This window comes from Galeopterus variegatus, unplaced genomic scaffold (assembly GCF_000696425.1).
Source record: "Galeopterus variegatus unplaced genomic scaffold, G_variegatus-3.0.2 Scaffold557, whole genome shotgun sequence".
Taxonomy (NCBI): Eukaryota; Metazoa; Chordata; class Mammalia; order Dermoptera; family Cynocephalidae; genus Galeopterus; species Galeopterus variegatus.
This window is the reverse complement of record NW_007726668.1, coordinates 255,761-327,849: the sequence shown is the minus strand read 5'-3', so window position 1 is coordinate 327,849 and position 72,089 is coordinate 255,761. Positions and strand designations below refer to the sequence as shown.

The 72,089-nt window shown below is 34.3% G+C and overlaps 1 pseudogene; it reads left to right on the top strand.

The window, feature by feature from the left end:
- Positions 1-56,978: 56,978 nt before the first annotated feature.
- LOC103588346 lies at positions 56,979-61,629 on the top strand (annotated as a pseudogene).
- The last annotated feature ends 10,460 nt before the right edge of the window (positions 61,630-72,089 follow it).

Below are 72,089 nucleotides of genomic sequence, written 5' to 3'. Positions count from 1 at the left end.
AAGCCGAAAACTCAACCACCAGTAAATGACTTGCAGATTTGAATGTAGAGAAATATAGCTCGAGGGTCATTATATTATTTTATTCAAACCACTATAACAAGTTTCAGAAAATTCTGTATGGTGAAATAAATGCTACTAATTAGAGAAAATAATGTATCTACTATACATTATTTCTGAATCACTCATTCATGTGCTCTTCCAGTTATTTGATATAGACTTGTGTTCATAATTTCAAAAATAATAATCGTCACAAAATCTCTTTTGCTGCCACGAGTCAGAAAAAGAAGAATGACTTGGAGAATATAACCACAAGACACGTTTATTCAAACTACAAAGACAAAACTAAAACAAGAAATAGTACACAAGTCCAGCATTTCAATCTTAAAACATGGCAGTAGAAATTTAGTTTTATATTGCCATATACATGGAGCTAGTTTTATTGAATCTTAGATTGTGTGGATATACATAAATGAGGAATGATTCAGAGCACACTTCTGTCTGTAACACATGAACAAATGATCAGAATAGATTTCTTTATTGTGATTTAATTGGCTTCTCTAATACTTTTCAGTATTTGCTAACTGTTTGGCTTTGGAGACTTTCTAAGAAAATTAGACCTCATTAAATGAATGTTGAGAGTGGCTTTGTAATCGTGCTATGATAAGTCTAAATATCACCTCAGGTACATTTTCAGGGATGAAATTTTATTCCAAATCTGATATAGCTTTGGCAACAATCTGTGGCATTTCACTGCACGCCACTGCCAAATCAGCCTGGCCAGGGGCCTTCTGGATCAACTATGTGCAACCAGCAACTGCCAGCAGGTCACTGTGACATCCCCCTGTATTGAATTACAGCAGATTGGATGTTTCTATGTAGCAGAGAGAGGAAAAACACAGGCAGCAACAAAATGATATTCAAATTAATGTCAATTAACCTTACCAAAGCACTTAGTATTTAAGTCCTTAAAGATTCATGAAGAGGGCCGGCCCAGTGGTGCACTGCTACAGTGCGCCGCTTGGGAGTGTGGTGGCGCTCCCACCGAGGGTTCGGATCCCACATACAGACCGGTTCCGCTCACTGGCTGAGTGAGGTGTGGGCGCAACACCGAGGGTTGCGATCCTGTTGCTGGTCCCGGTCCGGTACGGGCACGACACTGAGGGTTGCGATCCATTGCCCGACACGAAAAAAAAAAAAAAAAAGATTCATGAAGAGACTCGGATTTATCTCTTACTCAGTTTTTTGCCCTTCTCTCTCTGAATTTAGTTTACCGGGTGTTACTTTATTCAAATATTTTACAGAGCAGATGTTGGCATGTTAATAGGGCTCTGAATTTTTTTGGGGGGGAGGCTCATTTTTGTCATCTAGAACATTATTTAAATTGCTAAGGACCCCTCAAATAGTTTCAAGGCCTAGATACAGGTCTTAAATGTAATTTGATGACTACTGATGGAAGCATACATAGAGTAAAAGATATGAGAGAGTGTTGGATTTCTCTGCAGAGGCACTGAAAGATTATGCATGAGACAGATGATCTTCAGATTGATGGAGATTATTCCAAAGGGCTATAATTCCAACAGAATTAGCCAAGACTGTGCTGAAGATGAAAAGACTTGTGAATAGCAAGATTCTCCTTCACTTTATCCTAGCCAGGGCCTACTTTCTTTCTAGACCCTTTGTAATAGATTTTTTTTTTTTTCCTTCTTTTGCTTCCACCCAAACCTTCCTAGGATACTTTATTACCAGTTAGGTCTCTGTAAGAAATATAGGCTGCACAATATCCTATCTTTCCCCTTAGCTAACTGAGGAGGCTTTTTTCATATCCAACACTGGCAATTGAAAGAATATATGAAAGGAAGAAAGACACTCAGATGTCCTCCACATAACCTGGAGGTCAGCAATGATGAATGCACCTACACTTATAATAGCCTAATTGGCCTTCATGTGAATTATGAAATGTCTAGAATTCCAAAGAAAAATAAATAAATTCTCTTTTATATACCGTAATAATGATTTTATGTATTTTTGGATATGAATCGTTAAATTTCCAATATAACATGTAGTTTGGAAGCCTTCAGCACAGATGCGAATTAATGTCGGGTGAAGAAGACTAGGTTAACTATGGGGAAAGTTTACTGTTTGGTCTTGGTTTCAAATTTCATATGTGAGTAATCATGTAAACCACAGGACAGAATCAACATCTGAGTAAAAGTCAGATAATCCATTATAGAGGCATAAGAGTGATTAATCCTGCTCGGCATGTGAATGTCTTCATAAGATTCCTATTTTCAGGTGAACTCTACATTGAAGAAACAGTCTAAATCAAATTTAATTGTTAACTTGTATTTCTTGCTTAGATAATTCTTTCATTAATGAGAAAAATAACAATAATAATGGAAGTTGTAAGCATCTATATAGGTAAACTCCTTGATATATGAATATTATAGGACATCTAGGGAGCTTCTACTAAGTTGTAGAAATTGTTCTCTGTATTTTCATATACTATGTATTCTAATTTTCATAAATATCTTATAGGATAGTTATTATTAACTATTTTTCATATAAGAAGGTTAAATCTGCCAGGAACAGATTAAATTGTTAAAATTTAAGCACCTATATGAATGAGATAGCTGGAATTTAAAACGAGGGCTTTTGAACCTAAAGTTCTTGATTGTCCTATTGAGTGAATCGAATGACTGCATGTGCGAGGGTCATTGTGTCCTGTGAAAGACCCTGTGTTGAAGAAGAGAAATACTTTAAAGAGAGGACTCTTGCCACCTAAACCTTGAGGGTTGGGTAGAAATTTGACTGGCAAACAAGATAATTGGGGTGGATGGAGTGGTAAAGACCAAACAACATACATCTCAAGAAATCAAAGACATCTGATAAGATATAAGATACAGATTTATAAAAGGCCACAAAATATGAATGGTGCTGGGGGCACCGAATTTGGAAGTTGTAGAGAAATGATTGATCAGAAATTAAAGTATAACCAGAGAGAGTCACAGAAGCCAGAGGAGAAACAAATTTTAAGAGGAAGACGATGGTGAATAGTCTCAAATATTGCAAACAGAATAAGCTGAAAGAACACGGAAGAGGCTGTTATGTTTGGTAAATAGAAGGCGCCTTATTATCTTTGAAAACACAATATTGTAGTCAGAGTGACATTTTGGGAGTGAATGAGTGACAATATGATAAGAAGATGGAGCAGTAAAGATAGAATTAATAAAATACAAGCAAATCTTAAACAATCGTTTTTCTAAACTTTCAAATGAACTGCTCTATGACTTTTATAACATTTCACTCAAAATATTTGCAAAAAGACTGAATTTTCTTAAATGATATTCCTAATGTATGAGTTTTAAATGTCACCTTACATTATTTGACCTTTAGATTTATTTGACAATATACTTTATACAATCCACTTTTTCTTTGATATTGAGTGTTTTCTTTTAATCCTAACATAATGTTACATTTATAACATTGTTTAACTAAAATGTCAAATTGTACTAGCAATACTTTTTCTTTCCAAACCTACTTCTCCTTGCATAGCTGAAAATATCGGCAGCAATAGATGCTATGAAATGGAAGTGTAAACAGAAAAAAAAAATTGGCACTCATGATTCACTGCTTTCAAGCTGAACCTGAGGACCACTGAGCTTGAGAGAATCCAGGTTTGAAAGGAAAATTAGAATCCATATATCTGATCATTTTTTTCCCTCTCATTCATTACTATGAAGGCATTTTCTGATTTCTTTCTGTATATCGCATTAGATATTGGATCAGTATCTAAGTGGGTATAGTTGAGTTATTTCATGTTAACCATCACTGAATAGAAATGGGATATTGAATGAGAAAAGGACATCATGCTAAGAGCAGGGTGAATAGATTTTAATAGTTTAGTTGTTACATTATAGATATGCAACAACAGATTCAGTGCAAACTGTAGCTTTACCTGGTTCCTAAGTAAAAAAGAAGCCATCTCTAACGTGAAAAAAAAAAAAAAATCATTCTGACATTTCCTTGGACACTGCTTTTTTTTTTTTTTTCAGATTATGAGCACATGGAAATGAATACAGCCTGAAGCTGATGACAAAGGTAGCAAACATAATCTGTTTATGAGGAGGACTTAATAAACAAGAAGGTGCAGAGGAAAGGAGTAGGAGAATTTCTACAGGCAATAGATTTTAGCTGATAGTATTTCTAAACATTAAACTTTATAAAAGTTTATTTTCTGAGTATTGTCTAAATGGCTGCATGACCTAATTTTCTTTCCCTACAAAGCAGCTCAGTCATAAAATACAGGGACAGTTGTGGCTTCCCTAGGCCAGTCCCAGTCTGGTTCCTCTAGCTGTGAATCTCAAGACAGAACCAGAACTCACCAGTGATCAAGAGGTCTATGCCCCTAAGCTCCCCACTCTATGTTTGTGGAGATCTTTTTATAAAGTTTATATTTTAGGGCCGGCCCGGTGGCTCACTCGGGAGAGTGCGGTGCTGATAACACCAAGGCCCCGGGTTCGGATCCCATATACAGATGGCCGGTTTGCTCGCTGGCTGGGCGTGGTGCTGACAACACCAAGTCAAGGGTTAAGATCGCCTTACCGGTCATCTTTTTAAAAATATATATATATATATATATTTTTAAAAAGATGACCGGTAAGGCGATCTTAACCCTTGACTTGGTGTTGTCAGCACCACGCCCAGCCAGCGAGCAAACCGGCCATCTGTATATGGGATCCGAACCCGGGGCCTTGGTGTTATCAGCACCGCGCTGACAACACCAAGTCAAGGGTTAAGATCCCCTTACCGGTCATCTTTTTAAAAATATATATATATATATATTTTACCCAAATCTGTCCCACTTCAGCTTCTGATAATTGGACCTAAATTACGTATGTAGCAAATAAGGTTAAATGTTCCAAACAAGACTTTGTGTTGGAAGAGACTATTCAGAGCTCCGTAAATCATTTCTGTATCATTCAATAATATTTTTTCTATTTCTTTCTCATATCAAACTATTTCAAGTTCTTTCTTCATTTTATGCTTTCTCCTCTACATTGTGTGTGCATGTATGTGTGTGTTTAAAGCCTTTTTAAAAAGTTTGACACCATGACAGGAGTAGTGGACTACTGCATGTCCTGCATGTCTTAATGAGAACCCATAGTGCCAGAGGAAAGATTGCCCTGAGATCTGTAAGTGGAAGGCTTGAGTTCTAAGAAGAGTAAGTATACATGCTGCAGAAGTAGCAGAACCAGGTAACCTTGACATGAACTTCAGACATTAATTGCAGTCATACACATGAGAGTTTAGAAATTTTTCTTGCCTTTATTTGCTTCACTAGGCTTGTCATCTTACTGGTGATTTTTTTCTACTCCAAGTGCTTGAGCCGTGCTGCTCAGATCAAGGGCAGATGTGTTGAATGTCTCGATGTTTTATTTACTAAGTATAATAGTCCAGAGCTCTTAGAGACATTGTGAGCTCTCACAATATGGAATATCAGACCTAAGCTCTTCCCATTCTAGCAACTCTACCATCCTTTTGATGGTCTGAACTTATTTCCTATCTCTGATAATATCCCCACAATTTTATGTATTTACTTCATTCATCTCCATGACATGATCTTGAACCAAGTAATATTCAGACTTTTTTTTACCACAGAATAATCAATTTACTTTTGAAATGTCAGAATATCTATTTTTATTTTAAAACATATATTTAAAACTGTGACTGTGTTTATTACAGTATTACTCCTCTGATGTTCTTGATACTTTGCAGCATGGCAAAATATCTTAAATCTTTACTTTCCAAAACTTGTGGTTTTCTTTCTCAAAACTATGGGTCTCTCCTTGAATAGTCATCCAACTAATGGGGTAGATTCAAACTGCACGGTAATGTATTCAAATGTAAGCCAAGTGAAGATAGATATTTTCTCTTTCTTGTGATCCTTGTGTTGCCAATTCTTAATACAATACAATATATGTCACATAGCAGACAGGCACTGAGTATTGTTCAGTCGTCAATGATTAGATGCTTAAATTTTATTGCTCTGATAAGCATTTTCCTTTATGACTGATTTGGAATATGAGTCAATCCTATGTTTAAAGTCTAACTTTATATGTAGCATAAACTGACATAATATTTAAATAAATAATCTAATTGAAAAAATATATATACATATACATGTATATACATATACATATATATTATTTTTCTCTTCTTTGTCAAGAAAAGTGCCAGCAAACATGCATCAAAACAAGCTGGAAATCCTGCCTTTTTTTCTGCTCACTTCTCATATTCTTCCATCCCAATTATGCTGATTTCTGTTGTGGGGTGAACATGCAGAGGAATCCAAGACTGGAGGCCTTGTTGCAGTTTTATAGCTCTTTATTTTAGTGTTGCAGCTCTTTGTTCAGTGTTACAGCACCTCTTTTTGCTTGCAAGCAAGGAGAGGGCCTTGTTGCAGTTTTATAGCTCTTTATTTTAGTGTTGCAGCTCTTTGTTCAGTGTTACAGCACCTCTTTTTGCTTGCAAGCAAGGAGAGCACTGGGGAGCAAAAATTCCTATACCAGTGTCTCCCAGAACAAAGGAAAAGACCCCCTTATATAGCCTAAATTCCCACCCTTTTCCCTCCCAGGTTCCCATTCAGGTCCTCTTATGTAAATGAAGGATGCTGCCCTGCTAATTTGGATTGGGTGATTGTGGGACACAGTCCAGTCACTTCGGAAGCCTAATTTGCCTCTGGCCCTTGGGGGATGTGAGACTGCTGTTATCTCAAAGAGGGTGGGTGTAGGAAGCAGGCAGGCTAAGCTGCAGAAGCCAGAGCTTGCCACCAAGCCAGTGAAGTATAAAATCTCTAAAACAGTTTCTCCAGTGGAAGGGGGCAGGTTTAACAATCAGAGAATTCTCAGGGTTCCCCACTATAACTCATAGCTGGTATTCTAGCTTTAGATATTTGCCAAACAGATTACTGTTTGTGGGCACTCAAAATACTCAGGTCCCTATATGTGTTGCAGAGTGTTTGGGCTGAAGTACTAGAGCTTGTGGTTCAGAGATAGCTGGCATCTGGACCAGTTAATTTTAAATCTGGTCTTCATGGAAACTTAGACTCAAACATCAGTGAGTGAATTAGCCAGTCTTCATTTACCCATAGAGGGATACAGAAAAATGGAAAACATGGTTTGCTAAGGGGACATTCCTCTAGCCCAAGATGGATGCACAAAGCAGGGGGGATTAGCAAAAGAAAACATGGGTCCTTGGGTGTGAAAGGGATATGAAAATAAGGGAAAAAAAGAAAATGGTCTACAACATTTCTCAAGACAAATGTCAACAATTAAGGATTTGCCTACAGTGTGTCTCTTTGGAGTCTAGACCTGCTAAAGTTCACTGCCAGTCCTGGAAACTCAATCAGAGTGAGGAGGAAAAAAGTTTATGGCCACACCATAATTACGTGGAAGAATGATTATGATTTTTATGATTCTTATGATTCACATTATGATGTGGAATAAACAACTTGAAGAGTGAGATGGTGCAAATACCATACGGACACAGTCTGTCCTCTCTCTCATTCAGTCCATGCAGACATGTCTCCTGCTCAATACAGTGTGCCTACGCAGCCATCTAGCAATGTGTTTGAGTATCTTATGGTGGTTTTCCTATTTATTAGATACATACAAAGTCATGACTGTCAGGTGCCCATCATAGTAAGCTTAGAGGGACTATAAGGATAAAATCTATCAAATATTTTGCAATGTTTGTTACAGAATATACTGCTGTGGTTTTCCTCTATTTATTTGTTAACATTGTGCAGGAAATTCTGCATGCTTGAAAAAAAAAAATGGTCTTTTCTGTTTTATTTTCATGAAAAGTATCTCATTTGTGGTAGGAATCCTCTAAGAAGGCCCTAGTGATCCTATCTCCTGGTATCCTAGACATAATCCCCTCCCCTTGAGAGTGACCTTATGTATCAGATTCTCTATTATGCCAAATTCCATTACACATTACAAGCACTTGAAATATAACGCACTTGCATTGCCAGATGTGAATAAAAATGCATTACAATATGGGTTTGATCTCTTCATTCAATTCTAAACTTCTTCAGAATGAAGAGGTTGTTGTCCCTTTTTTTCAAACTGGAGCCTGGATTAATTTGGACCCAACCTCCTGCTGAGTAAAGCCAAAAATAAAATAAAATAAGGTAAGTAAGTTTGAAAGCAATAGAGAGACAAAAAGGAAGAGCGAATTTGCTGAGTTCAAGGTCTAGAGAGTGTGATGTTGCTGTCTTTATCCAGATAGACCAAGCCCCCTGCCCAGGGCTGATAACAGTTCCAGGTCACCTTAATCCTTAGTAGAACAAAGTAAAATTGAAGAGTCATAGAGTAAATATATTTTGCTTTGCTGGGTTATACTAATTTTTAAACCCCGTAAGCAATATAAGAGAGTTTCTGTTGCTCTATACTCTCAACAACACTTAGTATGATAAGTCAGTCCTACTTAAATTCTTACCAATATAGTGTGTATTAGTATCTCATTTTTGGTCTAGTTGGAATCTATCTTATAAACAGTGATATTGAGCATGTTTTATAAATATTTGTAGGCAATTGTATCATCCTCTTTTGAAAAGTGCCATTCAGGAATTTTGCCCATTATTAAATTTGGTTTATAGCCTTTTCTTATTCATGTATAGCTATACTATATATATTCCGTATCCAAGCCTTTGTTAGTTATAGCAGTTCTGTGATTTGGATGAAAATTCTTCATTTTAATAACATTTGTTTTATTTATCTTTTATCTTATCTTTTATTTTATCTTGTTTTATCTTGTTCTTAACCATATTTTTGAAGGTATTTTAAATACCTTGTTTAAAACAAACAAAAAACTATCCATGGTCAAGATGATAGTACATTATGTTTTCTCAAGGAGAGTGATTTTTTTCTTTCCCTGTTTTTTTTTTTTTTTTTTCACTCTTGACTTTTATGTTTGGGCATATGATCCATATCAAATTAATTTTCATCTATGGTATGAAGTAGGGCTTACAATTTACTTATTTATTTTTGAGGGTAGATATTTAATATATCCAGTACCATTTATTGAAAAAAAAATCCCTGGCCCACAGAATTGCAGTAAGGTCTCCTCTCTATTATCAATCAGGTAATTGCTTATGACTGGTATGTTTCTTGACTATATACTCAATTCTTTTGGCTAACTTGTCAATATATATCCAATTCCACATTGGCTTAATTACAATTTATATCATAAGGTTTTACTATTAGTTGCATATGACTTTACCTTAATACATTTTTCTTAACTTGATGCTTAATGTTTATAAAATGTCTCCACTCTTTTATACTTCTTGTTTTAAATCTCCATTGTCTAATTTTAATGTAACCATGAGAGCTTTATTTTGCTTGTATTTTGCTTTGTATTCTTTTCAAATGCTCTGTGTTTTTAAATGTGAAATATCTTTGAAAACTCCATGTAGTTTTTCTTTCAATCAAGGTTTGGTAACCTTTGTCCTTTTCTTGGGATACTAAGACCAGGAATCATTAGATCTTTCAGCCAAGTCTCTCCGGCTGCCTATTCTTTTAAATAAAGTGATATTGGATTATAGGAATGTCGTCCTTTTACGTATTTTCCATAGATGCTTTTAGATGACAGTAACAGAGTAAACTAGTTCTGACCATATGGCCCACAAGCCTAAAGTATTCACTATCTGGACTTTTACAAAGAACCGTTGCTGGCCTCTGGATTAAAACATTTGCATTCAATATAATACAGTTTGGTTTGGTTTAAATCTTCATTCTTGTTCTTCATTATCTGTGTGTCCCATCTGCTAGATGCCTCAGGCTCTATTCCCTAAATTAATCTGCAGGGACATTTCCTGGCTCACTATCTCATAGAAATTTTGACTACATTGTCAACATTATGCTGTTAGGAATGTAGAAGGCAGATGTAGAAGGTACCTCATTGCCATGTTTAGATAAAATGTACCAGAGACTCTTGGATGAGTCAATCCCACACAGATTTAAGGGTTTTACATTCATTGACTTTCCTGGTGTTGAACAGTCAGCAAATTTAGAACACCCTCTCCAAGATGAAAAGCCAGAAACTGTATCGTGAATGCCTTTTCATAAGAAGGCTGATGAACCATATTTTTGAAGGTATTTTAGAAGCAAAATGGCTTCCCCATTTGGGCAGATGGGGCTCATAGCAAAGCAAGACTTTGAGCAGGTCAGGGCAGCATGAGAACAGTTACACCTCTTGATCTGTATAACATAATGGATTCAATGGTATTTAAAGTATCACTAGATGATCAAGCTGATTCTGTAATTTCAGTGTCAGACACCAGTAGTAGAATTTCAGAGGAGACATAGACAATTCCAGCACTATAGCTGTGCTCAGGAGGAATCCTAAAGAAGAGTGGCCAAAGGAAATTTCCCCCCGGGTGTAACTGAAATAGTCCTATTGATTATTCAATTTATCAGTTAGAAAGATGACCACAGGCATGGATCTGCACTAAATAATGATTTGGTTGCCTGGTTGGAAAATGAAAAAAAATAAGCTTGGGAGATTCTTGAGAAAAAGATCATAGCAAGGGGTGTGTATAGACACTCATAAACATTCTTAGTAAATTGTAACTGTTAGTGGCTGTCAACCTTTTCTTCCCCAGTTACCACCATTCCTTGTCACTAGATATGCATGCACTTAATCAAGGCTAATTTACCATCACAGATAAATTAATATGTCAGCAACAGAGACCAGAGCTTATTCTCCATATTTTCCTATCTCTAAAAATTTCACAGGATCAAACAATTAAAAAGATTCAAGACTCAAAAGAACATTCTTATGAAAAACTTTTCATAAAAGTAAATAAATTACACTGTATAACAGGAGAAAGAGAATACACCTTGAGGGACCTGAGTGACTTCCAGGTACAGCTCTCCAGGGTATCATCTCATTTCATAGTATTTTCTTTGTCTTCAGAGTATGAATAACAAATATTTGTACCATGAATTTGGTTCTCATAGAGTTTTGACAAAGTTTATAGTAAGATCATTTGTACCCTTCTGGTCTTGTTGCCAGCAAGTCTGTCCAGTAGACTGCAAGCAAACAAAAACATAAACAAATGAACAAAAACACTATTCCCAAACTTCACAGGGGACTTTTAGAAATTATACATCTGTAATAGTCAACTCAGGAAACCACAAAAAAAATGCCACAATCTGGATGGCTAAAGCAACAGAAATTTATTTCTCATAGTTTTGGAGGCTGGAAAGCCAAAGATCAAGGTGCTGCTAGATTAGGCTTCTGGTGATAGCTCTTTTCTGGGTTTGCCACCTTTCTGTTGTGTCTTCATGTGGTGGAGAAAGTGATGATGTCTCTTTCTTTTCCTATAATGCACCAGCCCTATCCGATTATGGTCCCACCATTATCACCTCATTAAAACTTTATCACCTCCTCACTTGCCCTATGTCCAAATAACAGTTTCATTGGGGGTTAGGGCTTCAGTATACAAATTTTAGGAGAGCATGAACATGAATATTCAGTCCATAACACCATCATATTATAAAGTATTATTTAGTTTACTAGAACTTAATTTAAATATAAGAATCAGTAGCAGTCTCTAGATATCCTCAGAGATACAGCTTTCCCTGTTCAACTGTAAAACAACTTATTCAATAACTTACAGAGCAAATCTACTGTACTAAGCCAATTCCAAAAGTTTTCTTCTCTGGTGTGTAGTTTCTTCTGAATATTTACTTGTGTTCTATCTTTCTTCTGCTAGGTACCCTCCCAGTAGACTCCCTGAATACCTAATTTTCCATCAGTATATCATACAGTATATTGCTGAGGCAATGTGCTGGTGCTCATTAGATTCAGTAGTCTGACCATCTACACCATCACTAAGAAACAGCTAGTTTTATAGGAAAGTGGAATGCTCCATTCAATATCCAGTACAGTATCAGCTGGAATATAATAATTGTAATATTAGGGTGCTTCTTTGCATTTTGTGATATACTCTGTGACCCAGCATCCTATAACCATAACTGTTTCTCCTTCAAAGAAATCAAATAGGTCCAGAAAGGGGTAAAACTGAAAACTTTGCAGTTCATTGTCATATCAAATGACTGAATCATAAATTTTAAAAATGTTATCCCCATGATTTTAGAGCTTACTAATATAGAAATATGATTATTCAGAATAGAATGTCTCCACAAGGAAATAAAACAAAGATTACACTAAGCTGAAATTTTATTTGTGTACCTGACCATGTTGAAATATTAATCCCACCCATCCGCAAGAAAAAAGGAGGATATCTTGTTAAATGGCATAACTTACTTTAGTCACTTTAAAATATCTAATTGGTTTATAGTGTAGCTTATATTTAGAAGAATATGTGGGTCCCATTTTGTTATATTGAAAAATACTAAAATTAAGTAGTTATTACTTGATATTACTATCATTTAGATAAATTCTTCATATTATACCATAATTGTTCATTTTTCATATTTTGATATTATGTAGAATTATATTTTCAGGATTTTGTTACATTAACATTGATCATGTGAAAACTATATCATATTTATGTTTCTTCAGGTAGTACGTAAATTTATTATAAAATTATTTTTCATCATGTTTAACTCTTTTAAATATTATCTATTTCATGTGATCAGATTATAATTGTTAACTATATAACCATCATGGGCTAGGCAGAAGAATGGCCCCAAATATGTCCATGCTCTAATTCTCGAAAACTATAAATGCTGACTTATGTGGCACATGGGACTCTCCAGATATGTCTAAGTAAACTCTCTTGGGATGGGGAGATTGGTGTGGATTCAGTGCTCCTCCTAGGTTATCACAATGGTACTTAGAAAAGGGGCCCATGAAGAGTCAGAGGCAGAGGAAAGGGTGATATGGCTGAAGCAGAGATTAGAATGATGCTCTTTCAAGTTGGAATCAAGTGCCCAAAACCAAAGAATACAGAGGCTACTAGAAGCTAAAAGAGCTCAGAGACAGTCTCTTTCATCACAGCTTCCAGAAGGAAACAGTCCTGCTGACTTTTGGTTTTAGCTCAGAGGTTTTGGACCTCTGACATCCATAACTGTAAGAGAATAAATTTTTTTATTATTATATATAAGGCACTAAAATTATGAGAGCGTGTTATAGCAGCAAAAGGAGATAATCATAAGCACATTCTACTTAGCTTATTGATTAACAATAAATCTGGAAGAAATATTTTATAAGTAACAGAGTGAATGCTTATTTTTAAGTCATTTTATAATTTCTGAATGTACAGATTTTGTACATTAAAGTTTATATTTTCTAAATTACCAAGAAATTCCACTTTTATGAATGAACTATCTTAAGGCTGAAGAGGTCACTTTTCTTACTTGCTTTTGCAAGTATATATGTTTCTAAGCTATTCTGTTTGTAGAAATATAACTCAGAGTTACGTAGCTGAAACGTCTTAGTAATATGGCAGGCCTGGAAAACTGTCCTTAAGTCTGTTCATTTTCATAGAAAATATACCAGAAATGACCTGGTGGACCAACAACACACATAGGGCCATAGATGTTGAAGAGCTGGGAAGCATAAAGAGGATGGATATATCTCCTAAGAATGTTAAGTGGAGTTTCTAGAAGGACTTCCATGTCTTCACAGTGAAAAGCAGTGCTAGCTGCAGCAGTGATGTCTTTTTTAGGACTTAAAGAAAAAGGCGCTGGCCTATCCCCATGACTCTACCGTTGTGCAGAAAGTTAACTTATCTTTTTGTATTCATAACACATATCTTTTTCCAGTGCTATTCATAATCCCATTTTTATAATAGAATACCATAAAAATCCCCCAAGGAGATCATTTATATAATAATATTTTGAAAGAAACAATAAGTTAGTGCATACAATTCTTTATTTCTTATGTTCACTGGAGTAGCACTTTTAATAATTTACAGAACTATTCCTTTGCATTTACAACTTGGCTGTTTGGCCTAAGAGGCCTGGCTATTGTCCTGTCTAGGCTTTCAACATGTCTTCCTCACTAAGCTTAATTATTTCTAGCTTTGGATTTAAAGTGAAAGTCATGTGACTTTCTTTCACTTGAACACTCCAAGGCCATCGTAGGGTTATGAATTGACCTAATGTCAATATTGTTATATCTCAGGGAATAGGAAGACCCAAGGAGAGAGAGAGAAATGGGAGTACAACCAATTGGTGGAGCAATCAGAATATATATGTTATCAATTAAGTCACTCTCTTATATAGGTACAGTTTGTGATGACCCAGAACAATTACAACAGTAACATCAAAAATGATTGATAACAGACCACCATAACAGATATAATAATGATGAAAAACTTTAAAATATTGCAAGAATTACCAAAATGTGACACAGAGAAACAAAGTGGCATGCTGTTGAAAAAAACGGAGGTCTATAGACTTGCTGGAGGTAGAGTTGCTACAAAACTTCATTTGTACAAAACACAATATCTACAAAGCACAATAAGGTGAAGTGCAATTAAGTGAGGACTCCTGTATATATGTATATATGTGTATAATTTCCTTCCTTCTGAGCATGAACACAGAAATGTGGGTCTAAGTGTACCCTTTTTTATGTGAAATGAAGTTTTTGGAAGCTAAGTTAAATGTTTGTAGAAGAAAAGAGCTTTGCTCTTTTAACATGCAAAATACTTTTTTATATCTTGGGAATATAAGAATTGTGAAATGATAAATATATTTTATGGGACTTCACATGTTCTCATTACACAAATATTTTTATGGCAACTACATGCCATTCAATTACACAATGTTTTACTTATTCATTAATCTTTAGATACTTGTAGAATCAAGTGAATTTCAATATCATGGAAACATCGTATCACATTTTTTTAAGTGTCAAGATCAGGTAGACAGATATTGTATGTTATCTAAGCTAAAAGAGGTACTAAAATGAGGCATGAGAAGCCATGAGGAGAGCTTTATCAACTACAACAGGCGGTGGACTAAATCCAGCTGGAAGCCAAATGAAAAATATTAGCAAGGCCAAGGGTTGCATTATTTATTATTATTTTTTTTTATCACAGTCAGGAAGAGGACCCTCTGAAGGCTGAGAAGATTTAGCAGCAGATACCAATATGTAGGCAGAAAATTAACATTAAGGGATGCATGTTGCAACCCCATACTCAGAAATCCAAGCAGGATGCACTTGAGGGCTATGAGTTCTATTTATAGACAGCAGAAACCCAGCTTCAATGTAGTTTTAATTTTTAATTCCCTCATGACTAGTGATGTTGAGGATTTTTTCATGTACCTGTTGGCCATTTGTATGTCTTCCTTTTAAAAATGTCTATTCAGCTCCTTTGCCCATTTTTTAGTTGGGTTATTTGTTTTTTTTTTACTGTGTAATTGCTTGAGTTCCTTGTATATTATGGATATTAATCCCTTGTCACCCCAGTTAGACTGGCTATAATAAAAAAGTTGGTGAATAACAAATGCTGGCAATGGTGTGAATGCTCCTGCACTGTCAGTGGGACTGTAAATTAGTGCAACCACTATGGAAAACACTATGGATTTTTCTCAAACAATTACAGTTAGCTCTTCCAAATGATCCAGCAAAACCACTTCTGGGTATATACCCAGAGAAATGGAAATCATCATGTCGAAGTGATACCTGCATTCCCATGTTCATTGCAGCTCTGTTCACAATAGCCAAGACATGGAACCAATCTAAATGTCCATTGATGGATGATTGAATAAGAAAACTGTGGTATATATACACCATGGAATACTGCTCTGCCATAAAAAAGAATGAAATTCTCCCATTTGCAACAACATGGATAAGCCTGGAGAAACTTATGTTGAGTGAAATAAGCAAAGCACAGAGGGATAAATACTGCATGTACTCACTCATATGTGGGAGCTAAGAGAGAAAGAAGGAAGGAAAGAAAGACCACAGTGGTGTGTTGGACTTGCAGAGGGAGAGAGCATACCTTAGGATACAAAGTGGAGTGGGGGCAGAGGAGTGGTAGGCAGATTGGGGATAACTGGGTGGGAGACATGGGATGCAAACACAATTTGTGGTAATGGGCATGCTGCCAGTATGTATCTGGTCTTCACATCTTGGGCACAGGGGTGACAATCAGCTCTGTATCTCATGAATATTCATAACCAATAAAAAAAAAAGAAGAGAAAAGAAACCCAGACTCAGACTGCCACTGAAGGTCAATATTCCAGCATCTAGGGGCTAAACAGAGCATGATATTCAAAGCTAGAAAGAGATTAAGGACAAGGCAGGCTTTCAGAACAGAGTCAAGGAAGCAGCAGGCACTTTAAATCCTGTTTCTTAAAGTAAGGTTCATAGAAGGTTTGAGGCTCAGAGACTTAGTGCAGAAAAGTGACCTCAGTGGTCACAATCAGATCAAAATATTAAGATCTGGTTTAGACTGAACGTAATTTATTATCTCAGTGCTTAGAACTCAGACATCACTTCCTCCATCAGTTTCAGAGAGGAGGTTAAAGATAAACTTTTCTTAAATACTTCGTTTTCAAGTCCTGACTGCTTAGTCTTTTAAAAAACTGAATATCTTTAAAAACAACTCATAAAACAAATAGAGAAATTTTAAAAACAGTTTGAGTTCTTTTTTTGGACAAATATAATAAAACATTACAATTTCAGGGTATTTGTAAGATCTCTATACCAAGAAATGTTTAAACCCACTCTAGATGCCTCCATATGGGTCATTAATACTGATTATTTTCCACCCCTAGTCTCTACTCAGCTGGCATATAGCTCTTATTTTGTGCCTTCTTGCCAAGCTACACATGAATATCGCACTCTTGTGTACGTTCTCAGTGATTATCATTAGTTAATATCACACATGCCTTTTTGCAGATGTTTAATAAATAAGTTGTTGGAGTTTAACTTTTTACATACCTCTAAATATGTTGTCACAAAAACAATTACAAATGTATTGACTCCAGTGATATTCAAAATGGCTTTCCTGAGGTGGTAATTCACAACTTTAATTTTTAATTACAGATACACAGATTTATAACTTTGAATTACTTAACTATTTTTGAGTTGTGTGGGTTCAATTCTTATTTTAAATGCTTCTCATATTTTGAAGTTGTCATTTTATAATGTGAACTTTAAATGCTTCCAACTTCAAAGGACAGAAGACCTATTATTTATAATAATACAAATTTTATTATTATGAGAGCATTTTAGAAAAAAAAATACTCATCTTTTGGATAAACTCATATTTGCTTTCTACTGTTTTTGCTACATTACGAAATAGTCATTACCGAAGAATTAATGTACAACAATTGCTTTTCTATTACCCACTTTATGAAAGAAAAATGTATAATACTTATTTTTGGTTCCCCAGGCAAAGAACATTAAACTTAAAATAAGGATATTTACAGAGATTAAATGCAGATAAAGAGACTGAAATCAACCAGGTTAGAAAATTGTGAGGCAAAAGGACAATTTATTAAACTGCATTTGCAGTTTGTAAATTGAACTCAAATATTTCTATAGTTATAGTATCAGGTGAAGCATGGATAGCCTTAATTTTTGTTCTTTATTATTTTTATTTTATTTTTAATATTCTTCTAAATGTTTCTGCCCCAAAGGTCTATGAAATGTGCTGGTGCTTTTTAGGGTCCTGAATATCATAGATCCTACAATAGGCTCCCAAAGACCAGGGAATACATGGTTTGTAAAAATAATCTAGAGATGATAAAAGTCACAGTGCAAAAGATAGATTCTAGTATAGCTTTTCATATTAAAACACACTCCCACATATACACTCATGCATATGCCAAAAAGAATACTTCTTGAAATTATAATAAAGCACCTAAATACATAAAGCATATATTAATAGATCTGAAGGGCAAGATAGACTAAAACAGAATAATAGTGAAGGGCTTCAATACCTTACTATTAACAACAAACAGATCATCATGAAAGAAAATCAATAAGAAAGCATTGGGTGTGAGCTACCCTTTAGATCAAATGTACCTAATAGACGTACAATACATTTCATCTAAAAGCCACAAAATACATGTTCTTCTCAAGCACACAGGAAACGTTCTTCAAAACAGATCATATTTTAGGCCACAAAACATGTTTTAACATACAGAAGAAAATTTGAATCGTGTCAGGTATCTCTTCTGACAATGGTATGAAACTCGCAATCAGTAATAGGAAAAAAATATGTGGAAATTAAACAACATGCTTCTGAACAATCAATGTGTCAAAGAAGAAATTGAGAGAAATTAAAAAATATCTTGAGACAAATTAAAATGGAAAACAACATACCAAAATGTATGGGATGCAGTAAAACTAGTTCTAAAAGGAAAGTTTATAGCAATAAACATCAACATCAAAAAAGAAAGATTTCACATAACAATGTTACACTTCATAGAACTAGAAAAAGAAGAACAAACTTAGCCAACATTTAGTAGAAGAAAAAAAAAATAAAGATCAGAGCAGAAATAAATAAAACAGAGACGAGAAAAATGATGCAAAATATCAACAAAACTAAGCGTTGTTTTTGTAATTATGAGCAATTACATGCCAACCAATAAAATAACCTAAATAAATAGATAAATTCCTAGAAACATGGAACTCATCAGGACTGAATCATGAAGAATTTGAATAGACTTACAAAGGACACCAAATAACAAAAAAATAAGACCAGTGATAAAAACAAAGGTCTCCTATTAAAGAAAAGCCACAAAATTGGCAGCTTCACTGATGAATTCTACCAAACATTCCAAAAAAAAAAAAAAACCACAAATATTTCTTGAACTCTTCCAAAAAATCTAAGAAGAGGAAATAATTCTGCTATGGGTTGAACTGTGCACCTCAAAGTTTCATGTGTTAATATCAATGCTGAAAGTGGGAAATCACATTATGGTTATTGAAAGGTGGGGCCTTTAAGAGTTGGATAGATGGTAAGGACCACACTCTAGTGAATAGATTTATCCATTCATGGAAAAATAAATTGATGGTTTAATGGGTGGTAATGAGCATGGTTCTGACCGCTTTATAAGGAGAGCCAGTGAACAGTTTACCTTTCTCTTGCCCAAGCCACTTGACGTGTGACACCCTGGATTGCTGTGGAGAGTCATCACCCAACAACAAGGCCTTTACCAGATATGTTCTCTGGAATTCGGACATCCCAGTCTCCAAAACTGTAAGGAATACATTTTATTTCTTATAAATTACACAGTTTCAGGTATTCTCATTTTACAAAGTCCAGTATAAAACTTCCAAATTCATTTTACAAGGCCAGTATTACTCTGGTACCAAAGGCAGTCAACAACACTACAAAAAAAAGAAAAGTGCAAAAGAATGTCCCTGATGAACATAGATACAACAATCCTCAACAACTATACACTAACAATGAACTATCAGAAAATCAACAAAACAATTTAACTTGTGATGCTACAAAAAATAAGATAAAATACTTAGGAACAATCTTAACAAAGGAGATGAAAGATTTGTACACTGAAATCCATAAAACATTAGTGGAAAAAAATGAAGAAAACACAAATGAATGAAAATGTATTCCATGATCATGGACTGAAAGAATTAACATTATTAAAATGTCCATACTACCCAAAATGATTTACAGTTTCAATGAAATTTCTATGAAAATTTCAATGTCTTTTTTCACAGAAATATTTTTAAAATGCTAAAATTTACATAAAAGCACAAAAGACCTTGAATAGCTAAAGTAATCTTGAGCAAAACAAAACAAACAAACAAACAAAAATATAGAGGCATCACACTAACCACTGCCTCATTTTAAAATATATTACAAAGCTATAGTAATCAATACAGCCTGGTACTGTGACAAAAACAAACAGTCAATGGAACAGAATAGAAAACTCAAAAATAAACTCCACATTTATAGCTAATTGATTTTCAACAAAGATGTGTTCTTGGGAACACAGAAATAAATAGTGCTGAGAACTGGATATCCATACACAGAAGAATCAAAATTGGACCTTTATCTGACACCATATACAAAACTTAACTCAAAATGGATTAAAAATGTAAATATAAGATATGAAATGATAAAACTACTAAAAAAATATGAAAAAAGTTCCACAACATTGGACTGGGAAATAATATTTTGAATTTGACCCCCAAAACTCAGGCAACAAGAGAAAAAAAAATAGACAAATGAGATGGTATCAAATTAAAAAGTGTCTTCATAGTAGAAGAAACAGTCAACAGAGTGAACAGAAAGCATATGAATTAGGAAAAAAATAATTGCAAACCATATATATATATATGGTAAGTGGTTAATATACAAATGTTTAAGAAACTCAATTCATTAGGAAGAAAAAAATAAAAAGTGGAAAAAATGCAAATTAAAACTACAATGAGATCTTACCTTACACATGTTAGAATAGCTATTATTGAAATGATAACAAATGTTAGTGAAGATGTGGAAAATAGGGAATCCTTGTATACTGTTGGTGAGAAGGTAAATCAGTACAGTCATTATGAAAAACTGTATGGAGTTTCCTCAAAAACAAAAGAAAAGAAAATACCATATGATCCAGCAATCCCACTTCTGTATACATAACCAAAGGAAATAATATCAGTATGCTGAAGGAATTTCTGCACTCATGTTCACAGCAGCATTATTACAATCGTCAAGATATGGGATAAACCTAAGTGTATATCAGTGAATAAATGGATAAAGAAAATATGGTATATATACACAATGCAATGCTTATTAAGCCTTAAAAAAGAAGGAAATTCTACATTTGCAATAACATGAATGAACTTTGAGCATATTATGCTAAGTGAAATAAGCCAGACACATGGTCTCACTTAGAAGTCCAATGCACTATCCATTGAGCCACGGAGCCACCTACATGGTCTCACTTAAATGTGGAATCTAAAGAAGTCTAACTTATAGAAGTACAGAATAGAAGGTGGTTACCAGAGATTTGGAAGGAGGTGAGGAATGGGGAGATGTTGGTAAAATGGTACGAAATTTTAGTTAGACAGGAAAAATGAATTTTTGAGTTCCATTGGACATCATGGTGATTATGATTAATAATAACTCAATCTATATTCCAAAATATCTAAGAAAGTAAATTACAAATGTTCCCATTCCAGAAAAAATAAGTGATAATATGTGAGGTGATGGATATAACATAGATTTTGGATCCCTATAGAGTCTTACAGTTTTATTCTGGTTTACTCTAAGTATGTACATTAAGACATTAAGTAACCTTCCTCAAAATGAATTTTCATATTGTAAGATAATATATCACATGAAAGAACGTCATTATGATTTAATGATATGATAGGAGTAAAAGTCATAGCAAGTGCTTGTCACATATTACGGATCTAATACTTATTATTGTGCAGATGGTGTTATTTTTAATTGATACTCATAAATCAATCATAAGTAAAGCAAAGTGCTGCTTCTCCTGAAATGTGCACTAATTAAATCTTACAATTATTCTACTTAACAAAAAGACTCTTTGGTACAATAGCAAATTCTTGACTTCCAGGAAATATAAAGATGATGTTTTCTTAAATTTTATGACTAAATGACTTTAAAAAACAATTTTAAGAGGTGCAGTGATTCAATAAAACTCATAAATACATTTCAAATATGGTTATCTTAAGACTCATCTAGGGAATTTATTCAAAATCTAGATTTCTAGACTTCAAACCCTCTGAAATTCCAATTCATTAAGTCTGAGACAGCACACAAAAATTAGAAAGTTAAGAAGTGTTTCTGAATTCTGAGGCTGTTGATTTACTGAATACATTTTGGGCAACATCATCCTTGAGATGAGAATCAAGCCATTTCCTTAATGACTTGTTAATCCATTGGAATTAGTTTGGAAATTATTTAAGTCTCAATTGTTGCCACAACTTTTTCTACTCTACAGTAAAACAATATATAAGTCTAAAACAAATAACACCAGAAACCTGAGGCATTTTATTGCATTTCACAAATTCAAATGTTATTTTTTTTTTTTTTTCTAAAACAGGGATAATGTCATCTTGGATTTGGTTGATCAAACTTAGTATCTATTGTTGTATTCAGAGAAATTCCCATGATAATTTGCCTGTTTAATAGTGTTTATAATGCTCTTACCTCTTATTCAATTCATGTTTACTACTTGTGTATGTATAGTTTAGTAAGCACATCTCATACTTTTTTCTTACAAATTAATAATTCACACATCAAAGTGATTGAAGCCTATTTTAAATAATTTTCATGACTTTGAGATAAAGATCAATCATATTTATGTTTTTTTCACATTTAGTCTGAAGACAGGATTGCTAAAAATTAAGGTTAGAAATCAGGAAAGGTGAAGTGCAAAGAAGTTTCATTTGTATCTCATCGGAGCTACATCTGGAAAAGCCACCTCAGTGGGAGATGGGTTGTCCATGCTGGTCCGGTCAGTGCCCCGGACTCCCCCATGTATTTGTGTAGTATTCTAACTTACTAAACTAAAGAGGAACAACATATAACTAACCTTTGGCAATTATAATCTTTTGCAATTCAGGACTTTATCAGGAATATTTCTCTTGAACAAATATATTTGTTTAACTTACTTTGTAGTGTGAGATTTAAATGAAATAACACTTATTAAAGTACTTTAAAATCTATTGAGTCTTTCAGCAATATTCACATAATTAAAGCCAAGTTTTATGTTCAAAAAAGAAATAGCATATTTTTAATTATAAAAGCACTATATATACTAGTAGTAAAATATTAGGCAAAGTACATTAATATGAATAAAAGAACAAAAGAATCTGTGAAATATTGCTTACCATAAGTAACCAATGTTTACTACTGGAAACATCCTTTCCAATTGCTCTCATTGGGTTAACAAAAAGAAATATTAGAGTTTACAATTTGTAACCAATTTTTAAAAACAATCAAATATAACTAATATTCAGAGCATAGATCAGCACTGTCACACTAAGTTACATATATGTTAGGTTATCACATATTTTAAATGTTAAGGAGCTGTCTAAGGAAAATATAAAAGAGCTACAACTAGAAAAGCTTGAGATCCTCTCCCTCATATGCATTCTAAAATAAATTACTTTTAGTATCCCGCAATTCATTGCCATTTTTTTTTTTTTTCCTTTTTGTCTTTTTTCGTGTCCGGCAACGGATCGCAACCCTCAGTGTCGCGCCCATACCGGACTGGACCGGCAATGGGATCGCAACCCTCGATGTTGTGCCCGCACCTCGCTCAGCCAGTGAGCGGGAACCGGTCTGTATGTGGGATCCGAACCCTCGGCGGAAGCGCCGCCGCGCTCTCAAGCGGCGCACTGTAGCAGTGCGCCACCGGGCCAGCCCTCATTGCCATTTTTGTGCTACATAATAAGTTATTGTCATTTCATTAAAGACATTTAAATAGTAGAGTATTTTAAATACAATGTATAATATGGATAATTAGGTTAAAATTAATCTGCACCACAGACAGATTTACTAGTTGTCCAATGGTGAAAAAATACCTCAATTTGGAAAGTTGGTTAGCTATAAACACACTCATATCTTAACATTCAAAAAACATTCATGAGCCACATAACACTGTTTGGTCAACAAAAGACTACATATAGGACTGCGATCATATAAAATCATAATAGAGCTGAAAAATTCTTACTGCCTAGAGATAACGTAGGTGTCTTAACATCACAGGGCAATGAATTACTTCCGTGTTTATAATAATGCTGGTGTAAAGAAAACTACTGTGTCACCAGTTATATAATAGTATAGCACGTACAATTATGGACAGTACATAATATTTGGTATTAATAAATGACTATGTTACTGGTTTATATTTTTATTTTATTAGAGGTCTTCAAAAGTTTATGGAAAGATTAGTATTATCTTTTAATTCTATTTCTCCATGAACTTTTTGAGGTACTGTTGTACTATATATTGTTATTTTCTAGTGTACTTCTACTTATTAAGAAGTTTACTGTAAAACAGTACACCATGCGATGCCAGCAGCAGCTTCATATATCTGGTGTTTACTGCCTGTTTTGATGGCCTCATTTTCTCTTGTGCTTGACTTAATCTCATGTTGTTTTGTTCATCACGGCCCCTGAGCATACAAAATCCACTGCGAATATTGCCAATAAGAACCCATATCAACTGACTGACCTGGAAACAAAATGAAAAGTGATTAAAAACTATGAAGGTGGAAGATAACGATAGTTACTGCTTGCCAGTTAAGCATGTCCCATTCCATCATAGCTACAGTCTTCGAGAACAAGAACAAAGTGATGGAAGCTGTTAAAAGATCTGCTTCACTGAAGGCAATGAGACTAACAAAAATTCATGAAGGGCTTATATCTGATATGGAGAAACTTCCAATAGCCTAAATTGAAGACCAGAAACAGAAGCCTATCTCTCTCTGCACCATGATGATCACAGCCAAAGCGAAAAGTTTGTTTGTGACGTAAAAGGAAAGGCTGGATCCTACCATGATATTTAACTACCATGTTAAATTTACTGCTGGCTCTGCATGGTTTCAACAGTTCAAGAATTGTTATAACTACACAATGTGAAAGAGAGCGGTGAGTCTACAAGTGCTGATGTGAAGGCAGCTGAAGAAATTTTGAAAATTCTAGACAAGCTAATTGTGGAAGAAAATTACCTGATAGAGCAAATTTTTAATATGGATAAACCTCTCTGTTTTGGAAATGGATACCTGAAAACCTTTAATTCATATGGATGCCAAGTCAAGGTCAGGCTTCAAAGCTTTGAAGGACAGAAAATTGGTCTTGGTTTGGAGTAATATTACGGGTCACAAATTGAAACCCTCTGTGATCTGGCACAGCGAGAACCCCAGGGCCTTCAGGCATATCAATAAATAAACACTGGAAGTATACTGCAGAAGCAGTAAGAAGCAATAAGATGACCCAGCTCCACTTCCAAGATGCCCTTCTGAATTGCTATGCCAGCAAAATGAAGTGCAATTTGAAGAAAAACACACCTTTCAAAATGCTGCTTCTTGTTAACTGTGCTCCCACACATCCTTCTTCTACTGGGAATTGTTATCTCAATGTCAAAGTGCTGTCTCTCCTTCAAAACAACAGCTCTTCCATATAACCAATAGATCAATGAGTTATAGCAGATTTTATGGCCTGTGACCTGAGGAATACCTTTTCCCAAGCTATTGCTGAAGCTGAAGAAGACATTGATACAATTCTGGAAAAATGATAACGTCTATGATTGCATCAAAAACCTCACTTGGGCTAGGGGTGATGTCACTGAGTGTATGATTTGCATATCTAGAAGAAGACCCGCATGAGGTCTGTCCATGACATCAAAGGATTTGCCGAGGAAGAGAAGGTTGCAAAACTTAACAAGTCTGTGGTTGTAATGACAAAATACTTTGAGTGTGGATGAGGATGACATTGAGGTACTCCTAGTGATGGTTCCTGTGGAACTGACTAATGAGGAGTTGGAACTGGCACAGGAATGGATAGCTGAACAAGTGGCAAGAGAGAAAAAAAAAAAAAAAAACTGCAAAAGCAGAAAAAAAAATTTCATGGTGAAGGATTTAGCAGAAGCTTTAGCAGACCTCAACAAGCTTCTTAAAAAGTTTGTACACATTGACCTCAGCACCAAAATGTTTTCATTAATGGAGAGGAATGTTCATTGTGTATTATCTGCTCACAAGCAAATCTATAATGAAAAAAGGGAACAAACCAAGCAAACCACCATAGATATATTTTTTAAAAGAATGACTTCTCTTTAAAAAGAGCCTCAGGCATGTTCTTTGGAAGTTACTCCAAAAGAAGGCATTATTATCACAGAAGACAGCTCCATGGGTATTATTGCCCCTGAAGACCTTGCAGTGGGGCAAGATGTGGAGGTGGAAGACAGTGATATTGTTGATTCTGACCCTGTGTAGGCATAGCCTAATGTGTGTGTGTGTTTGTCTTAGATTTTAACAAAAAAATATAAAATGAGTAACAACAAGAAATAAAAAATTTAAAATAGAAAAACGCTTATTGAAAAACTATGTAAAGAAAATATTTTGTGCCTGACATATTTGTGTTTTAAGCTGTGTTACTAGAAAAGCGTCAAAAATTTAAGTAAAAAGTTTCAGTAAACGAAGTTTTGTTTATTAAAGAAATATTTTTTTAAAAAAATAAGTTTAGAGTACCCTAAGTGTACAGTGTTTATAAAGTCCACAGTAGTCCCAGGCCTTTATATTCACTTACCACTTATTGACTCACCTGGAGTAACTGTCAGTCCTTCAAGTTCCATTCATGTTAAGTCCCCCATACAGATGTATCATTTTTATCTTTTATACAGCATTTTTTTACTGTAACTCTTTTATATTTAGATATACAAATACTCACTATTTTGTTGCAACTGCTAATAATATTCACTACAATAACATGATGTGCAGGTCTGTGGCCTAGGAGCAATAGGCTATATCAAATAGCCTATGTGTGCAGTAGGCTATCCCACCTACATTGGTGTAAGTACACTCTATCGTGCTTGCACAAGGACAAAATTGCCCAATAACACATTTTTCAGAAGGTATTTTGTTGCTAATTGATGCATGAAGGTATTAGAAAATAGCACTTTCTAATCTGATAGACAAAATTTATTAAATAAGAGTTTACAAAAGGTTTTTTTTTCCCCCAAAGTGTCGAACATCAGTGAAATGGAAAATTAAAGCTTACATTTAAAAACTTTATACATAGCAGGATGGTTGGAAGTGAAAACCGAATGAGACCATTTCAGAAAGCACCACAAAGGAGGCTTTTATTTCATTTATATTTATGTTTCCTTGAAAGGCATTTTTTAATCATAATTAAAAAAATGTTTTTAAATATACCAGAATGAGAACCACTTCTTCAAATAATTATTTCATCAGACTTTAAACTAAGAATTTTAAAAATGAATGTGAATATTTAATCACAACTTATTTAATTTTATTTATGAATATTATAACATTTAAAATAGTTTATCTTTGTCTCATTATTTTAAAACTTTGATACTTGTGTCTCTTTTTTATATGTTAAATTAGTAGTGGGAAATAACATGTACAAGTAAATAAACATATATTAGTGTTTTAACTCAATATTTTTAAATTGATAGTGCCATTAGATCCCAATCATTTGAAGATTAAAACAATGTACTCTGATGATCCATTGTTCAACCATCAGTTAACTTCTGATATGTTTCTGGATGCCTGCAAATACATAATGAAATACCTCATTGTATTGTGATAGAGGGCTGTGTTTCTGCAGAGAAGATGTAAAAAATATTGGATATGTATACTCTGCTAAGATATTTAGGTTCTATTTTTTTCATATAGATTCTTAAAGACATCCAGTTCTTTCAAGCAAATAATTGTATATTTAAGATGCATTACATTAAGACTAAATAATAAGTACTTTAAAGCCTAACTACATTAAGAATTCTAAGTTACTTTGTTGTTACCATAAAAATATGAGTAGAAAATAGCGTTTTTTCCAAGTTAATATTCTTTAAAAGACAAGATCATGATGGTAGCAAAACAAAGACTAATGCAGATGGCAGTGGTTGTTATTTATGTAAGGTTTTCAGTATGTTATGAGCACACTAAAGCTACCAAGAAGGGATCACCTGTAAATGAAGCATCCAAAGCCTTTCTAAATTGCTAGGGATTTCAGATCCATCTGGCCTATTATGTAAGTAATTATTTTGCTATTTTATTTTCTTTTAGGATTTAATAGTTGGATTTGATTTCTTTCAGAAATGTATAAGTTTCAAGTGGTAGTAAAACTTTTCCCTAAATATTTAATTTGTGTTGCTAAATTGAGGACTTATGAGTTAATAAAATAACTCAACACATACAGATTAACCCATGACATTTTTAGGTGGACAAGAACTTTGGGATTATGAAAAAAATATATAGAAATATTGACTTACTCTACTTGTCCTATTTTCCAAACTATGTTTCTGCCTTTTTTAGTGCAGTTTATAAAGACCCATAGTCTTGCACACTTATTCATACAAAATCCCAAACATATGAAAAATAATCCTGACAATATATTAGATCTCTCTGCTGAGTAGAAAGTGATGTCTGAAACTAGTAAGCTGTGTTAACCAGTTTAGTTTCCAGCATCTGCCTTAATAGGGGTATCACAACTGTAGAATGTGCTCAGTCTCACCTATTTTATAAGTTAGTTATTTTATTTACAGTTTTCATAATAGTACAGCATTGTTCCATCCTGAGAATACAACCCGCCTGCCACACAGATTATTTTTTAAATATATATTTACCTATATTTGATAATATGTTTTACATATATTTAATAAGAAGGGTTATTCTATACACTTTACTATGTTATTGTAAATTTTAGATGTTAGCATTAGCTCTCAAAAGTGGTTCTGAAAGGGTTATAACTTCTTGTATGTTTAATATCTGTCTAGATAGCATAAATATTTTTCACTTCTTAAATATTTGAACCAATATGGCTATAAAAAGATCTGTAATTAAAGACTTGGGAGTATGAGTTGAGGGATAAAGTGAGCTTTCTTTGATTTTGTTCTATTGACCATAGTTTCTTTCATATTTTATCTTTCTTAAGGTTGATTTGTTTATTTACCTTTTCAGTCAATGCTTGATATTTTGTATTTTAAAACATATGTCATTAACTTTGTCAAAATTATCTTCATAGATGTGTAAAGACTTATTCTTGTAACATTAAATGACATCAAAAGAAAATAAATACCTTACCTTATACATTGAAGGTATTTTTAATTTTTAAATTACTAAAGCAACATAACATACATTTGTTTTTTTTAAATATTTGTTTAAAAAACTCAATGATTTCTTCAAATTTTTCCTACTCCAATATTCTCACCAGAGATAGCTATTATTATAGCATTGTTTTGTTTCTTTCCAGCATTTTTCTACAGTTACTCATATATGTAACTTAAGATATGTTATTGTGTACTGATAGTAGGTTTTTGATGCATTCATTATTTTAACACAATAAATATCTTTCGTATTTATAGTACATCTGTGCAATTTTAATATCAGCAAATATTGATATTTTACTCCATCCTATTTCATTGTTGTCCAAAAGATAATGAAATCATGATAGTGAGAATCCTCAATTTATTTATCCATTCCCTTTGGTTAATGACCTTTATAATTCTTCAATAAACCTTCTCCTTATGCCCATATTTGACTCATTCTTAATATAAAAGGAGTGGAATTTCGGGGTTATGGATATAAATTAGTCTGTTTCTGTTGTTTTTAACAGAATATCTAAAACTGGATAATTTATAAGAAATAAAATTTCTTTCTTACAGTTTTGTAGGCTGGGAAGTCCAAAGTCTAGGAAAACATCTGGTGAGGACATTTTTGGGGATGATGACTCTCTGTAGAGATGCAGGGTGTCACATGGAGAATGGCTGAGCAAGAAAGAACTAACCTCCTCACTTGCTCTCCTTTTAAAGGCATCAGAACTAAGCCCATGACCACCCTTTAAACCATCAGTGAATCAATCCATTCACTTGGGTTCAGTCCTCACAATCTAATCACCTCTTAAAGGCCCCACCTTTCAATTATCATAAAAAGATTTCCAAACCTCTTAACACTGTCGCAGTGGGGATTAAGTTTCTAAACTTTTGGGGGACACATTCAATTCACAGCAGTATATGTGCAGTTGACATGTAATAGATCCTCTCAAACTACTCCAAGTTGCTGTTTCAGTTTACAAACTCATCAACTATATAAGAATCCTAGTCTGTATTTGATTTTGTCATTCTGTTTTATGTTTTTCAATTTAACCATTCAAAATGAGATATTATTACTATTATTATTATTTACATTGCCTAGTTACTAGTTAGATGAGGTATTATTCCAAATGAATAATGCTTTATTATTCTGGGAAAATAATACTCATATATTTTGCCTAATTTGGTGGGATTTCTCTATTTTCACTCTAGAAATTCATTATAACTTTTAAATATTAAATAACTTTTAAACATCAGAAAATTTTCTATCTGTTCTTGCACTTGTCTTACCCTATGTATATGGAGTCAATATGTAGAAAAAATACTAAAATTTTAATGAGGTCAAACTTATCATTTATGGCTGTGTTTTTGAGTATTTTTTAAGACTTCTGTACATCAAGAAAAATCAAGTTTAATTTTACTTTTAAAGGTATTATAGTTTTTATAATTTAGTCTTGTTTCGTTTTTATGTTTTTGTTTTTATTAATTTGGAATTCATTTGCATGAATTTGTGAGATAAGGAGCTAATCTGGCTTTTTCCAAATAAAAAATCAGACTTTCCAAATACCATTTCTTAAATGGTTAACACTTCCCATAACTAATTTAAATGTCATCTGCATTAAATAAATTTCTATATGTAAAGATGCAGCTCTTTCTAGTCTTTAGACCTTTTATTCATTATCCTTTATCTACCTTTTACTCCTGTCTGACATACTATCATTGTGACTACCATAGTGAAATATATTTGGATATCATAGGAATGTACCCCAGAATTTTCTTTTCTTCACATTTTGTTAGTGATGTTTTTACATTTCTAATTCTGTATTTTTTTTAGTAAAATATTTTTAGTTTAAAAATAAAAATTCTACTCAGGTTTTCTTTGGGGTCTTGTGGAATTCTTAAATAGAGTGGATGAGAACTGATGTCTTTTCACTATCAAATATTCCAAAATAAAATCTAGCTCTATCTCTTAGTTAATTGAATATTAATTTTATTTCTCTCTTTCACATAATTGTTTAAATTATGCTTGTTTAATTGTTTAAAATAATTGTTTTAAATAAACTGAAATTGTTTAAAATAAAGTGAACCCAGAGGTCCCCATTTATTTGGAATCATATCACATTGAGCAATTAAAAATCTCTTTTTTTGTTGCATATGGTTTTAACAGAGGTTAAATAATCTAGTCAAAGAATATAGAACAGTGCATGTACAAAATGAGCTTACAATAAATGTTAGCTATTATGATGTCCTACCCAGCATTTTTTCCCATACCCTCCTAGATGCATTTTAGTTGTATTATAAATGTTTTTTTCTAATTGTTCTTGTTATAATTTACCTCATAGAGTAATACAGATGTATAAGAAAACTCTTGCATTGTTAAATAAATCATATATTTATCTTACTAAACTCTGTATTACTACTTTCAGTTTATCAGTGCATTCTTTAACTTTTCAGCTGGATAATAATATTATCCGAAATTAATGAGAATTTGTCACTTCCTATCCAACTTGTTTCTCTAATATATCTTTTCTTCTTTAATCCTTGTGGGTTAGTTCACAGCTTCAGAATGATAATAACATAATTTGTGTTTTGCTTGTTCTTGACTTTAACAGAAATATTTATCATGTTTTACTCCTAATTTGATGTTTAAGGTGAAATATATTCTAATATATTTTTTCCAACTTAAAGATGAAAACTATTATATCATGATTTTAAAATTTTAACTGTGCATTAAATTTTAGTAAATGTTCATTTTTTTATCCACTGAGATTACCATGTGGCACTTTTAAGGCTTTTAATCTATTAATGTAGAGAATTATTAACTTTTTAAATGTACGTGTGTAGTTGCAATACTGAGAGGTTCTAAATGACAGATCTCATTCTCTTTCCTAGATCCATTAATCGCCATTCAGAGGAGTATTGTTCTGCAAAGGAAGAAAGAAAAGGTCAGAAATAAAGATTGGTGGTTTCTAAAGTTACTATGTCTTAACTGTTGGTCCACCATTCATTAGCATTATATTATTGTTATTATTAAATAAGATTATGAATACACACTCATATGCACATACATGTACATATATGTATATATACTATACTGAGAGGGAATGTCTATTATATGCATATATACATGTGAATTATTTGATCACAGTGTCTGATAAAGTATAGTTATTCAATAAATATTGATTATTACTTTTGAAACATCTGATAATTATTAATCAATTACATAATCACCTAAATCATGCATACTTATAAATTTTAATAAATGATTATAAAGAAAGGTACTGAGTGGTAAAATATTTTATGAGATAACAGGGGCATGACATGGTCTTTGAAGTTACAAGATGGCCCCTTGAGAAAGTGAGTTTTAAAAGATAAGTGGATTTAACTAAATCAGTAGAATTGGCAAGAAGTTACAAACAAACAATGTAAATAAGAGCAAAGAGCTTGAGGCTGGAGAAAACCACTCATCATAATTATATCTGATACTAAGATTTTGACAGCAGCAGCTAGAGTACTGCCAGTTCATATTACATATATGTATACTAGACCACTGCTACTTAAAGTGTGGTTCTCACTGAGATTAGGAGAATGTGCCAGCATGTAAATCAACTGTCTCTTTAAGTACACTGCTTATTTCTGATTATGTTATTTTTTTCATAGTAAGACTTTTCCAATGAAAGAAGCAATGGATGATTTACATTTTGCTGCAAGCTGCTTACTCATCCCAGACCTATATTATGAATATCACTTACATCTTCAGTGAAGGTAGGGATCTTGTTTGCTTGGTACATTATTATAAACATGAAGAATAGTGGAATTTATAGAATAAATTAGTCACACAATTAATATGGAACATTGCCTTTGGCAGGGTTGTATAACAAAAACACCTGCCAAACTATTTAGGTTATTCTAATAACTATTAAATTAGGATATTGCTGTAGATTGAGTGCCCCCCAAACCCCCCCAACTCAATGAAGCCTAATCCCCACTGTAACTGTCGAGGGTGGGAAATCCTATTACTGTAGTCAAAATGTGGGGCCTTGAAGAGCTGATTAGATTGTGAGGACTGTACCCTCATGAATGGATTGATCCATCTTGGAATAATGAGAACAGTTCTGGGGTCTTTAAAAGGAGAGCACATGAAGAACTCTCTCTCTTCTCCACCATCTGCCATGTGAGACCCCTGCATCACTGTCACCACCACCAAGGCCTTTACCAGATGTGTTTCCTGGACTTGGGACTTCACAGCCTCCGAGACAGTAAGCAACAAATTTTGTTTTCTTTATAAATTACTTAGTTCCAGGTATTTTGTTATAAGCAACAGAAACAAAATAATATTGATACTATTTTAAACAAACTCTTATCGGCTACATTTATGAGAAATAAATAACGAATAAAATCATTCAGTTAGAGAAACCTGAGGTATAAAAAAAGGCCCCAAAATTGCTAAACGGTGACAGAGGAGGTTTAATTCAAAATAATTACTCCAATTCATAATTTATTTTCAGAAATTCAGAGACTGTAATTCGAGAGCATGAACTCATTGAAGTAAAAACAGTACACACTCATTAATACACACACATGAGATTACCTCAAAAAGATAATGGACAAGTAGAGGTGAAAGACCATATGATTCTTTCCATGAACATTTTGAAAGATATACAGGAGGGTACTTCAAAACTTTTGTGGACAAATAGAATGAAAAGATAATATAATCTCAAACTGCAGAATGCATCAGATCACTTTGAGGGCTTATAAACACAGATTACTGGGCCCTACTACCAGGGTTTCTTATTTACTCGGTCTTTGGTGGGATCTGAATAATTTCTAAGAAGTTCCCAGGTGATGCTCATACTTTTGGTTGAGAACCATTGCCTTAGGTGAAAATTAACTTTACAGTTTTTACTCCCTGTCCCTTAATGGTCATTTTCCTCAAAATAAGATAGATTGCCTTATTTAAGGTAAAATTACAAACTAACTCATGTAGTGTATTATTTGCAAATGAAAAGTGAGAATTCACACTTAAAAAAACTGAGGATCTACTCAGTATTCTTTTTAACTTGGTGCCTTCTCCATGTTTTTTTTTTTTTTCACCTTTTATTTTTAGTGATGTAAGTTCTTTTCTGTTACTGTAATCATTAATTTATAGTTATTAGTGTGACATCTGAAAACATACCTATCACTGATTATTATTTTAAAATTAGACAAATATCAAATATGACAATTATCTGAAGGTCAATAAATTTGATCTATTGTTTTAATGGAAATAAAAAAAATCAGAATTATTGCAAATATTGAGTATTTGGGGTTGATGTAGAAAAACAGCATTTTCAAAAATGTGTTACATGGCATTTTAATTTAGACTTTTAATATAATACACTTCTGATATTCTTTTATAGAATAAATTAAAGTGGGATATTAAGATTTTTATAAATACTTTGGGAACACTTGAGAAACAGGTGCATGGTTACAGTATATTTAATTTCAAAGTTATAGAAGAATGCAAGGAAGTATGTCTACTTTTTATTTAAAAGATTAGTTTTGAACTAGAAGTACTACAAGGAATATGGGGTAGGCAAAATATTGATACTCCTCCACCTCTCCAAAAGTAAGAAAAAATAATCTCTATTCTAATTACTAAAACTTGTGAATATATTATGTTACAGGGCAAAATTAGGTTGTTAGTATGAGTTACAACAAAGGGAATTTAGGTTGTGGATGAAATTAATGTTATGCCTTGCATGTAAAGTTTCAGAGCAAAGGTTCAGAGAGTGGTTTCACTCAGTCATGCTTTTTCAGAACACAGGGAACCTTTTGAGAATTTTAATGCATGCCCTTATCCATTTTGGGCAGAAAATTGTATAATTTATTCTGAATAAGGCTGCAAACACTTCAAATTCTTATAAGATTGTTTTTATATGGACATAAGTGTTATCATTAAGTAATACAGCTTTTATTAAAACATTTGTATTTTGAGGATACCAGAAAATGATTTTATGTTTATTTTATTATAGCCCATTATTAATTATTTCATAAATATTTTTAGAGTTTTTTTGCTATGCCAGCACTGTGCTATATATTGAGAATACAGGGATGAATAACTATGACCCTGCATCATTAAGGTTCTGCCAGTCTAATGAGAGACAGACATATGTAAACCAGTGGTCGCAGATTTGTGTAAATGTCTTACTAGCTTTATTAAATGCTCTTTCATTATCCTTGGGATTAAATCTATTGCTTAAAATTATTAAGAAAATGTGAAATAAAAGAAGTGGGGAAAGGTTAGGTATATTCCATCCCCCAAAAGAATTAATGAGTATTGCAAAATTAAAGTTGAATCATAAATTAGTAAATAATATAAATATATTATTATCAAAAAAACGTAATGAGACTTTTCTGCTTCTTTATTAGTTGAAATATTTGAAAATATAAATTTAGTTGTATTTACCTTAATAAACTTTATTATTCCTCTGTCTCTACCTATACAAATACTTTCCTTATAATTTATTTTGTTACATTAAGCATATGATTTTATTATAACTATAGAGACACCCAATTATTCAATCAAAAAAATGAGAATAGAAAAGTGTTTATGAAAATGTTAACAGATCATTTTATTTTTTCAAAAAAAATCTAAAAGAATGATTAGGACAATTTTTAGATCCACAGCTTTCCTCATTTGTGAATTATATTGATTTGATTTTGAAATAAAAGGAAAATTATTTTTTAAAGTTATTCGGTCTGCATTGTGGTTATTTTCAGTGTTCTGTTTGTTGTAATTTTATTTCATCATAGTGAATTAATTCATATGCTGCAAGAGAACTTTGTATTGTGACCACCTGTTCATTTACTGTTACACTATTCTAAAATACAGCATGATGATTTTTGTCTGTTTCTCAAAAACATAAAAACAATGTTCAGTATATTGGACAGTCTATGTACACTTACTCTACTACTCACTTTTATATGTTAATATTGCACAAATTGACAGTGTTGTCATGCAGATAAGGTTTTCTCTGTAATGTATACTGTGTCATGCTAGTCTGTAAATATATTTTATGTAAATAACATTATATTTGCAAGTGCAGTGATCACCAATTAATTGTGTGTGACTCTTTACTTATCCTGCAGACAAAACTTGCCAATATAGAAATTGCAATTAGAAGTGTAGATTGTAGTGATTTTAACTAACTCAACTATTCCCAATAGTGAATTTACATAAAATATTTCCATAAAAGCAACTTGGTGAGTATTTTCATGTAAATAATATATATATATATTACAGAACATTTTTCTTTCTTTTTCATATACCAAAAAATATAAGTATGCATTGTTAAAATTTTGATGATTGTATATTTTCGTTTTTATTGAAAACTGATGGATTCTACACACACACACACACACACACACACACACACACACACTCTCACACTCACACTCACACAAAAATTTGTATCTAAATTTATGAAGATTGATCAAGGATTTACAATAAATTGAGAGGCATTTTATTCAAAAAAATTATAAAAATTTGGTAAGAAAGGTGGGAGACTGTGACATTTGAGCTACAGACTGTACCCATGTTCCCACCACTGTGCTTTGTGTAAGAGCTGCTTCTGTGGGTTCAGTAGCCAAGTAGCAGTTTGCATTTCCTCCAGCAATGTGAATGGAAGAGTTATTTTGTGGGGTTTCAGCAGCTGGTGGACATTAGCAAACATTTTTTGTAGCTCTATGTTGTGAAAAGATTTTATTTGAGTGGCTGGAGTCAACCAGGTTGTACCTACTTCCTCTCCCCTCTTAACTCCCCACTACACAGGGAAGGTTCCAGTGGTGGAGAGAAACTGTTCCCCTTTCCCGTACAGTTCTGTTTTGAAGGAGAAGTGCTCTGCTGGGCTTGGCAGATGAATAGAAGCTTGCATCAACCCCAGCCTCCTACGGAATAAGATTTATTCTGAGTAGATTGGTCAGGCACATGATTTTATCATCCTTGGCTTTGGGCTGCAAAATATTCATATAGGACAGTGGCAGTAGCTGGATCACAAAACCAGTTCCTACTTCATTCTCTCCAAATATACACGGATACAACTGTTGCTTCCTGGGGAAGAAATGGTTAAGGCAGCTGATGAAGAACAAATTCCTCTTCCTCCCCTAGATCTTACTCCAGGGCTCAGGGTTTTGCTGAAGTAGAGGGTTCTAGCAAACCTCGAATTCTGGTGACACCTGGCTCTTGCCAAAAGGTTTGACTTCATTGAGTGAGACTATAGACCCTTTTATACCCTAGAATGCTGCTGAAAAACAACAGAACAACCAGCCAAATTCAGTGGGGAGATAAGAGGAGACAGAACCCAGCTAACCAATGGTTATTCCTGGTGGTCAGAAAGACTGAGTGAAAGCCCAAACCTGTGACCTCGGTAAAGTACACATGAGAGGATATACACTGTAAAGAGATCAGTAACTAAATGAGCACAGAAGCAAATGACACGAATAACAAGCCCTTGAGACTTGGGGAATGAGGAACCCAGTGTTTAGGGTTGTTACACTAAACTATCTAAAACATCCAGTTTACAACAAAAATATATGAGTCCTGAAAAAAAATAGCTAAGTGTGACCCCTACACAAGAAAAAAAGCTGGCAAGAGAAAATATCTGTGAGGCAGTCTAAATGCTTGAATTAACATTTAGAAAGTAGCTATTATAGCTATTACAGTAGCTATGATAAATATATTTAAAGATTTAAAGGAAATTATGATTAAAGAAAGTATAAAGACAATGTTTCATAAAATAGAAAGTAGCAATGAAAATAAAGAAATTATTAAAAAGAACTAAGTGGAAATGTTGGAGTTGAAAAGTATAAGGACTAAAATGAAAAATGCTAGAAGGATTCAAAAGTAGATTTAAGCTAGTAAAACAAAGAATCAGTAGAATTGAAGACAAATTGAGAGATTGTGCACTCAGAGAGAGAAAGAAAACAACAGAGGAAAAAAATGAAGAAAAAATGAATGGAACTGAAAAGAAATGTAGGAAAGGTTAAGTATGTCAACTTACATGTTGTGGAATTACCACAAAGAGAAGAGATCAAGAAATATACACACACACACACAATTGAAGAAATAAGGCTGAAAGATTGCCACATTTGAAGTAAATCATTAACCTGCATGTTCTAAGAGCTATGAACTTCAAAAAATATAAATACAAAGTATCAACATCCAGATATACTTCCAAAACTTTGAAAACAAAGGCAAAGAGAAAATCTTTAAAGTAGTATAACAAAAGTGAGTCCTCATGTACAAGGAAATTTCAACGATACTAACATCTGATTTTTCTTTGTAAGTCACTCAGGACATAAGGCAGTGGAATGACATATTCAAAGTGCTAACAGAAAAAGAACAATAACAACAAAACAAAACACAAAAACCCTATTAGCTGAAAACTGTATTTTCAACAAAATAATCCTTAAAAAGTGAGGTGAAATAAATACATTTCCTAATAGATAAGAACTAAGAAAACGTGTTGCCAACAGATATACCATATAGGAAAATTTTCAGATTGAAAGCAAGCAACACTAGATATTAATTCAAATTTTCATGAAAAAAAGAAAGAGCACCAGTAACGGTGAACGGTGAGTGTTAATTATATATATGTATATATATATGTATATATATATATATATATATATATATATATATATATTTAGGTCTGTGTGCATACGCACATACACGCATACGCACAGGGGTACTTCAACAAGTCTATGACAAATAGAATTAAAAGATAATATGAATCCTTTTATGAAGTTTTTGATAGAGAGAGAGAAACTTCCATACTTGTTTTTTTTTCTTTTTTTAAACTGAATCAGAAATTGTATGTCTAATAATATGTATATAATTGCATCATTAGGCCAATACCATATAGAAATGTGATATGTTTGATAATAAGAGCACAAAGGAAGCATGTAGAAAGGAGGGTGAATTGTAATAAAAAATAACACCAGAGGGTAATCCTAATTCACAGGAAGAAATGAAGAAAATCAGAAATTGTGAATAAAAAGGTTAAAATTAAAAATTCTGTAAATACATATTTGCTCTCAATTCTTTGCTAAGCTTTTTCAAAGATATAAAATTATATAAAGTAATAATTAAAAGATTACGGGCCGGCCCAGTGGTGCACTGCTACAGTGCGCCGCTTGGGAGCGCAGCGGCACTCCAGCCGAGGGTTCGGATCCCACATACAGACCGGCCGCTCACTGGCTGAGCGAGGTGCGGGCGCAACACTGAGGGTTGCGATCCCGATGCTGGTCCCGGTCTGGTATGGGCACGACACTGAGGGTTGCGATCCGTTGCCGGTCACGAAAAAAGACAAAAAGAAAAAAAAAAAAATTACATGTTGGGATTGTAACATGTAGAAATATGTATATTACCAATACCACACAAAAAGCTGATAGAGCTATATGGGGATAAAGTTTCTACAGTCACTGCAATAACATTTTTAAAATATCAAAGAGATTTTAATAAGCTAAGATGTTTATTGTAAATACTAGAGAAAACACTAAGAAAATAACTCAAAAATACAGTTAAAATCATTAAAGGAATTAAGATATTACACTACAAAATACTAATTTCTTTACTTACTTAAGAATATACATGTAGATTAACTGTATGAACTTGACAGCCCAGAAATAAACCTTTACATTTATGGTCATTTTGCTATAAGGTTGCCCAGAGAATTCAACAGGGAATGAAAAAATACTTTTCAACTAATTATGCAGGAACAACAGGATATACATACGCAAAATAATGAAGTTGGATCCCTTTTTTACACTGTACACATGAAGTAGATCAAAATGGAACATACATGCAGATGTAACAGCTAAAACTATACAACTCTTAGAAAAAAATATATGAGTAAATCTTCATGACCTTGGGTTAGATAAAGTCTTCTTATATATGACATCGAAAACACAGCAACAAAAGAATTTTTTTTTTAAATTAGGTTTAATTAACTTTAAAACTTTTATGCTGTTAAAGAAAAGGAAGCAAAGAAAAAAAGAAAGTGAAAAGACAATCTATGAAATGGCTAAAAATATTTGTCATATTTTGAAAATATCATATACCCAATAAGAGAGATCTGCATAATACATAAAGAATACTTACAACTTAATACAGTAACAATACATAACCCAATTAAAAAATGGGCAAAGAATCTAAACAAAAATTTCTCCAAAGATATACAAATGGCCATTAAGCACATGTAAAGATGCTAACCATCATTATGGAAATACATATCAAAACTACAATGCGATATCATTCTGATACATCAGGATGTCTACAATAAAAAAAAAAAAAAAAAAAAAAAAAAAAAAAAAAAAAAAAAAAAAAAAAAACAGACCATAAAATGTTCTGGCAAGGTTGTGGAGAAATTATGACTCTCAAACATTTTTTTGTGAAAATGTAAAATTGTCCAGACACTTTGGAAAACAGTTTGGCAATTCCTTAAGAGCTAAACTCAGAGGTTTGTATGACCCAGCAATTCCAATCCTAGGTATATTCCCAAGATAAATGAAAACACACATCCTTATAAAAAACATGTACACAATGTCCATAACAGCATTATTCCTAATAGCCAAAACTGATGAACAAAACCCAAATGTACATCAACTGATAAGCAAATTAATAAAATGTTTTATATTCATTAAATTCACCATTATTTTGCAATAAAATCAATGAAGTACTGGTATATACTATATATGTAAACATTATGAAAACATTATGCTGAATGAAAGATGCCCATTACAAAAATCAAAATAGTGTATGATTCCATCCATATTAAATGTCCAGAATTGGCAAATCTACAGATACAGAAAATAGACTAATAATTACCTAGGACTAGTAATGGAATACTAGATAGGTACCTATCTTTGGAGGGTTATGAAAATGTTGTAAAATTAGATTGTGGTGATGGTTGAACATTTCTGTGCACATACTAAAAGCTATTGAATTATATATTAAATGAGCTAATTTTGTGGTATGTAACTTGTAGCTCAATAAATTATTTTTAAAAGTTACAAAGAAAAAAATATACATCAAGGTTTACCAAAAAAGTGGTAAACTCATAGATGACATGTTCAACCATAGACCCATGGTTTGAAAAAGGGAAGTTGTCAAATTGTGCATAAAACCACAATAAAACATGGAGTCAATGAAGTCATGAAGTATCAGAGAATGTAGTTGTATGAAAAATGCTTAGCAAATTGCAGATTCTGGTACTCTCCACCAGAGGGACTAGAACTCGAGATGAATTGAAGTCCAGCTTGACAGACATCCAAATTTTTCCACCCATTAACTTGTTGGACATTCACATAACTCTGACATAAGTATAATTAATGCCCATTTACTGGTGAAGAAAGCGGAATTTAAAAACACTTCGAACATCATCCCAATAGATTTAAACCTGCTCTTTTCACTCCATCAAAAAAGCATTTGTGTTTCCTGTATATCATTCATTTAAAACCACTTTAGAGTCTGTTACAGATAATAAAATTGTTCCAAATATATCTGGGCTTCTGAACAAAATTTGAATGACCACACACATTCTGGGAAGTATATAAATACAAGGGCAAAGAAAGTCTATTTCTAACGTGTCCTGTACCCATGTCACTTCATTTTTATAATGGTTCAACAGTTAAGCCATACTGAAACATGAGATCTACCGTTCTTAATAAATTTCTTCATTTCTTCTTTTAAGCAGAATAGAATGAACTGGAGATATCCCATTACTATATCAACAATGTAAATATTAATTTTCAGCCCAATTTTTGTTATATTCATTGTTGTCTTTTTATGGCACAGTTACATGAAGTGTAAAATGTTGAGGCATAAATTAGTAAAGAGAAAACTTTTGACTTGCATGCATCCAAATTAAAGATACAATGAGGCACTGTTATTTTAGGGAAACATATATTGAGAATAACTTGATGTAAACATTACATTTAGAAAGTCTTAAAACTTTTCAGAAGAAGTATACATTTATTATGTGATAGAATATTTGTGTTAGCAAAAATGACAAAATTGTTTTTTACAGTTTTACAAAGAACGTGAAGCATGTACAGATTAGCTAACCTTCCCAAGGACACATACATTTAATAAATGATAGAGTCAGGAATTGAAATCTGCTGACACCTACGAAAGACTTTATCCCACCTCACTAAAGTACCTCTACTTTCACACTTATACACACACCTAAAATAGCATATAATGAAATCAAAACACATACTTTAAGATATGTAACAAGCCATATCTAATTAAACAAATCAAATTAGCTTAAATCATACTTTCTTAATATAATGAGTTTTGATGTAGTTAATGGCTCAAGTAAACTTTAAATGAATTTAGTATTATTTACAGAAGGAACATATTGAATATAATAAATCATCTAAGTATGAAGTTGCATAAAGCATTTTGGGGTAAAAATAATTGTTTCTTTTTAATTTGCATAGCCATGCTATATTAGGATCATTGAAAGAATACTAGAAAGGCAATATTAAATATTAATGAACAGCCAAAATACTACTTGGGCACTAAGTTAGCATATGACTTAGGCCAAGTAGATTTTTCCTCATTTTGGGATTTTGTTATCTAATTTGGAAAGAAATGTTACACAATAAATTCACTGCTTTCACTATTAAGATAATTTCCTGTTAAATATATTCTATTATGTCAACCTCACAGCTTTACAAATGATGACTTGTGGTTCTTAGCTTTAGTCTTTTATATCAACCAGATTGGCCAAAGCCTTGATTTACATGCTAAAATTGACAAGAGTAGATTTGGAGTAAAATTCATTCATGTATTATTTTTGAATTATTTTGTTTTTTACTAACTATTATTTATTACTTTTATTTGAAATAGTAGTTTACTTTTGTCTGATTTACTATTTGAATTATTGGAATTTTGGGCTCTAATTAAGTAAGGCAAAGAGAGTTGAAATCTCTAGTGGAAAAGGTTTTATCACTCTAAATCTTAAAGCTGGATTTGTTTAACCTTTCAAAATATGAGTAATTGTAGTACCACAAAAAGCACTTTAAAGCAGAGAATACAGCTAGTATATAATCCTGATATCATTTCCTAACAAAATCAGAGAAAAGAGAAAAAAATAGGACATTATTACATATGTATAAAATTTCAAATAAATGGATAAATAAATGAGAATAGCTCACTTCTAAGACTTTGTAATAAACAACTAAGCCTCATTTGGGTTTATAGCAGAATTCATGCTGCCAAACCAGACCACATCAAACTGAACAAAACAAAACCTCAAAGTGTATATTTTAAAGTAATCCAGCATTGAGAGTACTGCCAAGCACCCAAATATGCAAATTTGAATCATTTCTCTGAAAAGACCTTCAAACTACAAGTTAATGCTTATGAGCTCATAGTCAAAACAAAACATAACGTGCACATGCACATGTGTGAACACACACACAACACATCATGAGTCTGAGTCGGAGAAACATGAGCCAACTAAATCAGACCCAAGTCACCTTGTAGAATTACTAAAAAACTCAAAATATTTTCTATATTTAAAGAAATAGAAGGCAGGATTTCAAATATTAATATAAATAATTGATATTACAAAAGAACTAATTAGATGTAAAAAACAGTATTTTAAACATGAAAATAAATTAAAAATTTATGAAATAAATAATTTAAATAATAGAAAAGGTACAGCAGGAGAGACAATTAGTATCTGGAAAGAAAGTTAACATTCAACACGTAAAAAAGATACTAAATGTTAAAGAGACGTTAAGAGACATGGAGTAAAAATTGAGAAATTAAAATTGAACTCCATAGGAAAAGAAAAGAGAATTGGGAATCGGTTGAGAAGCTCCTAAACTGAACTAATAATACAAATAATCATTTTTGGAAGTCTAAAATTTACAATTAGAGTAAATAAGAATAAATACATACCTAAACTGCAGAACTATACTGTGGTAGACAGCCTAATGGCTCTTCCCCAAATATCCAAATCCTTATCCCTGGAACCTGTGAATAGATTACTTTACGTGGCAAAAGGACTTTGGTAATGTGAGTCAAGGACCTTGAAGTGGAGACGTTATTCTGAATTATTCAGTGGTGTCCAGTCTAAACACATAAATTCTTAAAATCCAAACACCTTTCCTGGCTGTAGTCAGAGAGATTCTACATGAAGACTCTATTTGCTGTTGCTACCTCTGAAGACGGAGGAAGATGTCTACAAGCCGAGCAGTGTAGACAGCCTCAAGAAGCTGAAAAAATAGAGGAAATACATTCTCCCAAGAGTGACTAGAAAGAAGTGCAGCTCTGCTGACCTTGATTTTGGCACACTGAGACTCTTTTTGGACTCTACACAACTGTAAGATAATATACTTGAGTTGTTTTAAGCCACTCACTAAGTTTGTGGCGATTTGTTTCAGCAGTAAGAAAAATCCATTAACCATACAAAAAGTTATTTCCTAAAACATTCAGAAAAAAAGACAGTTTTTAATAAGGAAAAATGGTTAGACTGACATTTGACTTCTCAAAAACATCAACGAAATTCAGAAGTATATAAAATAATATATTCAAAGGTCTGAAAGAAAATACCTATCAACCTAAAATTGTGAATCCAGTGAAAGCACCGTTCAAGAAAGGGGGAAAATTAGAAATATTTTCAGATAAACCAAACGGAAGCAATCTTACCGCTCCAGATATTTTCACGGAAGTAAAGTCTACGCGGTGGTTCTCAAAGTGTGGCCCTTGAACCAAAAGCATCGGCATTTTCTGTGAGCTTCTTAGAGGTAAAACATAAAATAAATAATTTTAAAAACTTGATTATTAAAATAGATGCAGGAAATATGTGATAAAATTAAACCATCCTTCCATGTTAACAATTTTTAGCAAACTAGCAATAGAAATGAACTCTATGGCTAGTCAAAAATATTCCTCAGGAAACTACAGCATATGCTGTATTTAGTGGTTAAGTTTTCCAATTTCCGTTTAAGATGAGGACCCAGATACATATACCTACTATCATCACATTAAACATTGAACTAAAAGACTTAGCCAGCACAACAAGGTAACATAAAAGCCTATAAATGTACGAAATGAAAACTAAAACAAAACTGGAATATGTTGGTAGATGACATGTTTATATTTATAATCATTGCACAATGGAAATTGCTTCTTACCTCAGTGAATTTTTCCAAATTAATTCTCAGTTTTTAGCAAGTGCTTACCCTGTGTTCCAGAACAACTTGCAGAAAGTATCCCCGTACTCTTTATACCTGTGACATGAAGAGATATCTAGAAGAAATTTTCCCCAGCTACCCTAAATATTCTCTTTATAGTATGACTGTTTGACGCTGTATATCCTAATTGTCTCAATGTTTATAATAAACAATTTTTGCTATTATAATTAAATAACAGGACATGAAAAATTTATAACAAAATTAAGTTACTCTTAAGTTAGGGTTGTTAGGCAACAACAGTGTGAATGCAGAGCTGGGAATCAGACTGTCAGCCCCCACTGACTAAGCAAAGCAAGACCTGGATCCTGTGCGTGGTGAGTGTAAATATTCAGTTGGATTGTTTCCTGGTAAAAAAAAAATACTATATGGAGTGCTAAGGAATCATGTTTGTCCTTTAAAACTGTGTGTGTCAAATAATTGGAGCTACACCATTATCTAAACAAAAGTGACTATTTCATCATAAACATTTTTCTTCAAGATTGAAAAATATTTTGTGTTAATTTTCTTGTGTAAATTCATACAATTTAATGAAAAACATAATTGTATAATTGTGCTTCATAAACGTTTTATAAATATTTAATATGGGGTATATATCATAAAGAACTATACGTACACTTGAGTGTACAAAATAATATTTGCAGGTATACATCGCCTGTATGAAACTCATAAACATACAGGGTCATGATCTGTTGTAGTGAAAGTTTAAGGATTTGGGGTATTACTAAAATATCAAGAAAATCAAAGGCTTAAGTTGCAAATGCCATTGTAGAAATAAAAATGACAGAAATCCCTTTCATTCTGCAGTTCATAAACTGGGAACCCAGAAATGAAATCTAATATATTATTTTGCTTTCTCACTGTGGGGAATTTTTAATTGGCATAAAGATTTTTATAATTTTATGAAGACATTAAATATAGCTGCATTGTATATACAGCTGATGTAGTTATAATGTGATTGGATTTGCTTTGTTGGCTGTGGTTAGTTTCAGGAATGTCAAGTTAATCTCCTGATACAATATATATATGTGGCAATAGGAATCTATGGATTCATTTCAGTGATCTGAACAATAAATGCTGAGTCAAATTCCCAACTGGATGCAATTATGTAAAGCACTTTTTAGGGAAAGAGCATTAGTTCTATAAGAATAGTAAGATAAAACTCACTCTTACAAAGTGTACCTAATGTCATTTGTTCAGTTGTCTTCTTTAAGTGGATTTCCAAGTAATATCTACTTAAATTTCATATATTGAATTAAAAAGTCTGCTTTTATTAAATTTCTAATAATGTACAAAATTTTTATTGAAGCAAAATTATTGATAAAAGGTGATATGTTTCATCTGATAAGCTCTGTTTATTTGGAATTACACCAGTGGAAGTAGAACAGTTTCATTAGAAGTATTTATTTTTTAAAAAAATGTTTTATCTTGGTACCTGAAGGTGAAATATAATAATGTCTTCTGAAAAGCATTTCTGAATTCATCTGCTGAGTAACTAATTAACTGCTTGCAGATATCTCACATAAATAAATCCAACAGAGGCATTTTCTGACATATCACTTTCAGGAGACAAAGTGCTTCTTGGGTTTGTTGAACTTCATTTCAGAAATGAACAAAGTTAAAATCAATGAACACTTAGAAAATAATTTTAAAAGATGAATAAAGGAGTTGAATTTAGATTGCATTCTGTTGTTTATATTATGACCAGAGTGGATATTGCATATTTGTGTGGAGACTATCTAAAAGAAAGAGGACCCAGTGGCAAAGACTCTAAATTGCACATATGCTAGTGGTCATTCCAAAATAATTGTTACTATTTGAGGCATTATAACTGCATTTTTATCTTACACAAATGCAGAAAATTCAGTATGAAAAAGATTGGTGCATAGTTCTGTCACTACAGTGATGACTGTCCTTCTATAAGAACTGTTTCTCATAGCAACTTCCCTTTGTATCTCTGACAATAGTTTTAGATAGCAAGTGACTACTCATTTTTTAAAATTTATTACTTTTTATTATTAGTAGTATATTCATTATTACAAATCATGGTTTCTCATTATGCCTTTTACCTGACCTGTCCCTCACCTAACCCTTCCCTCCCTCCCCCCATCTCCAGTAACCTTACCTTTGTTCTCTCCTTCTGAAAGCTCAGTGAATAGTTGTGGTCTTTCTCTCTCTCTCTCTTTCCCTCCCACCCTCCCTCCCTCCCCTCTCTCCTCCTCTCTTTTTCTCTCTCTCTCTCCCCCACCTCTCTCTCTCCCCACCCAGTTATATAAGTGAGAACGTGGTAATTCTCTTTCACTTAACATAATTATCTGCAGACTCATCCATGTTCCTACAAATGGCAGAAATTCATTCTTTTTCATGGCTGAGTTGTGTATATATTCCGTGGTGTATATATACCACATATTCTGTTTCCAGTCATCTGTTGACAGACACTTAGGTTGATTACATATTTTGGATATTGTAAATAGAGCTGCAATGAACGTGGGAGTGCAGGTATCCCTTCGACATGATGACTTCCATTCCTTTGGATATATGCCCAGTTGTGGGATTGCTGGATCATATGGTAGCTCTATGTGTACTTGTTTGATAAACCTCCATAGCATTTTCCATAATGACTGTGCTAATTTAAAGTCCCACTAACGGTGTAGAAGAGTTCCCCTTTCCCCACATTCTTTCCAGAATTTATTAGTGTCAGTCTTTTTAATAATGGACATTCTAACTGGGGTGAGATGATATCTCAGTGTTGTTTTGATTTGCATTTCTCTGATTAATAGTGATGCTGAGCACTTTTTCATGTACCTGTTGGCCATTTGTATGTCTTCCTTTGAAAAGTGTCTATTTATCTCCATTTTTTAAATGGATTATTTGGGATTTTTTACTGTATAGTTGTTTGAGTTCTTTGTATATTCTGGCTATTAATCCCTTGTCAGGTGTATAGTGTCCAAATATTTTCTTCCATTCCATAGGTAGTTTTTCCTCTCTGTTGATTGTTTCCTTTGCTGTGCAGAAACTTTTTAATTTGATATAATCCCATTTATTTATGTTCTTTTCTGTTGCTTGTGCTTTTGGGGTCTTATTCATAAAGTCTTTGCCCAGTCCTATTACCTGTATTGTTTTCCTTTTATTTTCCATTACTAATTTTATGGTTTCAGGTCTTATATTTAAGACTTTAATCCATTTTGAGTTGATTTTGGTATATGGATAGAGGCACAGATCCAGTTTCATTTTTCTTCATGTGGATGTCCACTTTTCCCAGCATGATTTATTGGAGAGGAAGACTTGTCCTCAATATATGTTCTTGCTGCCATTGTCAATGATCAGTTGGCTATAAGTATGTGGGTTGATTCCCGTTTTTTCTATTCTGTCCCATTGATCTGAGAGTCTGTTTTCATGCCAGTACCATGCCATTTGGGTTACAATAGCTTTGTAATATAATTTGAAGTCACATAGTGTTATGCCTCTAGCTTTTTTTTAAATTTATTTTGCTCAGGACTGCTTTGGCTATTTGGGGTCTTTTGTTGTCCCCTATGAATGTTTGGATTGCTTTTTCCACTACTGTGAAGAATGCCATTGGTATTTTGATGGGAATTGCATTGAATCTGTACATTGCTTTGGGTAGAATAGACATTTTCACAATGTTAATTCTTCCCATCCAAGAGCATGGTATGTCTTTCCAGCTTTTTGTGTCCTCTTTAATTTCTTTCAGTAGTGTTTCATAGCTCTCAGTGTAGAGATCTTTCACCTCCTTGGTTAAATTGATACCTAGGTATTTTATTTTTTTGGCAACTATTGTAAATGGGCTTGTTTTTGTGATTTCATTTTCTGCTAGTTTGTTATCAGACTATAAAAAGGCTATTGACTTTTGGGTGTTGATTTTGTATCCTGCAAGATTATTGCAATTGTTAATCAGCTGTAAGATTTTTTGGGTAGAGTCTGTAGATTTTTCTTTATATGAGATCATGTCATCAGCAAACAAGGCCAGTTTGACTTCATTCTCTCCAATCTGGATGCCCTTTTTTTCTTTCTCTTGCCTGATTTCTCTGGCTAGTACTTCCAGTACTATGTGAAATAGGAGTGGTTAGAGAGGGCATCCTTGTCTTGTTCCTGCTTTCAGTTTTTCCTGATTCAGGATGATATTGGTGATTGGTTTGTCATAAAAGGATTTTGTTGTATTGAAATAATTTCCTTCTGTACCTAATTTGCTGAGAGTCTTATTCATGTAGCGATGCTGAATTTTGTCAAATGCCTTTTCTGCAACAATTGAGATAATCATATGGTTTTTGTCCTCATTTTTGTTGATGTGGTGTATCACATTCATTGACTCATGTCTGATGAACCAACCTTGCATCCCTGGAATGAATTCCACTTGATCATGGTGTATAATTTTATGTACGTGTTGCTGTATTCTATTAGCTACTCTTTTGTTGAGTATTTTTGCATCTAGGTTCATCAAGGATATTGGACTGTAGTTTTCTTTTTTTGTTGTATCTTTATCTGGTTTTGATATCAGGATGATGCTGGCCTCATAGAATGAGTTTTGGGAGAATAGCTTCTGTTTCAATTTTTGGAAAAGTTTAAAGAGAAGTGGTATTAATTCTTCTTTGAAAGTTTGAGTGAATTCAGCTGTAAAGCCAACCAATCCTGTGATTTTCTTTGTTGGAAAATTTCTGATTACTGCTTCAATCTCATAGTTTATTCTTGGTCTGTTTAGGTTCACTGTTTCTTCTTGGTTAAGTCTTCATAGTTTTTATGTGTCCAGAAGTTTATCCATTTCCTCCAGGTTTTCTTATTTGTTAGTACACAATTGTTTATAACAATCTCTAATGATTTTTTGTATTTCTGTGTTATCAGTTATAATGTCTCCCTTTTCACTTCTGATTTTTGTTATTTGGGTATTCTCACTTTTTTGCTTGTTTGTTTGTTTGCTAACCTAGCTAATGGTTTGTCTATATTACTTACCTTCTCCAAAACCAACTTTTTGTTTCATTGATCTTTTGTATTGTTCTTTGGGTCTCTATTTCACTTAGTTCTGCCCTGATCTTGGTTATTACTTTTGGGATTTCATTGTTGATATTTTTCTAGTTCTTTAGGCATAGTGTTAGGCCATTTATGTGAAATCTTTCCATTCTTTTGATATAAGCATTTATTGCAGTAAACTTCCCTCTTAGTACTGCTTTTGCAGTATTCCATGGGTTTTAGTATGATATATCTTTATTCTTGTTAGTTTCAAGAAATTTTTTGATTTCCTGTTTAATTTCTTCCTGGACCAATAGGTCATTCAGGAGTCTGTTCTTCAGTTTCCGTACACTTGAATAGTTTCCAGAGTTTTGCTTGTTATTAATTTTCAGTTTTAATCCATTGTGGTTTGAAAAGATATTTGGAATAGTATCACTTTTTAAAAATTTGCTAAGACTTGATTTGTGTCCTAGTATGTGGTTTACTCTGGAGAATGTTCCATGTGCTGATAAAAACAATGTATATTCTCTAGTTGTTGAATTAAATGTTCTGTAGGTGTGTGCCAGGTCCAGTTGGTCTAAAGTGTAGTTTAAATCCTTTTTTTCTTTGTTGATTTGTTGCCTGAAAGATCTGTCTAATACTGAGAGAGGAGTGATCAGGTCATCCACTATTATGTTTGGGTCTGTCTCTTTTTTTAGGTCTAAGAGTGTTTGCTTTATAGATCTAGGTGCTCTACTGTTGGTTGCATACATATTTATGATTGTTATATCCCCAATTTGATAGATCCCTTTATTATTATATAATGTTCTTCTTTGTCTCATTTTATGGTGTTTGGTTTGAAGTCTATTTTATCCAATATAGCAATAGCTACCCCTGCACGTTTTTGGTTTCCAGTTGCATGGTGTATCTTTTGCCATCCCTACACTTTAATTCTGTTTGTCTTTATAGGTGAGGTGGGTCTCTTGAAGATAGCATATAGTTGGGCCTAGCTTCTTAATCCAATCAGTCAGCCTGTGTCTTTTGAATAGGGAGTTTAATCCATTTACATTTAAGGTTATTGATGAGTACTGCTTTATTCCTGTCATTATATTGCTTTTTGCTTAGATATTTTAAACATAATTTGCCCCTTTCTTCTACTTTTATTTTCCTTCTTTAATGGTAGTTAGATTTTTGAGATGACATGATTTAGATTCTTTCTCTTTCTCATTTATGTTTTGGTTTTAATGGCAGGCTTTGCTCTTTCTTGTGAATCTGTGATATTATCATTTTTCAGATTCCAGATGCAGGACTCCCTTGAGTGCTTCTTGAAGGGCTGGTCATGTGGTAGTGAACTCCCATAAATTTTGTTTGTCAAGGAAATACACTGTTTCTCCCTCATTTCTGAAGGATATTCATGCTGGGTATAGGATTCTTGACTGGAAATTATTTTCTTTTAGTCTTTTAAACATATAATCCTGTTTTCTTCTGGCCTGTAAGTTTCGGTTGAGAAGTCTGCTGTTAGTCTGATGGGGGTTCCCTTAGAGGTGACTTAATGCTTTCCTCTTGCTGCTTTTAGAGTTCTCTCTTTGTCTTTTAGTTTTGTCAGTTTGACTGTCATATTACGTGGAGAGGATCTTTTCGGACTAAATCTATTTGGGAATCTTTGGGCTTTCTGGATCTGAAGGTCTGCATCCCTCCCTATAGCTGGGAAGTTTTCTGTTATTACTTCCTTGAATAGGTTTTTAATGCCTTTTCCTTTTTCCTCCCCTTCTGGAATACCCATGATTCAGATGTTTGTGCACTTGAGGTTGCCTGCTAGCTCTCTTAAGTTTTCTTAATTATTTTAAAATCTTTTTTCCTTTTTTGTCTGCCTGGGTTATTTCAAAAAGACCATCTTTGAGATCTGAAGTTCTGCCTTCTGCTTGCTTTAGCCTGCTGCTCAGGCTTTCTGTTCTGTTTTATATTTCATTGGGTGAATCCTTCATTTGCATTCTTTTTTAAGTCTATTGTATTCTTTTTTAAGGTATTAATCTGTTTGTAAATTTCCACCTTCATATCTTGAATATTTTTTCCTATTTCATTATGTTCTTTAATTGATTCTTCTCTTATCTCATTGAGTTTCCTTAAGATCAGTACTTAGAATTCCTTTTCAGATATCTCAAGGTATATGGTATTTAAGATATGGTATGTATGGGATCTGGTATTTAAGAATTACCATAGTCCTTTGATGGTGTCATATGTTCTTGTTTATTTGCAGTTTTAGTGCTTTCTTCTTGATGTTTGGTCATCTGGGAGAAGACGTGTTTCTTCTATTATCCTGTAGTGTGGTATGAGCAGAAAGACTTCCTCCTCTATTAGTAGGCTCTGCTGATTACTCTTATACCAGTGCAGTTAAACATCTGGTGGGCTGTTTCAGCTCCTGTGCAGTTGGTGTGTGTGTCCCTCTTGGGCTCAGGTGGGAGCCTGCACTCATCTGGGCACCAGCTTGGTAGGTGTGCAATCCCTCTAAGGCTCAGGCAGGCCTGGGTGGGACCGAAGCTGTGTCTGGGATCAGCTGTGTGGGAGCCTGCACTCACCTAGGTGTGGGTTCGGTCAGTGTTTGTCCACTCTGGGGCTCAGCCTGGAGACTGCACTCTCCTGGATGCTGACTCAGTTGGTATTCATCTTCTCTGGGGCTCAGCGGGAACCTGCACTCAACTCGGTGCTGGCTTGATCAGTGTTTGTCCCCTTCAGGGCTCAGGTGGGAGTCTCAACTACTCATTTTTATAGAGAGAATTATCCAGGGAAACAGAACACCAAAACAGGCAAAAGTTTTAAAGACACATCAATGTATTCAAAAATAGATAAATATTAATGAATTTATACAGATCTCTTTTCTCCTTTTATTTAACCAATGAAAGCAAGGCATTAACTAAGTCTTCTTGGAGAAATAATTTCCTGGAAGAAATAAAATTGTGCTTTAGGAATTGTTGGTGTCCTTTGTTGAATGCCCTGAAAAAAGAACTATCATTGTTGGGCAAGAGGAATAAGTATCTATGTGTACACATATTCCTTGTCCCTATCAGTAGGTACAATGCAAGCAAAAGGATTCTTACATGAGGATTGGTGGAACAAAAAAATTGAATTGATTATAATAAATATGATACTTATTTTAACAGACAAGCATTTTCATATTCAGTCAAAATAGTGGAGACATGTTTTACATTTGCTTTGCAGATTGAGAATGTGCAGTGCCAGTCTGAGCTGGTATTAATCAGTTACTGAAATAAAAGTACTAAAGTTTGCAGCTCAATGACTGTCACTTTATAATTCACTACTTATTTTTTCATTAGCAGCTAACAAAGCATTTTACTAGGGAAGAATTGATGAAGAGACATAGAACATCTTCATATTATTCTTATGTTAATTAGCTTATGCAGCTCTACTAGAATATATTAAATATCTTGATAATATTGGCATTTCTATACTGTTTTTTCCATTTCTGCTATTATATTTTAACATCATGAGTTACAAAGTGAAAACAGACTTGATACTAGAAATTAGTTTGAAATAAAGACCTGGTCTTTATAACAATTTGTTACTGATATTCTTAGAAAGGAATTGACTTTAATTGAACTCAACTCGGCCTGTATTCAAGGATGGGATGCCATAACTCCCTTCATAATGTATAGAAGAAGGTCTCCAAAAATGTGAGAATATTAGAGTGGATTAATCAGGGAATAACTTTACACTCATTCCTCCCCTGACTACAAAAGGTTTCAAAGGGTAAATCTGTTAACAAAAACACTGATACCTATGTTATAATAAGGAAGGCTCATGGTGACTATCTGTGAGGAAAGTGGAGTTGGTTTGGTCAGTCCCCCTCGCCTCATATCTGGCTGGGTATGATTCAGCACATCCTTTGTAAACAAGTTACATGGGAGTAGAGTTAGTGTGCATGCATGCCCATGTATCCCTTGGCTCATTGCCACTATTGTTGTGTACCTTTGGTATGGAAGGCAGCAGCTCTGAACTGCTAGTCTGCAGAGCTCGTGTCTAAGAATAAAGCATGTCCACATTGCCAGTGGCTACTTGCTTTTTCTTTTGCTTAACTGACTCAGAACCTGCACAGGACAGGGTAGAGGGGTCTATGATCCAGCCTGACACCGTCCTAAGAGTATAACGGTGAGGAATTCTACATGAGCACCTAATTATTAGTGTAGATGATGGGATCCTGGAGTTGCAGAGGCCACTGAACCAGTGGAGACAAGTAGGGCTCGATGCCCATAATGGGCAGCAGAGCAAAGTGGAACCCAGAATATTTGACATATCAAAGTCTGTGGCATTGGGTCTTTTTAAATAGAATGCTAGGAATAAAGTAGATGGCAGACCATCTAAAGGATTAATGGGTTTAGTAGGGTTTCTAAACACTCTCTTCTACTCCATAGCCTATTTTTCCACAAATTTTACGCTGTTGTAGTGTATCTTTATAATAAGTCATAATATTTAGTACTTTTACTTTGTTATTATTCTTTAATGTTTTCTTGGCTATCATTTAGCCCACAAATGCCTCTACCCCAAAACAAACAAACAAACAAACAAACAAACTTCTATGATTATGGAAAGGGGAAATTACATTAAATCAATGTATTGGGGAGCAATGAAATCTCTCTTTGTTTAAGTATTCCCACTCAATAATATGGCATATCCCCTCATAAGATAAATTTTTCTCAGTATTTTTTTTTTGTATTTTTATTTAAATATGCCCTGTTTCTATTTTGTAAAATATATTCTTAACATATCTGGATTACATTTTAAGGTCTCTACAGTTAACTCCATCTCCACTCAGGGTTTTGCACCTACAGTTAATGAAAGTTTCGGTGAAATAGAATTGCTTATTTCTTCACGATGACGGTCTAGTGAAAAACTAACCATAACCACATATCTACTCACATATTATTTCTGATTTTAATAGACAGTAGAGTATTATGTCAACATCTACAATGGGTCATTCACATTTGCAATGGCACAGTGCAACAGACACATCTGAAGAGTAAAATATCCATAGTCAGACACTGTCTGTTGTTTGGAATTATAGTATCTGTTAGCAATGGTTTCTTGAAGTTTGTTTTTTTGTTTTTTCTTTTTTTTTTGCTTTGTTTTGTTTTTTTAATGTCTACTTATAATGCTTAGTATTCTCTGCTTCAAACAGCTGTGCTTGATGGCCTTTCTTTACATTCCTTTTAATTTTCTCTTATGCAGTACTTGGAGCAGGAGCAAACTACTCCCCAAAGCTGCTGTAAAATCCTTGGTGCACTATCCTCAGATAATATTCATGAATGTGAAACCTTCAGTATTATTTGTACGGCTGTAGCCCTCATAAACTCTTCGATCATTTAGAAATGGGTTTGAAGGCAAACAAACAAAAACAAAAAATGAAACAGAAAACCCAGTTAAGAGTAGCTTAAGTAAATAGGTATTTGTTTCTTCAAATACAAAGAAATCAAGAGGTAGCAGCCCAGGACTTAGGTTCAACAATGCCATCACCATTTATATTTTATCATTATACACAGCAGATTGGCCTGTTATTTCATGGTTGAAAAATTTCCACTGAAGCACCCTACTTCATTTTCTGTTTCAAAGCAGGAAAAAGTAATAAGCATCATCATTTACTCCCAACACTTTTACAGGAAAGCAGAAGCTATATGATGTGATTTTTCTAGTGGTCATCTCTTAAGTAAGATTTCCTCTGTGTGGTAGTACTTGGTATCACATTTCTACAAAATGTCTTTTTGCTGTGTTTTTAGTCCTAAAGAGGGTTAAAGATCAATTAGCAGTCATTTGGTAAGGGATATTTTGATACTTCCTTCATATGCATTTCCTCCCAAGGTGGAGGAGAACCCATTACCATCCACCTTTTCCTTCCAGCAGAATTTATACTTGGATGGAATACTTGATATTAAGTACAAATAACTGTTTTTTTTAATGTTTTCTTAATCTGCTATAGGAAATAGTATCTTGTAACAGTAGACAATGTGCTATATAGTGTCTAATATCTTTATAACGTTTTATTCATTTAATCCTTGCATAAAGCACATGACTTTATTATGCAGATGGTAACACTTAAGCCACATAGAGCTTGAGTGACTTGCCTAAGGTCATTCAAGTAGTACTTGGCAAGACCGGAGTTCAAGCACAGGCCTGACTGCAGAGTCCATAATCATAAATACATTTAATTAAGTACATTTAATTACACTATACCTACAGTATATACGGCAGTGGTTCTATACTTCCTCAAATGTTGCAGAGAATTTCCCAGATCTCATCCTTCCTCGTTGAACCTAAGGAAATAAAACTGTTAAAACAAATTTATGTCATACATGAATTTTGTGAAATTACAACGGAAAATTTAAAGTTATCATATGAAAACCAAATTTTAAACATCTTTTTCCGTATATTTTCACTGAAATTAATGTGATACAAACACCCAATTTTCCTTGTATGGTAGTGTTTATTAAACAAATGTTTCAAATTCGAACAGCAGTAGTTTTGAGAGTGAAAGTGTTTGATATTACTAAACCAAGACAATAGGCATAAAACAGAATTATTCTCCAGTAAACCAGGACTTTTCATTACCCTAATTTTGAAGTCCTCAATACATTCAGTAGAATTCTTATTTCCTTTCAACACGATGAAATTTTTAATTTAAATGATTCATCCAGGTTTTGCTGAAGCATGAAGCACATTTAGAAATACACCTTTTCCCTTCATGGAGATAAATAACTGTCACTGTGTTCAACTAATATCCATAATTGTAAGCTTGTTTCTGATTGTCTTGTCAGATTCCCTACTGCTATAATTGTATTTATTATTCAATCTTTGGGACAAGAATACAAGCAAACCCGTGGAACAGCACACTATGAGATTAGATAATGATCTCCAGCTTTGAAAATCATGGTTTTAAGATCCCCTTAATGTTTGTTTTCTGAAATGCCTCAGCCTTGTCCTGAAGTGTATATTACAGTGGGAAACTATTAGCATGGCGCTGTGGATGCAGGTGATATTTCTTGGGAGAGTGAATATCTGAATAGTAATTGAGTAAGATAATGTAGGTTACTTAAATAGATGTTTTTATGTTTTTCTTAGCAATGTGATCCCCCAACCCAGGCAGGTAGTCTTTTGCACTCTGCCAATCCTGGGAGAAGATGGATTTTGTGATATGTTAAGCTCATCTCTGATCACATTGCTTCCCTACTCAAAAATACTCAGTCGATTCCAGCCATCTACAAATAAAACTTATTCACCAGGCTTTCAAACCTTTTACATCAGTTCCTATTTAATCCTCTTTCATAAATTTTAAGGCATACATTTTCTTACCCACATTTTGACATATGAACCTGGGAAGCATTTCACAATCGCCATGCATTCAGCACTGAGTATTTCTTTGTAATTTAGTTTCTGTTGTCATGTTTCCAAGTTCACTGATTTTTCTTTTGCTTTGCCTAATCTACTGTTAAGATTATTCAATGCCATTTTTATTTGAGAATTGTTGTTTTCTTATTTAAGAAGTTCCACTTGCTTCTTTTTCAAATCTACCTCTATATTTTTCTTTAAACTCTTGATCATTTCTTTAATAGCTATTTTAATGTTCTTGTGTTCTAATTACACCATCTCTGACATTTGTTATTTTTTCTATTGAATTGTTTTCCTCCTTATTATAGACACCATTTTTCTGATTCTTTTCATTTATAGTAATTTTTTATATGATGATGGGTAGTTTCTATATTTTTGAGCATCTACTTGATTTTATCTTTTTTCCAAATGATTGTTTTTGCTTTAGCATGTGCTTGAACTACTTGTGAATCAGATGGATCCTTTCAAAACCTTCTTTTAAAGCTTTCCTTGGCAGGTCTAGAGTGCCTTTTATTCTAGGACTACTTTACCCTTACTGTTAAAGCAGGATGCTTGTAGAGTCTCTGCCAAATGCTCTAGGTGATAACTAAAGTCTGCCTACTCATGCCTATTGGAACCTGAATGGTTCCCCACTCTGTGTGAGTGCTAGGGAAAGCTACGCTCTAGCACCTTAGTAGTGGTTACTGCCTGGCCTCATGGAGTTCCTACTTGCCTGTACAACAGCATTCTGCAAAAACTCAAGGGGCCCGTATAGTCTTGCATCTACTTATCTGCATATTTCTCTTCCCTTCGGTACCATGTTCCACGAATTCTATCCTTCTCAGTCTGCATCCCATCTCTTTTTCCTCACCAACATGCTATGATTTGTTGTTGTTGTTGTTGGGGAGGGGGTTGTTTCCTCATTGTTCTGAGTCCTGGAAAGTGTTTTCATGTTGAAAGACAGGATAATTATAGGGCTCAACTCATGTGCTTTCCTTTCCTTAGAGATCACTCTCCAACACTCTAAAAACAGTTGTTTCATAAACGTTTTCCAGGCTTCTTCTGTAAGATGTGAGAGCAAGAACAGTGTCAGTTACTTTGGTATGTGCAAAAGCAGGAGTCCGCAGTGTTGTTTTAATGAGTAAGAGTTTCTGGCTTCCAGGTAATTCCCCATCAGAATTTTGGCATTACTGTTTTCTTGTCTTCTTTTATCCAGTGTTGTTCATGTCAATCTGAGCTTGTTTTCTTTTCAAATAATTCTTTTTATTTTTCTTAGCACTGCATTTTATAATTTTTAAATTATTATTTTCAATGTTCTAACATTACTCTCCAATATCAGGCTGTAATTATTGTTATTATTACTTCTGTTCTAATCATTTGCCTTTTTGTTTTCTGATATGTTTCATTCCCTCTGCTATACTGCTCTGTTTCTTTCTAAATCTTTCTATACAGCAGACTTCTGATTAGATTTGGCTCTTGGGAGGTCCTCCTGGGAGATCAAATAGAATGGGGGGGATAAGGAATAAGCCAGTGGATGCACTTCCTAAGCACTGTTTCAGATATTGTCAGACAATAATGGCATATCCTGTTTGGCTCCAGTTCTTGTGGGAAAGCCCCTACTTCTATGTTTCATGCTCTTGTTCATCACTCTGTTTATATTTTCCTCACTCTGCTATCTTGAAACCAGGTGTGGTACTAATGTTTTTTAATTATGTCAATCAAAGACACATTTATGTTTGTCTTGTCAGATCATCTGTTATGGCATACAGCATTTGATTAGAGTATCAGAAAGATTTTATATTGACATGACAAAATAATTGATGATTTTTAAAAGCAGTTTTTTTCTCTTAAATCTTGTCTATATTTTAAATGGAACAAAGTTAGATACTGTTTATAAAACAGATTGGACAACTTTTCCCTATTCTTGAGAGATCTGATTTTTCCAAAACATTTTTAAATCAAAAGTGTAAGTTATCATGCCATCCATCAGTCCATTATTTTCTGAAGTGATCCTTCCCTTTCACTGAGTAACAATAACTCTTCCAATTTTACTAAATTTTTTAAAGAATTCTTTTAATTTTTTTGTTGTTGTGAATATTCGTGGGGTACAAAGCAAATTGTCACCATTTGTGCTTACGATGTGATGGCCAGATCCATACTGTCAGCATGCCCATTACCACAAATTGTGATTATACCCCATGTCCCCCAGCCAATTATCCCTCCAATTATCCCTGACCCCCCTCCCCATCCCTCTTTCCCCACTCCACTTTGCGTCCTTCAGGATGTTCTCTCCTTCTGCAAGTCCAAGACACTACTGTGGTCTTTCTTTCCTTCCTTCTTTCTTTCTTAGCTCCCACTTATGAGTGAGTACATGTGGTATTTATCCCTCTGTGCTTTGCTTATTTCATTCAATGTAAGTTTCTCCAAGTTCACCCATGTTGTTGCAAATGGGAAAATTTCATTCTTTTTTATGGCAGAGTACTATTCCATGGTGTATATATACATTTTCCTTATCCAATCGTCCATCAATGGAGATTTACGTTGGTTCCATATTTTGGCTATTGTGAATAGAGCTGGGATGAACATAGGAGTGCAGTTATCCCTTCGACATGGTGATTTTCATTCCTCTTGGTATACACCCAGAAGTGGGATTGCTGGATCATATGGAAGATCTATCTGCAGTTGTTTGAGAAAACTTCATCCTGTTTTCCATAGTGGTTGTACTAATTTACAGTCCCACCTATAGCATAAGAATGTTCCCTTCTCTCCACACCCTTACCAACATTTGTTATTCTCTGTGTTTTTGATTATATCAAGTCTAACTGGGGTGAGGTGATATCTCAATGTGGTTTTAATTTGCACTTCCCTGCTGACTAGTGATGTTGAGCATTTTTTTAGGTACTTGTTGGTCATTTGTATGTCTTCCTTTGAAAAATGTCTATTCAGTTCCTTTGCCCACTTTTTAATTGGGTTATTTTTTATTTTATTTTATTTTATTTTTTTACCATGTAGTTGCTTGAGTTCCTTATATATTATGGATATTAATCCCTTGTCAGGTACATAGTTATCAAAAATTTTCTCCCACTCTGTAGATTGTAATTTCACTCTGTTGATTGTTTCCTTTGCTGTGCAGAAGCTTTTTAGTTTGATATAGTCCCATTTGTTTATTTTTTTTCTTTTGTTGCTTATGCTTTCAGGTCATGTTCATAAAGTCTGTGCCCAGACCTAGTTCCTGAACTGTTTCACCTATATTTTCCCTTAGTAATTTTGCAGTTTCAGGTCTTATATTTAAATCTTTAATCCATTTTGAGTTGATTTTAGTATATGGTGAGAGGTGCATGTCTAGTTTTATTCTTCTGCATATGGATATCCAATTTTCCCAACACCACTTATTGAAGAAGCAGATACATTTGAAATGAAAAGTTACTAAACTCAGAATATGTGTTTCATTATTATTTTTAAAGGAATTTATTTTTTAATCCAAATATATTGATTGTACATATATACAGGTACAGAATTATGCTTTAATATGTGTATACAATGTGTGATTGTCAAATCAGGGTACTTAGTGTATTTATCACCACAAAACATTCATCATTTCTTTGTGATGACAACATCGGAATTCCTTTCTTCTAGCCATTTGAGAACATACAATAAGTTATTGTTAATTATAGATGCCTAGCACTACTATACACCAATAGAGCTTATTTAAGAAATGTGGAAAGTTGGGTTGGGGTTTGCAGAACCCTCACGATATAGTATGTATTTGTTACTGTAGGGACCACCAGCTTTGACAACCTCATTGTTAGTGTGTTGGTGCAGGACAGTCTGCAAGTGAGCAGGGATAGCTGGCAGGTGATGGCTGGGCTCACCATTCTTTGCTGCTGCTTTCTGCTGCCAGCCTTACTGCTAGCCTTGGTTACAACCAGCTTACCCTGCAAATTGGTAGAGCAATGGTGGTACCTGAACCATTCAGCACTGAGTCATTTACTCTGGATGTTTACAGGCACAAAGATTCCTTGAAGAAGACCTTTAGAAAGGAGAACTTGCTATTAGTCAGGTGCAGGAAGCTGATTGGAGACTCTCAGAAGTGGAAAGCCTTTTGGGGTAGTTATAAACAAAAAGCTGATGAACAATCATCAGCTGGAATTGGCAATGCAGGTACACAGAGAGAGGCATCTCTTCTATAGTACCTGCTTCCCAGGCTGTTCCAGTCAATGGACTTATCAACACTGAAATGTTATGCTCCTGGCCAGCCAGAAAATTTTTCTTCATTTTTGGATAAAGTTGTTGTATGAAAAAAAAAAAAAAAACTAAACTCTCAACACTTTCAGAATACTCTCCAAATCCAACCTATGGATTAAATCAACTTAAGTATATAATATATATTTGTAGGATGATATAAATTAATAAACTTCCTACATCTATACAATATGCAGGAAATTTTATGGCATGAACATTTGCATTTGGTTCTATTGGGCTGAATCACAGACCCTTCTGCCCTGTCTTGTGCAGGTCCTGAGCCAGGCAGTTGAAAGTAAAACTGAGTAGCCACCGGCAAACTGGACATGCTTTATTTTTAGACGTGGGCCATGCCGACCAGCAATTCAGAGCCACTGCCTTCCATACAGAAAGAGTACACACACAAGTGGCAATGAGCCAAAAGGGTACCCAGGTGCTCATGTGCAGTAACTCTACACCCACACAACTTGTTTACAAAGGATGTGCTGAATCCTACCCAGCCAGATATGAGGCAAGGGGTCTGACCAAACCAACTCAACTTTCCTCACACTCCACCCAGTAAGGGTCCCTCACCGTACAGTCTATGCATCTGTGATCTTCATAGTGTTCCCTTAGCTGACCCTTGCATCCATATAAACTCCGTACTCATTGTATGTTTTATACACCTTGAGGCTTGTCCCTATAGCTCTATCCTTTCAACTATTAGCCACAAAAACCCACCCATACACATGTCTGGTTAGTAGTCATCATTGTGGTGATTTTCCGTAGGAATCTTGTAGCCACACAGGTAGGAAACTTGGTGCATATTCAGCAAGCTGACACATTGGCCACACAAGTATAAGTATGTGCCTGCAGCCCCAATACTATGGGCAAAAAGACAAAAACGGTTATTGGCACCAATAGAGGAAGTTCTCGTCCCTCTGGCAGAACACATGCCAGCTTACCATACTGTAAAGAATGATTGCAGGAACAGGTGTTGAAGCTCTATGCAACAGAGCCTCCCCTGGAGAGGGCCCACCTTTGCAGGATCTCATTTAAGATCCTGACTGTCGGCCATAAACGCCATGTCCACCCCTTCAAGGATGGGGGTTGGGTGGATAGCCTTAGTGCCTTTTTCAGAAGACCATTGCACCATTCAATCATTTCCATTGCCTGGGGATGATATGGCAGAAGTAACTTCCCCTGAATGGACAAGTGAGAAGCCCACTTCTGTACTTCATGTCTAGTGAAGTGGGTTCCATTATCACTCTCTATGACCAGGGGCCGACTATACATGGCTGTAATGCTATTCAACACCTCAGTAGTGCTTACCTGGTCTGGAGCTTTAACAGACCATAAAACAGAAGATCAATGACTCTGAAGATATATCTGTAGTTCTCTGACTTTGGCAGTGATCCCAAAAGATCCACCTGCCACCATATTAGTAGCATCCTCTTCTTGGGTTTTCTGCCTATCTGCACGCAGCACCCAGTGAACCAACAAGGGTCCATTGCCCCACCAGGGGCATTCTTTACCAGGTTTATGTGGCACCTGGCAAGCCATTGACCACACGGTCTTGCAGCCAGCATGCTGCATACTTTGATGAAACCACCCAGCTACATCAGCAGCGAGGGCTCTCTCCAGCCATCTTACCTTAGCCAGTGCATCAGCTTCATCATTGCCTGGACTGGCTAAGGAGGAATGTCCTGTGACATAGAAAAGATTTACTTCCTTTCCATGCCCTAAATCCCATAGCTCTTGCCACATGGATCTTCCAAACAGGGGTCAGTGACCTACCAGCCACTGGTGATATTTCCAAGTATGTATCCAAAGGGTAAAACCTTCATATATGACCCACTCAAATTGTTCCAAATGACCTAGCAGAATTGGAGACACGTTGGTTAAATCAGCAAAAGAATCAAAGGTTAGTAAGACATCATCTATGGAATGAAACATGCTGGGCCTAGTCCACCTGGCTAGTCCCCAACCACTAAACCATGGCAGATGGTTGGCCTGTACAGGTAGCCTTGGGGCAACACTTGAAAAGTGCATCACCTTCCTTCCCAGGTGAAGGCCAATTGATCTTGGCTATCAACCAAAATTGGGATAAAGAAAAAAGCATTTGCAAGGTCCTGTACATTATAAGTTCTTAGCTGAGTCATCAGCTGAGACATCAAGTTATGAACTGAAGGCACAGTCATGTGCAAAGGAGGCACTAATGTATTCTCAATAATCCACAGTCATCCTATAGGTACCATCTGGTTTTTTTCACTGGCCAAACAGGGGCATTAAAAGGACTATGTGCAGGACGAATGATGCCAACCATTTCTAGCTCCAGTATAGTGGCACCTATCCATATGTCCTCCTGGCAAGTGATAGTCTTTCACTTTGACCACACGCCTTGGCTTAGGTAATACCTGTGGGTCATGTTTAGCATGTCCCCACCACACAGGCTTCAATGTCTGTATCTGCAACAAGAATTTTCCAGCCATTATTTGCAGGAGTAGCCTATAAAGTACATCTATACCCAAGATGTATTCAGCTACAGGAGATATATACACAGTATATACATGAGGGGACAATTGCCCAATGCCCAATGGTAATGACACAGCTTTGACTGTAATAGAATATCTCCTCCATAGCCATCAACACTCACTGTGGCACATGGAAACCCTTCTGGGCTGCCATATGTCGGGCCACACTCTGCACCAGTATCCACTACTGCTAACACACACTATACATTTGCCATCTACCCTTAGATCCCACAACTATAAGAGCCAAGCAGCTAGAGGTTTGCCTGTTTCTGATGCACAAAAGGTCATGCAAGGAGACACACAGGTTCTCCCACCTCAGCGTCAGGGTCGTCATCACGCTCCGCTTCAGGAACATTGACCTGTCACTACACTTCATTCTCCAGCATGTCTGTCTTTTTCCATGCTGCTTCATGGAGTGTATGGTCCATATTGGCTCACAGTACAGAAAAACACAGCCAGCCCATCTGGCCAGCCATTCTCCAGGATTCCTCATCTTTCACCATGGAGCTCAATACCCTAAGACCTTCATCTACGCTCTTGGGGGATCCATCCACTTGGTCCCATGTTTCCAGTGGAGCCTAAGTTCATGGGAACACTGCCACCAGGTACCACATGCTTGAGGGCAGCCACATATCCTCCCCCTCCCGAGGGGCTCATGGCTCCCTTACCTGCCCATCCTGCCAAAACTATGCCCATTTTCAGGCTGAATCACAGTCCCCTCTGCCCTGTCCTGTGCAGGTCCTGAGCCAGGTAGTTGAAAGTAAAATTGAGTAGCTGCTAGCAAAGTGGACATACTTTATTTTTAGATACGAGCTTTGCTGACCAGCGGTTTAGAGCCACTGCCTTCATACCTAAAGAGCACACACACAAACGGCAATGAGCCAAAAGGGTACCCGGGTGCACATGTGCACTAACTCTACTCCCACACAACTTGTTTACAAAGGATGTGCTGAATCATACCCAGCCGGGGATAGGAGCTGAGGGGGCCTGACCAAACCAACTCCACTTTCCTCACAAGGTCCAAATCCTAATTGCAATTAAGTAAATATTAGATTTTCCCTAATTTTCAATATTTAGTGAGCATTCACAGGTTTTATCATAGAATCTCAAATGAATTTGGAATCATGCAAACAATGAATTTGAAATTTGAAAACTTTGACAAGAACCAAAAATGTAGTTAGTTTTATGTCCCTTAGAATAAAATAAATGGAACACTAACGACTTTTAAAATGTTTGCATTAGAGTCAATATCTGTAGCTTCATAATCCAAGGAACCAAATTAAAAAAACAAAAACAAACACAAAAACCGAAAAATGATGGATTGTGCTCTGTGAAATAATAATCTCAATAATTACCTTAAAAATGGTTATCAAATCAGTTTATCTACTGTGCTTGTAAAATCTACTTCTATTCTGAATAGAGTAAAAAGGATATGTTCACTTCTTTTCCCTTTAAAATGTAAATAGGATGTAACAAAACCATCTTGCTCAATTTCAAAACTTTACTGGTTTAATAACAAATAAAAAGGACTTATACCAGCAGAAATTGCTGTTACTTTTTAAGATTCCCGCACAGTGGTAATAACAGATTTACTATAAAATAGAGAGATTTTCAATTTATATGCTTATAAAATTAGATTTAAAAACAAATAATTAATGATCTAATGTGTAAAAAATTGTGGAAAGTTTTTCCTAATAATGTTGAATCTTCAAGAAAACTAAACCAAATTAATATTTTGAATTTATTACAATCTTATTCATGGATGGTTTTAGGAAATTTATTAAAGTTTATGAAATGTTCATAAACTTGTTCATAAACAATGTGTGGGCAGCTTTTTGGGGAGGAAGTATAATAAATAAAAGAGCACAGATAGAGAAAAATCACTTAATTTTCCACCATCTGGAATAGATCATTCTTATCCTGTGATATTTCCATGCAGCTTTTTCTGAAATAAAATAAACAATAAAGTTAGGGCTCCTTTGACCTCTGTTCAAATTGCCATTTCTCTTCATGAATTTCTACAACCAACCATTGTCATGAAGTTGGTGGATGTATTTCATATGAGGCACTTTCTATTCTTTCATAAACATATGTACTACTCATGAGTGCTAGAAAATGGTTGCATTTTTAATATTTTAATAAATCACCTCAGAATAGGCATACAATTCTGTAATTTACTTTTCCTTTTAAAATTATGCTTTAATAATATAAATATGTTTGGGCCGAACCCGTGGCTCACTCGGGAGAGTGCGGCACTGGAAGCACCAAGGCAGCAGGTTCGGATCCTATATGGGTGTGGCCGGTGCGCTCACTGGCTGAGCGTGGTGCTGGCGGCACCAAGCCAAGGGTTGCGATCCCCTTACCGGTCACAAAATAAATAAATAAATAAATAAATCAAATAAAAATAATATAAATATGTTTATAGACCTACATTTAAATCAATCCTTTAGTTTGCTGAATATTTTATGAATCATTTATTGATGTCCAGATTTGATGAGTGGTATGCTGAGGCTTGCTCCTAAAGAATCTTGAGGGACCATTATATGCATCTCTTCTCAACTTCACATTCAGTGACCTTACATTTTTCCACTGAAATTGATCCTAGGGGACAGTGTTTATGCCATGAAATTAGCATATGCTACAAATAATGACTTTTTCCTCCAAAAGAGCTTGTTATTAAACATTTACCAGCATACTGGTTGTTTCCAATAGTACGATTATAAGGAGCCCTGAAAAAAACACCGTGATACAGACATCTTCATCACATAAACAATTCTTATTAGAAAATATACTTAAAAATAAGCTATCACATTGATAGACTACTATGTTAGTCAATGGCTTAAAGACTTTTTGCAAGAAATATGGTTAAATTGCTTTAAGAAGAAGTTACAATTTGCATACCCACTAGCAAAATTTGAAAGCTCTTGGTTTTTCTACATCTGTGCCAAAATTAGAGTTTCTCTTTTTGTGGTATTATTTTGACTTTTTGTTGATTTACTTTATTACGCTGTTATTATTATTTGACTTTTTGTTGATTTTTATAATTGTATTTTTGGCTAGAGCAATTTTCTTATTCATTATTTCCCTCAATGTAAATAGCTCAATTGTTTACTTTGCTTTTCTATAGTTGTTTTTTTTTTTCTTTGAATTTTGATTTTTGAGCACTCTTTATATGCTATGTCTTTGTTTTGTGTTGCTATAACAATACCATAGACTGGGTAATTTATATAGAAATGTATTTCTCACAGTTCTGGAGTCTGGGAAATTCAATACTAAGATAACAGTATCTGATGAGGTGGGAGGCAGTAGAGGAAGACAGGGTGAGAGTGAGGAACCAAGAGGAGCTGAACTGACGTTTATAACAAACCTACTGTTGAGATAACTAACCCACTCCCCCACTAAGGACACTAATCCCTTCACGAGGGCAGAGGCCTCACAATCTAATCACTGCTTGTTAGGCCACACCTACCAACACTGTTGCATTGGAGATTAAGTTTCCAACCCATAAGCTTTGGGGGACACATTTCAACCATAGCAGCCTATACATAGAAGTCTTTGCTTTTTTTTATATTCACTACATATAAATTCTTCTAGTGATATAATTTATTATACTTTTGTTAAATTATAAAATTTAAATTATTATTGATAATTATTTTCCTTTATGGCTTGTATTTTTTCTGTGTTTTATTTTAGAAAGCTTCCCCTCAAAATTTATGTTTTTTCTTAGTTTAATGAAAGAATACACTTTATTGTGTATATTTAAGGTTTACAAAATGACGTTATGGGATATGTATTAAAAAGTTAAAAAAAGGGTTTTTTTACTCCATGCAAAACCACAAGTGACACTCCTGTTAAACCCATTTATCATTAACTCATTAATCCATGAATGGATTAATCTATTCATGAGAGCAGAGTCTTTGTGATCCAATCACCTCTCAAAGGCCCCACATTTCAAATACTATAGTCTAATTTCTGACCCTCTTAAAAGTGGAGATCATGCTTCAGTGAGCATTGGGGGGATGTTCAAACCATAGCAGTTATCCATTTTTATGTGTGTGTTTGTGACAAAAACAGTTAAAACATACTCATTTAGCATGACTCTCAAATACAGTACAATTTTATTAGCCACAGTCTTCATGTTGTACATTATACCTATAGACTGGGTGATCCTACATAGCTCCTCCCTTGTATTCTCTGACCTATATCTATTCATTTAATCTAAACCCAACCACCTCAGCCCTTGGTAACTACTATTTTGTTCTTTAACCAAGTATATTTAATTTTATTTTTTTAGATTCCACATATATGTGAGATTATGCAATATTTTCCTTTCTATGTCTGGCTTATCTCATTTAGCATAATATCCTCCAAGCCTATTCCTGTTGTGGCAAATAGAAAGATCTTGTACTTTTTAAAGTTTGGATAATATTCCACTGCATATATACACCATTTTTTTTATTCATTCGTTCATTAATGGACACTTAGGTTGTTTACATATCTTGGCTATTGTGAACAATGCTGCAATAAACATGGGAGTGTAGATATCTTTAAAACGTGCTAATTTCATTTCCTTCAGTATGTGCCCAGAAGAGGAATTTCTTGGTCAGATAATAGTTCAGTTTTTAATTTCTTTAGAAACCTTCATACTATTTTCCATAATGGCTGTACCAATCTATATTTCCAGCAACATACAAGAGTTCTCTTTTCTCCACATTCTAGCCAATATTTGTCATCTTTTGACTTTTTGGATAATTCGTTTTATACAGAAATGAAAAATGGTGATTCCAAATTTCATGTGGAAGTACAAAGGATCTAGAATAGCCAAAATAACTTTGAAAAAAATAATAAACTCATAAGGCTCATAGTTTCTGATTACAAGAGATTAATCAAAACAAGCAGGTATGATCATCCCAAAAGACAAATGCATCAATGGAACAAAATAGAGACTTTGGAAGTATTTCCACATACATACGAACAAATAATTTTTTTTTTTCCTTTTTGTCTTTTTTCGTGACCGACAACGGGATCGCAACCCTCGGTGTTGCACCCGCAACCCGCTCAGCCAGTGAGCGGCTGGTCTGCATGTGGGATCCGAACCCTCGGCGGGAGAGTCGCCGCACTCCCAAGTGGCGCACTGTAGCAGTGCACCACCGGGCCGGCCCCAAACAAATAATTTTTGATAATGACACAAAGGCAATTCAGTGGTAGAAGGACAATCTTTTCAAAGAGTGGTCATGAAAAAATTATATTTATATACATTTGATCCATATCTAGCACTATATACAACAAAAACCTCAAAATGATTTTAAAATCTAAATGTCATACCTATACCAATAAATCTTCCTGAAGAAGACATGACTAGTACATGTCACCTTAGGTTGTACAATAAGGTCTTGAATATGACTCTAAAGTAATAATTTATAAATGAAATAAATGACTGTTAAAATTAAAAACCACCTTTTCAGAAGACAAGGTTAGATAATAAATGAGGCACCCATGCTTGGCTGTCCACACCCAGCCCTGCTATCATACATACCCAGCTGCACCCTCGCCTTGCCACAAACTGCTGTCGCCACACACTTTAATAATGGAATTTTCCACCCTGCGTCTACCCCACGGTAATTTTCTACCATGAGGTAGAGTCATTAACATATAAGGTTACCCTCTACCCTGCTGTAAAATCCAGAAGAAACGTGCCATAAAAGAAACCACCCCACTGTGTTTGGGGCTCAGCCTTTGTGACACGAATCCACTGAGCTGGTGCCAGCATCAATATACTCTGCTTCCTGATACAAGCCTCGGTGTCCTGCTTCTCCTATCGAGTTCGCTGTAATAGGCGGCAACATAAACAGACAAGCCACAGACTTGGAAAGATATTTACAAAGTAAATATTTAATATAGAAAAATTAAAAGAAAAACACTAGGCAAAATAGACTTAGCGGGGTTTATTTGAGCTTAGAACAACCCATGAATCAAGTAGCACTCAGAACTAGGAGATTCACAGAACTCTACCCAGCAAAGTGGACAGGCCACATATATAGACAGAAAAAGAAAGTGATATACAGAAACAGCTTGATTGGTTACAGATAGGCGTTTATCTTATTTGGACATGGAGTGATGAGGCATTTGCCTCATATAGACATGATCTTATCAGTTAGCAGCCTGTGATTGACTGAATCCCACCTGCTGTGATTGGCTGAGAATCAGCTATCTGTTGCAAGAATATTACTTCTAAATTAGTTTGCAGTTTGTTTGCTTGCATACTGTTAGGTTGCAATTTGCTACATTATATAGAGGCTGTTTTAAGCCAAATTTAATTTAATTGAACAAGATGTATATTCATAATAAAAAAAATAACAGAAAAAACTACCCTCAAAATTCAACAATAAGAAAATAACTAATCCAATTATGAATCGGGCCATGTTTGAATGACATTTCACCAAAGAAGAATATACATGTCAAATAAGTATGTGAAATGACATTTAATATCATTAGTCATTAGGTAAAAGCTAATTAAAACCATAAGTTAGCATTGAACAACTATTAGAATGGCTATAATTTAAAAGACTGGTCATATTAAGTATTGGAGGTGATATTAAAACAAACAAAGAAACTAGAATTCTTACTCACTGCTGGAGGGAATATAAAAAAGTGAAACTACTATGTAAAATAGATGGACCATTTCTCTAAGGCATAAACCTACCATATAACCTAGCGTTTCCACCCCTGGATATTTATCTCAGAAAATTATATTAATGCCAGAACTTATACTTGAATGTTCATAGCAGCTTTATTCATATTAGGCAAAAACAGGAAACAACCAAACATTCTTCAATGTAATTGGACAAATTGTGGTATATTCATTCATACAATGAATACTACTCAGCAATAAAAAAGGAACAAACTATTCCTACAGGCATTTATCTCAAAAATATCATGATCCATGAAAGAAGTCAGAAGCAAAAGGGTGTACTTTGTACTATTCAATTTCTGTGACATTAATGAAAAGGCAAAACTATAGGGCCTTATCATAAATCAGTTGTTTCCAGAAACCAGTAGTAATGGGTGGGAGCAGAGTGGGAGTGAACTGACTGAAAAGTACATTGTGAGAGCTTTATGGGATATTAGAATTATTCTGTATCTTGATTATTAGAACAGTTATAGACTGCATATATTTGTCAAAGCACATTGAACTGTATAATTTGAAAGTGTGAATATTGTTATATGTAAACTATACCTCAATTTAAAATAAATATACCTAGGTTTTTGAACAAATGATTCTTTCTCATTCAACTGCTCTTTGTTACACTGTGGCTTCATAATTTCTTCTTTCTTTCTTTATTTTCTTATTTAAAATATACTGCCTTTTAAAATCTCCTTTCTTCAAAGAAAGAATGAGTTATTTTAATAAGAAACTGTCTTAAATTTTAAGATTATTTTCCTATGCACCAATTTATCTGCAAACTCCATCTTCCGTTACTTCATATCAGCCATTGCACTCTGTACAATGAGATATTTCTCATTGCTTTAATTCTCTATAAGACATACTTTATGATACTTTGCATAAACCTATAATATAAAAATAAATTGAATTGGGCTTGTTATAGTCTTATCAAAGAAGCATCCATTTGGAAAGAATTTTGGCTTAGAAGATAATGAGCAGGTACTTATGTCTGCATTGCCATTTTAGGAATGGTGCATAGAGATTTTTCTTTGAAAAGTATGAATATAAAACATAGTGCGCCGCTTGGGAAGTGCGGCAGTGCTCCCGCCGAGGGTTCAGATCCCACATACAGACCGGTTCCCGCTCACTGGCTGAGCGAGGCACGGGGGCAACACCGAGGGTTGTGATCCCATTGCCGGTCCCGGTCTGGTACGGGGGCGACACTGAGGGTTGCGATCCGTTGCCGGACACGGAAAAAAGACAAAAAAAAAAAAAAAAAAAAAAAAAAAAAGGGCATTGCTTTTTCCCTTAGGAAGCATAATAATTTATATCTCCCACT